The following is a 68,532-nucleotide window of genomic DNA, read 5'->3' as shown; positions in this document are numbered from 1 at the left end:
GCCGAATACAAATCATCTGAATTCGGATCACTATACCGAACCATTGCTTCGAGTGATTCCGATTCGGCCAAATTGATTCGGGCCAAATTCAAAAAGTACAATTTTTCCCCCCCTGTGCGATTCTTCTTTCTCCTTCTATCATTGTCTTCCAACAGCAGGTAACTGTGCTGTTTGGCATACCCTCAAAACTGCCTTTGGCCCTCCTTCCTGTTCTTGCTGTAATGTGTGTTGCGTGTTCCTGTTTGCATCCAGTTATTTTATATATCGCTTATTTATAGCTTGTTTTAATGTTCTGATGCTGACCGCCTTGAGGGCTGTTGTTTGGGTTGAAAAGCAGAATCGAAAGGCCTGAAAGAAATGAATTATATATATATAACCACCAAAATGAGCCTCTTGTGGCGCAGAGTGGTAAGGCAGCCGTCTGAAAGCTTTGCCCATAAGGCTGGGAGTTCAATCCCAGCAGCCGGCTCAAGGTTGACTCAGCCTTCCATCCTTCCGAGGTCGGTAAAATGAGTACCCAGCTTGCTGGGGGGTAAACGGTGATGACTGGGGAAGGCACTGGCAAACCACCCCGTATTGAGTCTGCCATGAAAACGCTGGAGGGCGTCACCCCAAGGGTCAGACATGACTCGGTGCTTGCACAGGGGATACCTTTACCTTTACCTTTAACCACCAAATTAAAATAAGACATTGTTGGGTTGTTTTTTTTTTGAGGATTGTTTTTATTGCAACAGCGCCACAAAATAACATTTCTATATTACTGGAAAGGGGGAAAGAACCCAGCACAGGGAACCTCTGAACATTACACATTTATAAACGTTTGATGTACCCCACTATGTGGTCGACTGCTACAGCAGAGCATGGAAAAGCGAGAAACCAATGGTTAAAAAAGTACAGCACCCCATGAAATCCATCTTTGAGATGTCTCCAGGTCACCTGGACCCCATTGTCTTCTAGACGCTTCTTGTACAAGAGTCCGTCGTCTCTCAGAAGGTCAAACTCAGAGGTTAAAATGAAAGCATCAGGAAGGTGGGGAAAGATGTCCTTTTCATTCAGAAGGGGGGAAAATGTTGATTTGTATAAATTCTTTATTAAGAAATCTATGTTACAAGCAGGGGAAGGGAGGGCTGAGATTTCCTGACAGGGTTTTTTCATTTGAAATTCCTCAGGGATACGATCCAAATGTAGCCATTTCTGGCACTTCGTCATCGCGTCTTCGGGGGTGAACAGGTCCTTATAAAGGTATTCCAACACAGTAGTGCTATCGGCCAAGTACCAGGAAGCAAATAACAGAAAAACTCTGCAGGGGACAATAGGGACAAAATGGTTTTGCTGATAAGAGGGCAGATTGAAATCCAGGCTTTGGATGCAAGGGCCGATCAAGATCTGAGCACGGGGCCTGGGAACCTGTGGTCTCTTCACCAGCTTCTGGACCACGTAAGCAGCAAGCGTGCCTCCAAAGGAATCTCCGCTAATTATAACCTGAGTGGGATCGACTCCATATTTCTCTGCCGTCTTCATAAAGAATGTGGTAGCACTTAGACATTCCTTGAACTGTGTGGGATATTGATACTCGGGAGCCAGATGGTACCTAGAATGAAAAGACAAGGTTGCTACTTCATCCGTGTTCTAGAATCACAGAGTTGGTTGGAAGGGGCCGGATGGGCCATCTTGTCCAACCCCCTGCTCATTGCAGGAGCAGCTGAAACCTAAAGCATCCAGGATAAGTGATCTTTTACTTAATATCCCCCCTCCAGTGTGAAATTTAGTGCTGTTGGAAGCAGTGATCGCCGTGAGTTTACAAGGATTTAAGAGGAGATGAGGTCAGTTCATGGCGGACACATCCTTACATGGCTACTATCCATGACAGACCCGTGTTAGGGGGCTATGTCAGGGGAAGGCCTTGGCCTCTCTGCCCTGTTCATGGACCCCAGGTAAGCGGTCTGGCTGTCATGATAGATTCAAATGGGTCGCCGTGTGAAGCAGCACAATAGAATCAGAGTCCAGAAGCACCTTTAAGACCAACAAAGATTTATTCAGGTGTGAGCTTTCGAATCTAAGAGTGCTTTGTTGGTCTTAAAGGTGCTTCTGGACTCTGATTCTATTGGCTGTCATGAGAAAGAGGATGCTGAATTAGATGGACCACAGGTCTGATCCAGCTTTTCTTATGTTCATAGCAACCAGCATAAGCAACCCTTATCGTGTGGGTTACCATTTGGGTGTGATACCCCGTGACACAGTGTCACCCCATCTCAGGTGAACTTGGAAGCTTAGCAGAGTTGGGTTTGGATGGCAGACCACCAAGGAAGGCTCTGCAGAGGAAGGCAAGGGTCAACAACCTCTGCTGCTTATTGGCCTGGAGTAGGGATGGCAACCTCCGGATGGAGAAACCAACAAGAAGGCCAGACGGTTCAGGACGGTGTACAATAGATACACTGTGGAGGAGCATACACCAACCTGGCTAAGTGGAGAAGTGAGCAGGATCATAGAATTATCTGTTTTATCTGGCTGCAGTGCTGTATTAGATACATTTGAATTTGAACCATAGAACCAGAGAATCATAGAATCGTAGAGTTGGAAGGGACCCCCTGGGTCAGTAGGGCAATTCCAAACAAACATTATATTGTTGTTGTTGTTTTTAAATGTTTCCAATCAGGAGAAAGATAGGATATATGTGAAGTAACATTTAAGTAGTTATTGGTTCAGAGCTGTTAACATGATCTGCCACGGGTATTGAAAAACTGGGCCACTTACCCAACAGATACCACCACCGCATCAGTCTTCTTGGCTATGTAGCGACACACTCTTTCATACGCATCTAAAAGGGGATAAAAGTGTGGTGAGTTCAGTTCATGATTATGACGGCGGATGGGTGGATCACATTTGCAGTAAAACTCCCGGGGCTTGTTCTGCAATGGGCTTTCAATGTACATTAGAAGTAGATTTTCCTGTCTCTCACAGGAAAATCCAACAGAAGAAGAAGAAGAAGAAGAAGAGGAAGAGGAGGAGGAGGAGGAGGAGGAGGAAGAGGAAGAGGAACAAGAGGAAGAAGAAGAAGATGGAGGAGGAGGAGGAGGAGAAGGAGATGAAGGAGAAGAAGGAGAAGAATTGAAAAGTGGTCTTTACCTATGCTTCCAAAAATGCCACCTCCTCCATGGAAAAATACGATTCCTTTCCTCTTCTCAGGAGAGGGTCTTTTGGCTTTGTAGACCCTCACCCGGACATTATCAAAGTATTCATTCTTGATCAATAGACTGGGGTCTGCCATTGGTGGGATTCCATCTATCAGGATCCTCCAAATTGTGAACGCTTTGCAAAGACCCGCCATCCAGAAAATATAGTCCTGTTGACAATGATAGAGAACACAGAATTTACATATTGCGGACATGACAATACACGACTGAATTGTGAAGGGCTTTCAGTTGAGAAGATGCATTCCCGCCAACATTTCACAGGCTAAATCAGGAAATACGTGGTTGGGAAGTATAACTGTAGACACGCCCACCCGGGGCCCCTCCCCTTCCTACCCCCTCCAGGACCATCATTGGCCATGGGGGGGGGCAGGTCAACATGACCATCTATGATCATATCACCTGATACATGTTTAACAATTTTTTAAAAATTAATATAAAAAATCCCACCCATTCAGAAAACCCAAGGCGGTCAAGAAACCCTAGGGTTGAGAGTTCCTGTCCTAGACACTCTCCTTGTGATTGATAGATTTAAGTATGGTAGCATCTTGAAGACCCACAAGATTTTTGGAGTATGGACTTTTGAGAAAGCTCCCTCCGTCAGATCCTTTCGACTCTCAAAAGCTCATATCCTCAAAACCTGGTCGGTCTCCAAGGATGCTGGCAGACTCGTATCCAGCCATCCTACTGTAAACCCGCAGAGCTACCTCCGGAAATGGCCTCCTTGTGATGGGTTTGTAATTGTATTTTTTTTTCCAGTTCCAAATAACTTACCAGAGCAAAACCCATGGATGCTACCATATGCAGCACCCTGATCTTCAGAGGTTGACATATTCCGGGGGGAACTTCCGTCGTCAAGAACTGGTAACAAATAGCCCAGGCTAGCAGCAAGCAAATGCCAACGGCCAGAACGGCTGATGCCAGCCATAGGAGGTCCCATAGCAACGACATCAAGTCTTCAAAGGCGGACTAACAAATTGTACCTTTGCGATCCCAGGGCAAAGTGAATGCACGACTAGTCCATGACATCTCCCATTATATAGGCAGAGAGGAGCAGGTTGGACTATTTGTAACAAGAATGATTTTCATCAGTGCCACGTTCTTGGGAGGCATTTCAAAAGAGCACTGTTATCAGAGCACTTTTTTCAAAGGTGCATGAGGGCACGGTTGCTTCTTCATAATCACGAGAGATAATGCTGGAGAAAACTCAAATATATTTCTAGGCCGCCACCTGAACTCTGCATGGAATTGCCAGCTGAGAGTGACGACTCCCAGCTTTCCTTCCAAGTTCTGCTGCCTTTCCTCTGTGTCTTCCGCTGCCTGCTGCCTGGTCACCATCGGTACGCTTTATTGCCTTGTTTGGCCCTGGAAGAATAGCCACTTGCCAGCTGCCAGCCTTCCCCCTGCGCTCCTTTTACAATAGTGTGTTTGAGATGGTGGAGGCTTGTGTGATACAAGGAACCACTACCAGCATCAAATGTTATAAAGTATTTATTTTTAAAATGTTCACAAGCGTACTTTTAGCACGGTGCCAGATTGAGCAAGGGATGCAAAGGAAATGGGTAACACACAGCCCCACTGTCTACAAATGCTCTCTCAGATATATGAACCGGTCCATCTGGAGAGCCACAGTTTGGCCACTCCTGGTCTAGATAGTTACCTCGTCACTCCAGTTCTCTCCCTCCCATCTTGTGGATCCCAAGTTCTCACCTAGAGCTGATTATTTTGGCCTTGAAGGTGATAAAGAGGCTCATGGGCTGGCAGGGGCTCATGGGAATTGTTGTCTCCCATCCCCCCCCCCCCATTCAGCCTAGGCCATCAGAAACCGACTTGTAAATTATTGTACCAGAGAGAGTGTTCTATGATGCTGTAGAGCAGGGGTAGTCAACCTGTGGTCCTCCAGATGTTCGTGGACTACAATTCCCATGAGCCCCTGCCAGCAAACATTGGCAGGGGCTCATGGGGATTGTAGTCCACGGACATCTGGAGGACCACAGGTTGACTACCCCTGCTGTAGAGGGACTGAAGGCAGAACAGAGTATTAACATTACAAATCAGATGTTGAAAGGTGAGGAAGAAGAGGGTTTTTTATACCCTGCTTTTCGCTGCCAGAAGGAGTCTTAAAACTGCTTACCATTGCCTACCGTTCCTCTCCCCACAACAGACACCCTGTGAGGGAGGTGGGGCTGAGAGAGCCCTGAGATTACTGAGGAAGGAGAAGAGCTGGCTCTTATATGCCGCTTTTCTCTACTCGAAGCAGTCTCAAAGCGTCTTACAATCACATTCCCTTCCTCTCCCCACAACAGACACCCTGTGAGGTGGGTGGGACCGAGAGAGCTCTGACGGGACTGCTCTGGGAGAACAGCACTGTCAGTGACAAGCCCAAGGTCACCCAGCTGGCTGCCTGCAGAGGAGCAGGGAATCAAACCCAGCTCCCAAATTAGAAGCCACCTCACCCAGAGAAGGTGAGTGAGGGACAGACCTGGACAACCTATCAGGTATAAACACAACATTCTATAATTTGTTCTGCTTTATTGAAACACATAGAACAGCTATTGGAACACGTATTATGTGGCAATGAAGGAATGTTTCACAGTTGTATGGAGACAGATGGGGCAAGCAGCATATGGTGAGGTGAGGCGCTTTGATCACTAATAAAAGGCAGTTTGGTTCCTCCTTGTGTTTTTTGTAAACTACACTGAATTCCAGGGGATTGGTTGGCTGTTTTGACAAAGGATTATCACTGGCTGCATTTGGTTGCGTGACACAGTCTACTGATGTAACAGAATTGATCTTTGCTATATATTCCCTGTCATATAAGGAGTTCATAGTCTGACAAAGAGTGCTTGCCCTCGAAAGCTCACGCCCTGAATAAATCTTTGCTGGTCTCAAACGTGCCACTGGGCTCTGATTTTATTGTGCTACTTCTGACCAACACGGCGACCCATTTGAAAAACAGTGCAAGGAGAAGTTAAAGGCAGAAGGAACCAATATGAGATAGGTTGGCTCACGTAAAGGAAGCCATGGTCTTCACCTTGCAAAAAAAAAAAACCCAAAAAAACTACAGGACCTGTTGGAAATCATTGATCCATAAGATGAAAGCAACTTGAGAGCAAATAAGATGAAAGCAACTTGACAGCAAATAAGATGAAAGCAACTTGACAGCAAATAAGACGAAAGCCACTTGAGAGCACATGATTACGATGGTTTGTAGCAGAGGCGATAAAAACAGAGCTCGTTTCTGAACAGTCGGACATCCTGTTTGAGAAGCCCTGAGACCATGTTAGAATTTACAGGCATTTTACGTAATTCACTATAGAATCGGCTCCTTTTTTGCCAGTGGAGAAAGGGAGTAGCCAGTGGTGCAGCAGGCACAGACAGGCATGAAACCCCCCCTCAAAGTGGTACCACGATACCAGGACCCCATTGTCTTCCAGTCGTTTCTTATACAACAGGCCATCGTCCCTTAGAACGTCGTATTCGCAGGTTAGGATGAAAGCCTCCGGAAGCCCTTTGAAAAAGGAATCATCAGCCAAGAGCGGGGAAAGTCTTTGGGTGAGCACCTTGCTCAGCACGTCGATTATGTTAATCTTGCGGGAAGCTGGCAGGGCTGGAGGGTGGTTTCTGGTTTGAAACTCCGGAGGGATGAGATCTGCACGTACCCATTCCCTGTACTTCATTATTGTCCTATCAGGGAACAGTTGTCCTGAAACTATCATGTCAATAATTGATGAGGGTGCATCGAAATAGAATGTGGATAAATAGGCTACATGTTTTTGGCTTAGGATAGGAACGTGGCTGTACTGCTGATAGGAAGGTAAATTGAAGTCTAGCCCTTGCAGAAAAGGATAGATCAGCACCTGAGCACGGACGCTGGGGAGATCGCTTCTGCCTTTCAGCTCCTGGCAGAGGTAAGCAGTCAGGGTGCCTCCAAAGCTGTCCCCACTGAGTATTATACGGGCAGGGTCAACCCCGTAGTTTTCTGAATTCTGCATGAAGTGAATGGTGACCTCCAGGCATTCCTTGAACTGTGATGGATAAGAGCTCTCCGGAGCGAGATGGTAGCTGTTGGAAGCAAGATAAGAAATACACATGGCACATGTTGCACAGACTGGCCTTCTCAAATTCCCCCAAGGTACCCCCATTTCAAAATGACAGACACAAACACCCAGCAGGGCTCGCTATGGCCCCTTTAAAATGTGTGTGTGTGTGTGTGTGTGTGTAATTACTAAGTAAGTAAGCGTAAAGAGCCTCTTGTGGCGCAGAGTGGTAAGGCAGCAGAAATGCTTTCTGAAGCTGTCTGTCTATGAGGTTGGGAGTTCAATCCCAGCAGCCGGCTCAAGGTCGACTCAGCCTTCCATCCTTCCGAGGTCGGTAAAATGAGTACCCAGCTTGCTGGGGGGTAAACGGTCATGACTGGGGAAGGCACTGGCAAACCACCCCGTATTGAGTCTGCCATGAAAACGCTAGAGGGCACCACCCCAAGGGTCAGGAGCTTGCACAGGGGATACCTTTACCTTTACCTTTTAAGCATAAATAAGCAAAGGAGGAAGACCTCACACCTCAAATCTGGTGGGTTCTAATGTCCTTGCTGACCTTGATCTGGTTCACTCTCTGAGCCCACTCTTGTCAGGTTCTGGAAGCTAGAAAATGAAATGATTTTCAAGCTGCTGATGACAAATGAACAGTCCATTCCCCTATAAATAATTCCTCAAAACAAAAAAATGCCTAGGAGTTCGTTTTGGTGTTTTGGAAGTTTGAGGAACTGTTTATAGGGGAATACACTGTTCATTTGCCATCGCCAGCCTGAAAATTATTTCATTTGCTTGCATTACGGCTGACGGGTCTTCGCCTGTTGAGGTTCTGGAAGCTAAGCAGGGTTGGCCCTGGTCCGTATTTGGGTGGGAGACGACTCAGGAGCTCTGTGGTAGAGGTCACAGGTCTAAATCTCCAATTTCTCCAGTTGTGGATCAGGTGGTAGGTGATGTGAAAGACCTCTACCTCACACCCTGATTTCAACAGACCAAGGCTCCAATTCAGTATAAGGTACTTTCACGTGTAGCAAGGAATTTCAGGGCTGCTACGCAGGGTCAGGTGGGGCTTTTGCCCAGGAAGATTTCTGATTGGCCATTGGATATTTGATTGGCTGTCAACACAAGAACTATCACTGAAGATAAGCCGCAGCAGCTGGACTCGACAGTGGTGGCATTTCGTGGCTGTGACTATGACACTGTTGTGACTATGACATTGTGTTCGAGTACCTCTGAATGCCAGAAAGAAAGAGGAAAGACTGACCATGCAACAACATTCACAATTCCATAAAAGAAAGGGTTCACCCACCCAACAGACAGAAGCACTGAGTCGCTTTCCTTGGCGATGTAGCGGCACAATCTCTCGTACAAATCTGGAAAAGAATGGGTAGGGCAAGAGTGTTTAAAGTGGAAATCCTTGCTCATGTTCAGGCATCTTCGGAGCTGGTTCTCAGTACAGGGCCAGAAAGTGCAGTTGGGTTTTCAAGCCAAGAGACATTCGGAGGTGGTTGGCCATTGCCCGCCTCCATGCCACAACCCTGGTCTTTCTTGGAGGTCTCCCATCTGAATACAAACCAGGGCCTATTCTGCACACAATAGATAATGTACTTTCAATGCACTTTAGAAGTAGATTTTCCTGTTCCGCACAGGAAAATGCAGCTTTCACTTTGAAAGTGCATTGTCCAATGTGTGCGGAATGAGCCCTGGGCTGACCCTGCTTAGTTTCTGAGTTCTGATTCCACACACGTTGGATAATGTACTTTCAGAGCACTTTTGCAGCTGGATTTTCCCATGTGAAACAGGGAAATGGTCTTCTAAAGTGCAATTAAAGTGCATTAGAAGAAGGTTGGTTCTTATATGCCGCTTTTCTCTACCCAAAGGGGTCCCAAAGCGGTTTACAATCACCTTCCCTTTCCTCTCCTCACAACACACAAGCTGTGGGGTAGGTGAGGCTGAGAGAGCTCAGTCATAACAGCTTTATCAGTGCTGTGGCGAGCCCAAGGTCACCCAGCTGGTTGCATGTGGGGAAGCGCAGAATCAAGCCAGATTAGAAGTCCTCACTCCTCACTACACCAAGCTGGCTCTCACACATTACCCAAGGTGTGCAGAATGGACCTGGCTCAAGGGAGGGGTGGAATCAATGGAGGCCCTGAAATAGCTTTCTTGAAATCCCTCCATGTTGAAAGGACCAAGTCTAGAATCAGTGTAGAGAAAGAATTTTCCAACGGCATTAAGACTCTTCATTGGTCCCTAGCCTTCATGTAATCTTGAGATAAAATTGGTCTGAAAAGCAGAATATAAATAGAATGAATCGTTTGCAATTGGATCAGCCTGTTCACACAAGACTACCCGTTTGCTAAGGATCATTGATAATTATTGCCCAATCATAGCACGATATCTGAGGAAGTGTAGATGCAGCGTACATCTTAAAAAGAAGAAGAAGAAGAGTTGGTTCTTATATGCCGCTTTTCCCTACCCAAAGGAGGCTCAAAGCGGCTTACAGTCGCCTTCCCATTCCTCTCCCCACAACAGACACCCTGTGGGGTAGGTGAGGCTGAGAGAGCCCTAATATCACTGCCCGGTCAGAACAGCTTTATCAGTGCTGTGGCGAGCCCAAGGTCACCCAGCTGGCTGCATGTGGGGGAGTGCAGAATCGAACCCAGTATGCCAGATTAGAAGTCCGCACTCCTAACCACTACACCAAACTGGTTGATTACAAACACTTTTATTACCGATGCTCCCAAGCACTCCTCCTCCTCCGTGGAAGAACAGAATTCCTCTCCGCAATCCAGTTGATGGCCTTTTCGGTTGATAACTCCTTACAGGCACCCCCTTAATAAAGTCATCCTTGATGGACAGCTTTGGGTCACGTAAAGGAGGAATTCCATCCACAATAAACCTCAGTATCGTAAGCCTGTTGCAAAGGCCCATTTTCCAGCAAATGTAGTCCTGTTTACAGTGAAATATAAAGGGAGAGAAAAATATCGAGAATTAAAGGTGCATGCCTTCCATATTCTTCAGAGCCATGCCTAGAGAACATGTGTATCCGCTCTGCCTTTAAGGAAACAAATGCTTTTTAACATGACCCTTAATAAGGAGGAGATAGCCGAAAAGGATTTGCCTGCCATAGTATATAAACTTTTCTTTTTTTCGTAACCCATGTCATCTGGAGACAAATGCTGGCAGGGACTCTTGGGGATTGTAGTCCATGGACATCTGGAGGACCACAGGTTGACTACCCCTGGCATAATCTGTTCCATAAACGCATTCACAGGGCCCCCCCCCAAGACCAGACCTGTCGCCATTAAGCAATCACTGCCCAGATCAACTATTGTTGACGAAAGGCTAGAAACTTGAATGGGAAAAAGGTTCGCCCACAAGGAGAGAAGAATTCCACTACCTCATTGGGCAACCATAGGTGGAGTTCCTCAGGTCAATGAGGCTCAGGGAGAGAGACAACTACCCAGAACAGGCAGTTCGAATAGAACAGGACCGGCTTTATGTTGCCCGCTGAAATAGAATTCATCCTGGCCTCCAGATGACATGGGTGGGGTCAACCAACGCATTAGCCCAAGGCTCTCGCCTTTGCTGGCTGTTAGACAGAGGACACAAAAGCTTCCTCCCAGACCCCTCTGAAGCCCATGCTCCAATCTGGCCATTTTAAGGGCGGTCTCGGTCGTACGTTTCTCCCCTCCCAAACGCGAGATCGCCTCAAGTCTACTTACCAACCCAAACGAAATGGCAATTAGAAGGTGTAGCAATCGCAGCTTTAGACCTTCGTCGATTCCGGCGGGAATGCTCACTGTGGACAATTGGTAATACACAGCCCATCCCAGCAGGAAAGGGAAAAGCAGAGGAACGGCCAGCAGCGCAAGAACAGTCCTGATCGGGCCCATTGGTTGTTCACGCAGATGCTTCCGGTTGGAGAATCGCTTGTAGATGGGCTCCCCAGGACTGTAAGAATTCCAGCTGGGAAAGGTTCAAGCAGATATACTGGCTGAAGAGAGCCTCTCTTGACACCCATCTCTGAATGGATGGGTGGAGTGGTTAATTAGAGGCGGACCTTTTTGTTGTTCTGTTTTTATAGAGATGCAATCAGCTAGTCCATCTTTTGTGAAGTGTTTTGACTCTTTTTCCCAATGAGGATAGGACTCTTCCTGGAGATCGATTTAGAGATCAATGGCCTGGGAATGCTCCTGCAGCAATATATTAATCTCTCCGTCTTTTTTGGACATGGAAGAGAGCCACCCATGCACCATGAAGCCAGCCAACAAACTATATGTTGTACGATGATTAATGTCATCAGTCCAGGTGGCTAATAGTATTGGCATGTGGTAGAATTGGGTCCTATCCTACTGCCAAGCTTGCTGCATCTTGCCCAAAATATTTATCATGTATTATTTGCCTAAGAAGCTTGTGATTCCAGAAATAAACAGACATTTGGATTTTGGAATTGATTTATTTGAGAATATGAATATATATACCACTCTTGTGGTGCAGAGTGGTAAGGCAGCAGACATGCAGTCTGAAAGCTCTGCCCATGAGGCTGGGAGTTTAATCCCAGCAGCCGGCTCAAGGTCGACTCAGCCTTCCATCTCCAGATCAAAAGTTTGTTTTCTCGCCAGAACACGGGAAGGGGTAGTGGTTAGGAACCAGGTCCCTGGCCCTAAGGAAGGACACGTGCCCTCATAAAGTGGACGCTGACATCGTGGCATTTATTGAACTGTGAGGGATAGGGGCTCACCAGAGCAAGATGATATGACCAAAGTCAAAAACAAACAATGAACGAGGAGTACATGGCAAACAAGACAGACTCAGGGTGCAACGAGGTTGTGCCCCTGTGGACAATGCTGTGCAGAATCGATTACACACGTTTTCTTCCATTGTCCATTTTATTCCTCGATCAGAGCTAAATTTCTTAACTGACTGCTGTGTGAAAGAGAACTGCATTCGGATGAACGTAAGATTCAGTGTCTTTTGACATCCCAGAGCCCTGATATTATTGAACCCATTGCAAAGTTTTTATATCTTGCCATGAGAAATCGTGAATGTATTATGACTTCCTCTAAGGCATGATCTTTGCCTTTGTTTTCTCCAGCAGTGGATCCTTTTGCACTTTCCCTCCTGCACTTTCCACTTCCTGTCCTCTACCATTCCCCGGAGTCCATTTAAGCTCGCACCGACTGTTTCAGTGACTCCATCCAGCCACCTCATTCTCTGTCGTCCCCTTCTTCTTTTGCCCTCGATCGCTCCCAGCATTAGGTTCTTCTCCAGGGAGTCCTTCCTTCTCATGAGGTGACCAAAGTATTTGAATTTCATCTTCAGGATCTGGCCTTCTAAGGAGCAGTCAGGGCTGATCTCCTCTAGGACTGACCGGTTTGTTCGCCTTGCAGTCCAAGGGACTCGCAAGAATCTTCTCCAGCACCAGAGTTCAAAAGCCTCAATTCTTTGACGCTCGGCCTTCCTTATGGTCCAACTTTCACAGCCACACATTGCAACTTGGAAGACCATAGCCTTGACTAGACACACTTTTGTTGGTAGGGTGATGTCTCTGCTTTTTAGGATGCTGTCTGGATTTGCCATAGTTTTCCTCCCCAGGAGCAAGCATCTTTTAATTTCGTTGCTGCAGTCCCCTGTTATGTCTGTGGCCATTTGGACACAGATGCAAATGAGGGTTGTCTGCTAGCCAAGGAATGAACCAATCAAGAAACCTGATCACTCTGCCAGAGCCAATCGTATTGCTCCGCTTAGGGGCCAATCAGATTGCTCCGCTAGAGATTGCTCTGCTTAAGGGCCAATCGGTTTGCTCCACTAGAGACTGCTCTGCTTAAGGGCCAATCGGATTGCTCAGATTGCTCCACTAGGGCCAATCGGATTGCTCATCTTAGAGCCAATCAGAGGGAGCAGCTGGCTGCCTGAAAGGTATAAAAGTGCATGAGTTTGCCTGTTGTTCTCAGTTCAGTAGTTGTAGCCTGTTGCTGGAGTTGCTAAATAAAAAGAGCTGTTTTGAAGTCATGGAGTCTGTGATCACTGAACCCGCAGACCTAATACCATCTGCAGTGATCTTGGAGCCCAGGAAAATAAAATCTGTCACTAGTGTGTAGGGCTGGTATAGTAAACTTCAATCTGATTCTGATTCTAGCTACCTAACCATTCTGATTCCGTTAGCCTGAAACAAAGCTAAGTTTGTAGGGAAACACATCACAATGTTGGACGATCACATTTATTGTCAAAAGACTAGATCAAAATCGCACACACCCAGTGAGATGTTTTGATTCTATTGACTGCCCATGGAGAAGGATCACAGGTAGCCCAGGCCAGTAGCAGCAGGAAAGCAGCAAACAGAAAAGCCATCACTTGTAAGAGAATTCTCCAAAGAGTCATTCCTGGTTTCATGTGCTCCATGGGATACACTTGTAAATTGCACAACCTGATAAGAGAATACTCCAAAGAAGAGTCATGCTTGGTTTCATGTGGTTCATCAAACACACTTGTAAATTTCACAACCTGATATTCAGATACCTAAAATTTTAATTTTTATTATTATTATTAAATTTATTTCCCCGTCACTCCCGAGACCAGCTCGTTTTACATAGGTGCTCCCTGTATAATACATATTAAATTGGTTATTTTATAAGCACTTTAATGTACACTCTGACCTTGTATTTCAACATGGTCCATCGGAGTTAGGAGCCACTGTCATAAACACTGTTTCAGGACACGTGACAGCATAATCTCTTCGCATCTTTTAATTTAATTCTTCATAGTTGCTGGACAGAAGCTCTTTTATGAGTGTCCAAAGACCATGATTAAGGTGAGCCAACCTCTGGCCTCGTTTTGGTCCAGTGGCAAATGGTTCAAGTGCCTTGGGAGCGGTTTGTGCCCTGGCTGTAATTGCTAACTGTCATACAGTCATCCCTTGATCTTTGATAGCCAGCTTGGTGAAGTGGTTAAGAGTGCTGGCTTCTAACCTGATGAAATGGGTTTGATTCCCCACTCCCCTACATGCAGCCAGCTGGGTGACCTTGGGCTTGCCACAGCACTGAGAAAGCTGTTCTTACTGAGCAGGAATATCAGGGCTCACTCAGCCTCACCCACCTCACAGGGTGTCTGTTGCGGGGAGAGGAAGGGAAGGTGATTGTAAGCTGCTTTGAGACTCCTTTGGGTAGAGAAAAGCGGCATGTAAGAACCAATTCTTCTTTTTCTGTAATATCAGGGCTCTCTCAGTCTCACCTCCCTCACAGGGTGTCTGTTGTGGGGAGAGGAAGGGAAGGTGATTGTAAGCCGCTTTGAGACTCCTTTGGGTAGAGAAAAGCGGCATGTAAGAACCAACCCTAACCCTAACCCTTCTTAATAGACCCTTCTGAACCAAATACAATAACATGACCCCAGTGAGACCAGAAAAATTCCAATAGGAAAGCAAATAACAGTGGAAAGGCTATTTATTTCACGCTTGGTTCTTTTTGCAAGTCTGTTGCATGGGAATTCATTGTGTGTCGATTTGGTTGTAGCGTGTACACCTTTGTTGTTGCTGCTTTGATCAACAGGGAATCAACGGCAACTGCAGGAAGGGAGGTTTGAGGGTTGGGAATAGAAGGTGGAGTCCAGGGTCAAATAAAAGAGAATATCCCAGGCCGGGCAAGAAACCATTGGATCATCAGCTCCCTCCTGGCTTCCTGAAGGGGATGGGAGGAGACACACAAGGAGACTGAGAAATGCTTTCAAGGGACTCAGAGTCCCTTTACACTCCTCTCTGTACTGTGGCCATCATGAGCTGCTTTTAAAGTTCATGGAAGTTGTGACCATAGTTTTCTTTGTGATGGTAGATCTGTCACAAACTTTGGTTTGCGAACCACCAATAAGGCAAAATTTGTGATGAATTGGGCTTTGTGGTTGAACTCCAGCCTATTCTCCGTCCTCGTGCTTCCTCCAAATGATTGGATTTTTATTTTAGGGTGACCGCGCCGCCATCTGGATCTACAGGCCTCTGATATAATTGACGACAGCATCCGCTCCAGTTTTGGCACAGGGAAAAGTGATAAACCAGTGATTCAGCAGGACCGGGACAGCATGAAACCCATCTTCAAGGTGGTACCACGTAACCGGGATGCCGTTCTCTTCGAGGCGTTTCTTATACAGCAGGCCGTCGTCCCTGAGCGAATCGTATTCGCACGTTAAGATGAAAGCTTCCGGGAGATCTTTTATAAAGGAATCCTCAGCCAAAAGTGGGGAAAGTTTCCTTTCGAGCACCTCATTGATCAAATTGAACAAATTATCTTCCGAAGAAGAAGGCGGGGCTGGGTTTTCGTTCCGGATTCTGAACTCATAAGGGACGTGATCGGGATGTACCCATTTCCTGTGTTTTCTTTGAATGTCTTCAGGCATGACATTGCCGGCAACAGCCAGCTCTGAAAGGGACAAGGGTTTCCCAAGATAGTGGCCAGCGAATCTCGCCCAGTCCCTCCGAGTCGGCAGAGGGAAATTGCAGTTTTGCTGGTGAGAAGGTAGAGCAAAAGACAGGGCTTGGAGGAAAGGATAGAGCAACACCTGAGCCCGGACTTTGGGCAGATCCGTTCTGCTTTTCAGCTCTTGGCAGAGGTAAGCCGTTATGGTACCCCCACAGTTGTCCCCACAAATTATAATACGGGCAGGGTCCACCCCGTAATTCTCTGCATTCTTCATGAAGTGGACGGTGGCATCGTGGCATTCGTTGAACTGGGATGGGTAAGGCTTCGCTGGAGCAAGGCCGTACCTGTCAACATCATAAAACAATCAACGTACAAGGAGAACATGGCACATTAAAACAGAGATAGTATGCAGCAATAATAACCCGGTCTGTATATATTGCTCAGCTCTTTACAAGTCCAAGGTCATCTGTGTAGGATTCGTTAATGTCAGATCACTTTGTTTACATTTACTTTGGGATTATCCACGTCTTGGTGTAGACGTTCTGCTGCTAAACCAACATGGCTACCCTCTAACACTGTTTGGGAAGCAAATATTGCTGGATCCTGACTGTTTGTTTGACCCGCTTTCTGTTAAATGTAGGGGTGCCAGCCTCCAGGTGAGGCCTGGGGGTCCCCCAAAGTTAAAGCTCATCTCCAGACTACAGAGATCCATATCCCTGGCTGCTTTGGTGGGTGGACTTTATGGGCATGGCACCCCACCGAAGTCCTTATCATTCCCAGGCCCCACCCCCAAATCTTATGGAGCTTCCCAACCCTGCAACCCTAATTAAATGGACCAGAATCCATTCCTAGTTGATTGAGCTTCCCATTTCCCATTTACTGCTTTCTACACGTAATACGTTTGACTCCAAATTGGAAATTGTTCCGTACCGCAGGTTATTGACCACCCACCAGTTACAAAGCTATTTTCATGGTTGGCAATCTCTGTTTTGAACATCTGCAACTTGATTAATGACACTCTCTGTGCCAGCAATTTAAAAAAAATAGTGCTTGAGCAATGGTTATTTTTTTTTTAAGTTAGGGGGATTATTTCTAAGGGGTTAATCTTTGAAATCGTGCACCCTCCTGTTTCGATCATTGAATTTGACGTCTGAGAATAATTCACTTACCCTACGGAAATGAGTACGGAATTGCTTTCTCTGGCAATATACCGGCACAATCTTTCATAGGCATCTGGGAAAAGAATGGTTTTGGTGAAAGTTGCTTGTGTGTATTAGTGGCAAAGTGTCCGGCAACAAACCAGCTGGCAGGGCAGGGGAATCTAGGGATGCCAGTCCCCAGGTGGGATCTAGGGAGACCCGTGGAGAAAATGGCTGCTTTGGAGGGTGGACACCATAACATTATATCCCAATGAGGCCCTTCCCCACCCCAAATCCCACCCACTCCTGGTTGCACCCACCAAGTCTCCAGAGATTTCCCAACCCAGAATTGCCAACTCTAGGACAATCCTTCAACCCAGCTGCAAGGCTAACCTGGGCGGAGCAGAGTGGGACCCAGGACAGGAGGTACAGTGAAGATAGCCAAAGGGATTTCCAACAGGGTGTCCTGGATGGCACAACGTCCATTGACATCTGTTCTGGAGGTTGCCAAGTGTTTTTAAGCAATGGGTAGGGCCCTGTAGGGCTTCTGCCCTGCAAGCCTTCTGATTGGTTGATTTTTCTTTTTAAAAAAAGAACGTTGCTTTGGTAGCAGGTGCCACCTCAATGCAAGAATCTACGTGGTGTTAATAAGGTTCAGCTGTGACAATCATGCTGAGGCTGACTCTGTGTCCTGTGGCTGCCATTTTGTTGTGGCCCCCACCGCACCATGTCAGAATTCCAAATATGTTCACAGGCTCACAAAGGTTATGGGTCCCTGGGATAGCCTCAGCCAGAGGGCAACTTGAGAGTCTGCCCAGCGGAAGCTCAAAAGATGTGGAAGCTGTGAGCAAGTCTAGATGGGAGGACAATTGCTCTCTGGGCCAAGGTAGAGAGCAGGGAACAGAGAAAGGCCATGGGGAGCAGGGAACAGAGAAAGGCCATGGGGAGCAGGGAACAGAGAAAGGCCATGGGGAGCAGGGAACAGAGAAAGGCCATGGGGAGCAGGAAACAGAGAAAGGCAATGGGGAGCAGGGAACAGAGAAAGGCAATGGGGAGCAGGGAACAGAGAAAGGCCATGGGGAGCAGGGAACAGAGAAAGGACATGGGGAGCAGGGAACAGAGAAAGGCAATGGGGAGCAGGGAACAGAGAAAGGCCATCGGGAGCAGAGAACAGAGAAAGGCCATGGGGAGCAGGGAACAGAGAAAGGCCATGGGGAGCAGGGAACAGAGAAAGAAAGGTAGAGTTTTGCTCAAGGTTCAAGTGTGGCCCTGAAAACAGAGAGTTGCCCATCCACAAAGACACGGCTGCTGCGGGCTTATCCAGACTAAGATCTACACAAATCCTGCAACCACATTTCAGTCAAGAGAATGAGTGATTGCAAACATGAATGAAATCAGCTCCATCTGGTACACATGACCTGATCAACACCAATGCCACGCCCGCAGGATTTGACTTGCTGTGTAAAATATGGAAAATATCCAATAGAATGCGAGCATGCCTGGGCAATTGTGCAGACTTGTCGTTTCGACAGAACAACATGCCAGGCCCGAATGTGATCGTGGGGCAGCCTGTCAAACCATTTCCATCCATCACAAAAATGTGAGTGCCGTGTTTCCCGGGGAGATGTGGCAGAGCTCTTTGTGCTCTCCTCAACTGCGATGGAGTGAACTTACTTTATATTATTATTATTATTATTATAATACGCATCCTGTGTGTAACTCTGTCATATGACAAATAGCTTCTGAGATCTGATGAGATTTGGCTAGCCTTAGGTAGAAGAACAGGGCATAAATATACAGCGTGTCATTCAAATATGCCAGGATTTGTCATTTTACTACTTCCTCGGGACTTAAGTGCCTCGGCAGAAGATTGGGGCATAACTATGAAGCATATGCATAAAGGGCTATTTGTGAGTTTTCCAGGCTGCGTGAGCATGGTCAGATAATTTTAATTCCTGATGTTGTACCGGTGACTGTGGCTGGCATTTTCAGAGGTAAGACACAGCAGGATGGGAATCTCTCCACGCCAAAGACTGGAGTGTGGGAACTGTTGCTGGGCATTTTATTTAGTTCTTAGGGAAGAGCAGAAGTGTAAGGTATCACATTTCAGTTTTATCTGAGTGTCTCCCAGGGGCTGGGCTGGGACTATGAATCTCCTTTCCAGAGCTTGGGCAGAGTTCATTAGCAAATCCATTAGTCAAGGTCTTGCCTGTCTTATCTGATGAACCGTTACAACGTGTTCTTAAGAGTCCTGTGGTTATATAAATGCTGGCGATTAGATATTTGTGAGGACAAAGTGAAATTTGTGTGCCAGCTGGAATTGAATTCCATTTCGGCTACATTGGTCTTCCTTTCCACGCAGAGATGATAAAACTTGGGTGTAGCAAGCGGTACGAGCCAAAGGCCAGGAGCTAATGGGCACTTGGTCCTTGGACTCTTAACCTGCAACTTGAAGCTGGCATCTTTAGAGGAACCTGCTGTGGAATCCAAATCATCACAAGACATCTTGCTCTCCAGACAAAACTGGCAATTCCTATGGCCCCCTCCTTTCCGCTACAGATCTTCCTTGCCACACCGGCCTCAACCATAGACCTGGCAGAAAAGTGCCGTTTTGCAGGCCCGGCGGAATGCTGCAAGCTCCCACAGGGCCTGCACCTCCTCCGGGAGCTCATTCCACCAGGTAGGGGCCAGGACTGAGAAGGCCCTGGCCCTGGCTGAGGCCAGGAGTGCCTCCCTTTCTGCTCCCATAAAGGGGTATCTGGATCCAACCCTGTGAGCTTCCAGGATTGATCTGGAAAATGTATACGATGCCTCCCAGAGCCCTTCTGCAGGCACCTTACAACTAAAATGCAGGGGAAAATCCTTTAAAATCCAGCCATTAAAAAGCCAAACTGTTAAAACCAAGCTAGGCCATAGGTAAAGGTAAAGGTATCCCCTGTGCAAGCACCGGGTCATGCCTGACCCTTGGGGTGACGCCCGCTAGCATTTTCATGGCAGACTCAATACGGGGTGGTTTGCCAGTGCCTTCCCCAGTCATTACCGTTTACCCCCCAGCAAGCTGGGTACTCATTTTACCGACCTCGGAAGGATGGAAGGCTGAGTCAACCTTGAGCCGGCTGCTGGGATCGAACTCCCAGCCTCATGGGCAGAGCTTTCAGACAATATTTCTGCTGCCTTACCACTCTGCACCACAGGAGGCTCTTAAGCCAGGCCACAAAAACTGCATAAAACACACATCAACCCCCTTCTGTTACGGGTAATACTGTTAGGGATACCAGCCTCCAGGGGGGACCCAGGGATCTCCTGGAATTACAGCGGATTGGGATGAAACTACTTAATAAATAATCAAACCCTTTTTAAAAAGCCTTATTGGGGGGGGGGGCATTATGAGCGGAAAAAGCATGTTCACTTACCAACACTCCCAAAGATTCCACATCCTCCGTGGAAGAACATTATCCCTCTCCGCGGAACGGCAGAAGGGGCTTTGGGTTGGTACAGCCGCACAAGTATGCCCTCAAAGAATTTGTCCTTGATTGACAGTGCTGGATCACCCGAGGGTGGGATTCCATCAAACACCCAGTTCACAAAGGTAAACAATTGGATAAGACCCAGTTTGCAGAGGATGTAATCCTTTTCGCGGTAGGGGAGAGCAGGGGAGACAAAAAAAGCAAACCAACAATATACACATGTTTTGCTATTACGTCGATAAAGGTATTTGACTTTGAATATAGAGAATTATATCTGTCCAGTCTCTACCAAGCGTTTGAGATGAAGCAAGACAGTATGCAAAACATGAGATCCAAAATATGGCGCCAAATAATCTAAAAATGTAGAGTGAGCTTGTTAAGTACAGGGTAACAGCTGCTAAGATGTTTTAGGCATCCAGATCATCCTGCATCCTGATTCTGTCTTCTGCAATGTTTGCCAGCCCTCCCAATTCGGTATCATTTGCAGATTTAATAAGCGCACCTTGATTCTTTCATCCAATTCATTGAAAAAATATATTGAACAACACTGGGCCCACTGAGGCACTCCACTTGTCACTCTTCTCCAAGAGGATGATGAACCATAAACAAGCACCCTTTGGGTGCCATCTGCCAGCTAGGGTTGTGCGATTCAGCCGACAAAGCGGCTATTCCTACCTGTCACAGCCAGCACCATGCTGTGTGTGTGTGTGGGGAGATACAGGCACTGGTGTGCCGGTCGATGCATGCACACAGACGCAGAGCTCTGCGCCTGCATGCGTGTGTCGGGCAGTGTACCAGCGCCCGTGCCTCACCCCCCCCCCCCGCAGAGCAGCACTGGCTGCAACAGGTGGGAATGACCACTTTGACAGCCAAATCGCACAACCCTGCAATGTCAACCAGTTCTCCGTAATAAGATCCATGCCGCATTTTACCAACTTGTCAACAAGGATATCTCGTGGAACCTTATCGAAAGCGTCACTGAAATCAAGATAAACAATCTCCACAGCAGCCCCCCTGATCCAGCAAGGCAGTCGCTTTCTGCCAAAAAGAGACAAGGTTACTCTGGTGTGACTTGTTGTTGACAAACCGTGCTACAGTGCATTTGTTTTTTAGAATAAATAAAATATTAAAATGTTTAAAAAAAAAAGAAAAAAGGATGAAGCTGAAGTTGGGGGATTTTTCCTGCTCCCTAAAGCTCAAAGTGCCCCTGGCTATCTTGATTACTTTTGGTGGCCCTCAGAAGACATCTGAGTTGACCAACCTTTCAGGTAAAAAAACATTCTGAGAAGTTTGTTTAGAAAGCTGGGCGAGACCTGAATGGATTATTCATGAAAAGACAGAGTTTTCGAGGCAGCTTGCCAGCCTGGGCCTCCTTGGAGATCTTCCACCCAAGTCCTATCCATTTTGCTTAGTTTCTGAGATCTGATGGGTCCTCCAGGTCAAGGGCAGGCACATATGACGGAGTTGACATAAAGCAGAAATCCGCAACCGGGTGGTTATGGATCCCCAGTGATACATGGGAGTTCCAGAGAGGGTCCATGGCCTTTCAGCCAGAAGCTTGGGAAATGGCTACTTCCATCACTCCCCCTCTCCCCCTTCCTGAGCATGAGAGAATTTCCTCATGGTTTCAATGCACCAGAGAGGGGTGGGGAGGCAGAGCCTACACTCCTACTCCTGCCTTACACTGCCTCCTGTCTCTCCCCCCCCACACACACACAGTTCTCCTTGAGCCTGCCTAGTAATGCAGGAGGTGATGTCAGTTCCGGGGGGCACGGCAGGGCGTGTGTGGTCAGCTGACCTCACTTCTGGGGCTACACAAAGCCTGGAATATAATTTCAGGGGCTCCTCGTGAAAAAAAAAACTTGACACAATAAATCAAGTTGCATGGCAGGACTTCAGCGATTCCCCAGAAGACCACGACGTGGCCGCCGCCTCCCCGTTTACGAAGTCAAGATAACTTACCGAGCCGAAAAGCATCAGCATCAGGATGCGTAAGAACCGCACCTTTAGGGGTTGGCAAACGGCGACAGGAACGACGCATCGGCAATGATCGTATAATACCGCTACCAGCATTAGTAACAAAAGGGCCGAAGACAGCGAGCCGAGGACCACTGCGAGGAAGCTCCAAGTTGAGCCATTCCAATAACCCATTGGTGTTCCACCAAGATGCTTCCTGCAGAGCCAAGCAACCGGTTTCTGCTGTCCCGCACTGCAGGGTTTGCAAACACCAAAGGTGCTGGGAGCGACTCTTAACTAAAGGAAGAAACTCCTGATTGGTTCCCGGCTACCTGTGTAGATGCAGGTTAGGAATGGGGGAAATGAATAATACCTCATAATAGGTATAATGTGTATATTATTTTTTGTTGTGGTATCATTGCCATCTTTGCCGAGATGAGGAGCTGCTATTAGACGGGTGATTTGAGAAGACTCACCACAATGTCTTGTTTAATAAAAGAGGAGTCCAGGGGTAACTTAAAGGCAAGCAGAACGGATGCCTTCATCTGTTTAGGTGAGTCACACCCTCCTTCATTAGAAGCACACGAGTGGAAATCGTTTAGGACCTGGTTTCTGCCTGGAGGCCTCGTTTCAAAAAGGAGGCGGACAAAATGGAGAGGGAGCAGAAGACAGCGACAAGGAGGACCCCGGGCCCGGGTCCTGTGGGGAAAAGCTGAGGGACTGGGGGAGGTTCAGCCTGGAGAAGAGGAGGTGGAGAGGGGACAGGATGGCTCTCTTGAAGTATCTGAAAGGTTGTCACTTAGAGGAGGGCAGGGAAAGGTTCCTGCTGGCAGCAGAGGAGAGGACCTACATTAAACAGTCTTGTCCATGTTTTGAATGGTACTAGCTAGATATCTGGAAAAAAATTTGCTCAGTCGCGGAAATTCCGCAATGGAATGGGCTGCCTAAGGAGGTGGTGAGTTCCCCCTCACTGGCAGTCTTCATGCAGCAGCTGGACAGATCCTTCTCCTGGATGCCTGAGACCAGTAGTTCTCAACCTTCCTAATGCCGGGACCCTTTAATATCCGGGTGGTGGTGACCCCCAACCATAAAATTATGCAAGTGTTCTTTCCCGGAAATTAAACCGAAACTGACCAATGGCGTGAAGATCCATTGTTCATGACTGTATATAAATTGGCTTTATGTTGTATATAAATTGGCGAGCACCTTCAGGAGGAGTGGCAACAGGGGTGCCCCCCCCCCGGCCAAGCTGCTCACTCTGCCGCGACCATTGTGAAAGGGTCATTCAACCCCCAAAGGGGTCCCGAGCCCCAGGTTGAGAACCACTGCTTTAGGCTGATCTGGCATTGAGCAGCGGGTTGGACTACATGGCCTGTTTGGCCCCTTCCAACTAGGAGTCTATGATTGTAGTTCAGCTGCAGAATGGGCTGTCTAAGGAGGTGGGGAGCTCTCCCTCCCTGGCGGTCTTCAAGCAGCGGTGGGGCTGAGAGAGCTCAGAGAGAACTGTGACTGGCCCAAGGTCATCCCGCTGACTCACATGTGGAAGAAGAAGATGACAGTTTGGTTTTTATACCCCGCTTTCCTCTATCCTAAGGAGTCTCAAAGCGACTTAACCATCACCTTTCCTTCCCTCCTCACAACAGGCACCATGTGAGGTTGGTAAGGCTGAGAGAGCTCTGAGAGAACAGTGACTGACCTCTGTCGTTTGGAGTACTGTCTGTGCAGGTCTGGTCACCATATCTCCCAAGGGACATTGTAAAGCTAGGGAAAGTCCAGGAGAGGGCAACGAAGATGTTTAAGGACCTGGAGTACCATTCCCTTGGGGAAAGTCTAAAGCTAAGTAGAGGATATTTATTTAATTTAATTTAATTAATTTAATTTTTATATATCAGGCTCCTCGGGGGATCAAGGTGGTTTGCATAGAGATTGGTACAATTACATATTATATAAAAGTCTTCCTACTGCATGTCCTGAGGAAAAACATTGTCGTAAAACACATTTCAGTCATTCTGGAAGAGAAAACATTTAAGAAGATGATTTATTTTGATTTTTTTCTTTCTTTTTGCACTTCCCCCTCAATTTAATTTTTTTGCACTTCTCCCTCAGATTTCCCATTTTGTTTAATTTTGAAACGCGGGTATCCAGTTAGGGCAGGGGTAGTCAACGAACGCTGGCAGGGGCTCATGGGAACTGTAGTCCATGGACATCTGGAGGGCTACAGTTTAACTACCCCTTAGGGCAGGGGTAGTCAACCTGGGGTCCTCCAGATGTTCATGGACTACAATCCCCATGAGCCCCTGCCAGCGTTTGCTGGCAGGGGCTCATGGGAATTGTAGTCCATGGACATCTGGAGGGCCCCAGGTTGACTACCCCTGCCTTAGAGTATCCCAGAAGCAAGGAGCAGCCCCCACCCCTCCTAAAAAAAATTTCAGAACCGTGGGATGCCTGCCAAGTGACTCATCCTACAAATCATGCAGCTCAGGATGTGTCACCAGGCGGAGCTTTTTTAAAAAAAAATTGGCCAGCGCTTTGCAACTTGGAAGTGCTGTAATAAGAGTTGCTGTTTTGGTAGGTGATTATTATCAACAGCTGTCTACAGGGCACCGGGAAAGGCGCACCCAGCCGTGATTATCGTGAGTAGATGTTTCCGGTATACCGTCCGAGACCAGCAGCAGGGCACCTTAATTAACTCTGTGTGTCTTGTGGCAAAGGGGCATGACATGCAACCAGTTTGAATGCGGTGCATGCAACCCAGAGACCCACACGATGAGCTCTGTGGTGCAGCTCCAGGGAATTCTCACCACTTTGAAGTCCTGCTGGGCTCCTCCGGATGGGCAGGGCCAGGAAGTGAGGGTGCTGACATCTTCAAAATGAGGTGCAAGACGCTCATTGGTCTGGTTAGTCATCTACATTCTACAAGGAATGACCCACTTGTAGGCTTTGTGTGTTGTTTATGCCTGCCAGGACCACCCCAATAGAAGAAATGGAGGGGGTGGGGGGGTGGGAAAGGGAATAATAGAAAAAACTTGGAGGTTAAACAGCTCCGTCTAGAAGAGTGAGCCAAGTTGTAACTGCCCTTGTGGCCGTTCCAGGAAGGGACTTTTCAGAGCAAATGAAAAGCTGGTTTGCCATGGTTTTCCTCTACAGAGCTGTTCTTGGTGGCCCTCCATCCTAGGCTGATTCTGCACTTACTTTGTTTTTTTTCCCCAGTATAAATCCTGCTGAATTCAGATCGATTGGAACTCGGGTCTTCCTCTATCCATCTCCTCCTTCAGGCAGTGGAAAGCAGGGTATTAAAAAAACAAAAGAAAATCCATCTAAACCTCCGGAAGAAGTTCCTGACAGTTTGAGCGGTTCCTCAGTGGAGCAGGCTTCCTCGGGAGGTGGTGGTGGGTTCTCCATCTTTGGAGATTTTTAAGCAGAGGCTGGAGAGCCATCGGACGGGGAGGCTGATTCTGTGAAGGCAAAGGGGTGGCAGGTTACAGTGGATGAGCGATTGGGATGTGAGTGTCCTGTGTATTGCAGGGGGTTGGACTAGATGACCAATGAGGTCCCTTACAACTCTATGATTCTATGATTCTATGATTCTGCTGAAGGACCATGGAGCATGGGAGCCTGGTGGGCTAAGCTACATGTTATGTTTATGAAAGAGCTGGCTCCAGCTACATGGCTCTGATCGGAGTCAAACATCAGCTCCAAGAATATCGCTTTAAAAGACACAGAAACTGGGTCAGCTCCTGCATGGCCTCAGACTAGGGTCCCCCATGTCGAATATCAGTAAACCCTCCCAGGTTCCTCGTGGGCCACTTAATTTCCAGTCTCTCTCTTTCCACACAGCTGTTTACACCAACACCCTGTAGGCCTGTGTCCTTCCCATGGTAAAGGAGACCACAGCACTTGTTCTGGCCCCCTCTGTGGCTCACTGGATGTCCGTGGACTACAATTCCCATGAGTCCCTGCCGGCATGGCCCTGAGGAGGTACTAGAAACAGGAGTAGCCAAACTGTGGCTCTCCAGATGTCCACGGACTACAGTTCCCATGAGCTTCCGCTAGCATATGCTGGAAGGGGCTCGTGGGAATTGTAGTCTGTGGACATCTGGAGGGCTACAGTTTGACCACCCCTGCAGGGTCGCCTAAATCAGCTAAGACTTGATGATGCTTTTCTACCCCCCCCCCCCCATCTTTCTCTGTCACCATACAGCTTGATAAAGATTTTGGGGGAAATTGAACATTTGCATCCGGGTTAATGTGGTCTTTCTGTTATCTCTAACAAGATGTTATCCACAGCTAGGGTGTCAGGATATTCTTACATGGACGTTTTTTGTTTTGAGTTTTTTTTTTGGGGGGGGGGATATTATACAACAAAGAACAGGAATCTTCCAGCACCTAACAATTTTTATTCCAGTGGATTTCTTCGGGTGCAATGAGTGGGTCCGTATTAGGCACATTTTTATGTAGGAGATAATGATGAAAACTAAATTAAATTAAATTAATCACACGGACAAAAGGACATGAACTGCAGAAATTACCAAGTGAAATAGAATGACATAAAGTTCATATCTAACCAAGACAAATACAGTAACTGGTTCTCTAAACTAGTTAACAACAATAATGAGTTACAGTTTCTTAGGCTGCAATCCTCAAGACCCTTTCCTGGGAGTAAGACCCAATTAATAACATTTCACTGATTTTCTGATTTCACCTGCTAGTATTGGTCCCATGGTCTCCTATTTGGGAGTTTTGACCGCCTCCTAGTGGCCATTCACCAGGGATGGCTAAACTGTAGCTCTCCAGATGTCCGCGGACTACAATCCCCACAAGCCCATGCCAGCACACGTTGGCAGAGGCTCATGGGAATTGTAGTCCATAGACATCTGGAGAGCCACAGTCTGGCCTCCCTTGTTTGTAATCAACAGGGAGGTCTGACAGCTGTTTTCAGTTGTGGGGGGCATCTTTTCAGACTTTTAAAGGCCACAGGAACGCCACGTTCATTGTAAGGGAAGTCCTCATCATGCCGATGTCCTTGTTTGCTGGAAAAACCAAGATGCACGCAATCATTTCAGAAACTATATTTACAACAGTGGTCCCCAACCTTTTTATCACCGGGGACCAGTCAACGCTTGACAATTTTACTGAGGCCTGGGGAGGGGGGTAGTCTTTTGCCAAGGGACGTTGCCACCGCTGCCTGAGTCCCTGCTCCACTTGCTTTCCCGCCAGTGCCCCTGACTTCCCGCTGCCCGCTGGGGGGTGCTGCCAGCAGCAGCTGCGGTTCCATGCTGAGGGGGAGCCCCAGCCATGGCGGCTGCTGGAGAGCACCAAAGGTGAGCTGGCGGCAGAGTGGCAGGGCAGCCTCCGAGGCAGCATCCGGGAAGGAGGAGGAGCTGTGGCCTGGTACCGACTGATCTACGGACTGAGACCGGTCTGCAGACCGGGGGTTGGGGACCACTGATTTACAAGACTATGCTCATCATGTGACATGAATGGAAGGGCGATCTGGCTTTAGACACACACACACACACCCACACACACACACACAAGGATTGCCTAACCTTCTTTGTAGAATTATTCCTTTTTCTTCTAGAGTCAAATAATGACCTTCATATCCCACCCCAACTTTCTCACTGTGAATTTAGGCCGATGGTGAGAGGAAGGGCAGAAAGGCCGAGTGAGATCTTGGCTCTCAGTAGCCCTTTCCTACACGCCCAGGGTAATGCCTACAATTTATGTATTTATTGTATTCAAATAATGCCCTCCCCTGAGGCTCATAGCTTGAGGTCAGGAAAATGTTTTCTTCCCGGCCAGCCTGGTCCAAAGATCCAGAAGGTTTTTTTGTCTTCCTCTGGGGGTAGAGCCTGGGTCAGTGGGGGAGTAAAGAGGGGGCAGTTGTGCATTTTCAGCATTGCCCAGGGGGTTGGACTAGATGATCTTTGAGACCCCTTTCAGCTTTGTGTTTCTCTGCGGAGCCCGGTGACCCTATCTCCATGGGTAAGGCCCTGCCTGTTTTAGCTGTCGCGAACCGTCACAAGGAAACCTCTCACAAGCTTTCGACAAAGTCTATAATACAGTTCACAATTTCTACCCCTGCCGGAAAGGAGAGAATCCCGACGTCGATAAAGTTCATCACCCCGTGAAACCCCTGCTTTGAGTGGAACCACCGGACCTTCACCCCGCAGTCCTCCAGCCGTTTCATGTACAACAGGCTGTCGTCTCGAAAGACTTCGTGCTCGCAGGTCACGAACAAGGTTTCCGGAAGCTGCCTGATGACGTGGTCTTCGGCAAAAAGGGACGAAAAAGTTAAATCCATCAGCTCCGGGAACTTCTCATAAACCTCAGGCTTGTAAGGAGCAAGCGGCACCTCCCGGTAACCGCGCTTAAATTTCTGCGGAATGTTATCGGCGTTCACCCACTTTCGGTATTTCAGCCTGAAGTCATCGGGCACGTGGGAGCCTCTCAGGACGTCTTCTTTCAGAGCTGGGTCCTTGTTAAAATAGTTCAGGCCAAAAATGACCGTGTTTTCCTGGGTCAGGAAAGGCATCGAAGAGTTCTGCAGGTAGGAAGGCAGCTGGAAGTCCATCGCTTGGAAGCCGCCATAGATCAGCGCTTGAGCTCGTAGCTTGGGGAGGTCTCCTCTCTTTGTCAGCTGTTGGGCGACCACAGAAGTGAAATTGCCCCCTGCGCTGTCCCCGAAGATGACGACTTGGGAAGGATCTACTCCGTAGGTCTCTGCGTTTTGCAGGAAGTGGACCGTCGCTGCCAGACACTGCTTGTACTGGCTGGGATACGGGTGCTCGGGAGACAAGCCGTAGCTAGGAAGACGTAACAAAGAAGCAGAGGGTTAGCTTACGGGGCTCTTTCCTGGATCAGGTGGGATGGAGGAATGGATGCCGAATGCATATCTGAGGAAGTAATCATGTGCATGAAAGCTCACACCCGGAATTTGTAACGATTGCTCTTTTTAATGTTTTATCTTTAATGATGATGACAGTTTAATGTCAGTGGTTCACAGGTATTTTATATATTGACCGTGAACCTCCCCAAGGTGACTCTTCACAAGGGTACAGTATAAAAATATCAAAATAAATGAAATCAATCCATGAAATTAAACCTGTTGTTCTTAAAGGGGCTACCGGACTCAAACTGTGTTCCTTTGTTCCACCCCTTCAGATCGATGCAGCTACCCGTTTGAATCTTTGTTCCACTGTATACTTGAATGTGCATTTGTTGACTTGGTCGAATTCACTTACCCGACAGATACAAGCACGACATCAGCTCCCTTGGTGATTCTGTTGCAAATGTTTTGATAACAATCTAAGGAGGGGAAAAGGAAAGGAAAAGTCGGAACAGGAATTCAGAAAAGACCTTTAGCGTCATAAAGCTTTTTAGAAGGGGGAAATTATCTCTTTTTAGGATGGCTTACGGTTCTCTTAAGACTGTAGAAGTCCTCCATCTAGGTAAAGGTAAAGGTATCCCCTGTGCAAGCACCGAGTCATGTCTGACCCTTGGGGTGACGCCCTCCAGCGTTTTCATGGCAGACTCAATACGGGGTGGTTTGCCAGTGCCTTCCCCAGTCATGACCGTTTACCCCCCAGCAAGCTGGGTACTCATTTTACCGACTTCGGAAGGATGGAAGGCTGAGTCAACCTTGAGCCGGCTGCTGGGATCGAACTCCCAACCTCATGGGCAAAGCTTTCAGGCAGCTGCCTTACCACTCTGCGCCACAAGAGGCTCTCCCTCCATCTAAGGATTGAGTATAAGGATCACAAACACTTTGAAAACATAACCGAGATGTTTGCGATTTTAAAAACGTGAAATGACAGCCCCGGGGGAAAACAGCCTGATTTGGGTCTGTGCTTAGCAAAGCATTACATAAATGACAATTTTATATACGGATTCATAAGATGGAGCTTGAGGGCCTAGTGAAAGGTGTTGGTTCTGGTTGACCTCAAATGCCTGGTGGAAGAGCTCTCTTTTGCAGGCCCCGTGAAATTCTTCTAGTTCCGTCAGGGACCTGATCTCCCCATGGAGCTCATTCTACCAGGTAGGGGCCAGGACAGAGAAAGCTCTGGACCTGCTTGAGGTCAAGCGAGCTTCCTTGGGGCCAAGGATCACCAGCCGGTGGGAGGTAGCAGAGCTTAAAGCTCTTTGAGGGGTGGTAGGCAGAGAGGTGGTCCCTCAAGTACACTAGGCCCTGATCATGTATGCCCTTGAGGGTAAGTACTAGAACTTGTGCAATGGGAAAACCAGGAATATGAGAACCCAAACACCGGGAATACAAAATCCTGCTTCCGCACAGGCGTCTCCCTTCCCTTCCCCTTGTATTTTTTTTTTTAAATCTTCATTGGCGCTGAAGCTGCCCCAAACAGATGGCTTGCGGGTCCTTCCACCCATTCTCAAGGAAGCCCCAAATAATATGGCCAACACGAAACTGATTCAAATCCCATAGACTTGACGGCAAGTCTACCGCAATACGAACTCTCACCGATCGTTCCAGCCACTCCAGCTCCCCCGTGGAAGAGAAGCATTCCTTTCCTCCGACCAGCAGATGGAGCCTTAGGCTGGTAAACCCGGACAGGGACTCCATCGAAAAGCAGGTCTTTGGCAACGAGACTTGGGTCCAACCTGAACGTCCAGAACCTCAGTACAAACCGGACGGCGTCAAGGGTCCGGCAGATGCCCAGGAATTCGCAAATCTTCCCCTGGTTTCGAGAAAGAAAAGAACATAGTCACAAGGATTAAAGTTATCCTGTGGGGTTTCTGCGGTGGTTGCAGCCCATGGACATTTGAAGAGCCGCAGTTGGCCACCCCTGGCCCAGGAGAACAGGCAAGAGGGAGGTGGCAACATCTGGCAACTGGACAAAAGCTGTGAGCTGCCTGGTCTAGCCTGTCCACTTTGGGCAATCCCCCCAAAGAAGGAAGACAGGAGAATAGAGGCTTCTGAATTATGGTGTTGGAGAGGAATGCTGCGAATACCATGGACAGCCAAAGTTACCAACAAGATAGTCTTAGAGAGAAGCAAACCAAGTATGTCATTCGAAGGGGAGATATTACGTCTAAAGCTCACTTACTTTGGACACATCATGCGATCAAACTCGCTAGAGAAATCATTAATGCCCGGCATGGTCAGCGGGAAAAGGAAACGTGGTCGCCAAAGGATCCACTGGATCGACATGATCAAAGGCGACACAGGGGTGACCATGAACCAACTGAAAGAGGCGGTCATTGACAGAGACGTGTGGCAAAGGCTTTCCTATAGAATCGCCAAGGGTCAGACACGACTGAACGGATAACATCATCATCATCATCAAACCGTGCTAGCAACAAATTCTCCACAGAGTGTCTAGGGGAACGTTTTCAAGTTAGGTTTAATGGTTTGCTGATTGGTGATTATGTATGTACACCACTCTGAGCCGATCCTGGGAGGGTCGCATATGGACCGCTTCTGGCCACACAGGCAAGCAATGGATGGATTCACATGAATCGTCTTGTATGTCAAAAGCAGCAAGAAAATTCCCTCCATCCCTCCCTTTGCTTGCTGAGCTAGTTTTCTGTTTGCGTGGGATTCTTTTAATGTAGACGAGCCCCCCCAGAGTCTCATCTTCCACCTGCCGTCCATTCTACAGGTCAGCACCTTAGCGAATACTTTGCAAGTTGCAAAACCACCCCAGGTGCTAATGTCCCAAGCCGGTAATCACAAAAACACCTTGCCCTCAACTTTGACAGCTCTTTTCTGCTGCAAGGAAGGATTGTAAAGACTGGCAATTACACTCTAAATTGTGTAAACAGCTTCGAGATGTATGCCAAAGATAAGTTCGAGGAAGTCGATATGTCAGTCTGAAGCGGCAGAACAAATCTGGAAACCAAGAACGTTGGGTTTCAGTTGCAGGTTTTCGTGTGCATCCTGTGAAGTACACTCAATTGGCATTAAAGGTGCCATCAGACTCCAAAATTTGTTCTGACTCGCGTTTCAAAGAGACTGTTTAAACACAGCTCCCTCTCAAAGCGTCACTGTGCCTCCACCCCAGATTCCCAAAATGCAGCTCATGCCTCATGGGCAGAGCTTTCAGACTGCATGTCTGCTGCCTTACCATTCTGCGCCACAAGAGGCTCTATAAATGGTCATACCACCTGATAAATGCTTAACAAATATATATATTATATATCTAAGTACACACACACACATATATATATAAACTCCAATTCATTCAGGAAACTTCCAGGGCCGTCAAGAAACCCCAAGGATTCACAAACCCCTGGTTGAGAAAGCATGCTCTAGAGTTTACATAAGCTCTCTGTTGAAGCAGCAGACCTTATACCCCACACCTCTTCCACCCACAGGCTCAAGGCGTCTCATCTCTGAGCCAGCCCAGATGTAGATTGTATGAGACGTCGGGAGAAATGCCAGAGCATTGCAACTGATCTATGGCAACTCTGAAAGGTTTTCCGGCCAAGAGCTGTTCAGAAGTGGTTGGGCAGACTCTATGGTATTCTGACGTTCCTGTCCTGTCCTGTCCTCTCTAGGCTCCATCCTCAAACCTCCAGGAGGCTCCCTGTCTGGATTAAGCAAGCCTTACTCCGATGCAAGCTGATGGATGGGGGGACCTGGGGACCTTATTTCCCATCCAAATCCCAACCAGGGCTGGTCCTGCTTAGCTCTCAAGAGCCGGCCAGATCAGGCAGATGTGGACCATCCAGGTCAGGGTGTGTCCTACCATTTCCTGGGCCCAGCGTTAATTCTTTCACCTTTGCTCACTGGATGGCCCTGTGTAAATCTACAGGGCAGCCCCAGAAAGAGGCCAATTAAAGCAGGGTCAACGTATTGGCTAATGAGATCTCTCCGGTGAGGGACTCCCTGGAAGAAGGAATATAGCCATTGGCTTAGACAGAGAGCTCACTCAAGGCTACTTGCACATCATGTTTCCTTCATACATTTTTAATCTCACGCAAGGACCTCAGGGCATTCCGTTTATCCTCTCGACAACCACCCCCCTGTGACTGTTTCTGCACCAGCGATATCGTTCGGATCCGCATTTTTAAAAGGTCGCCTTTTCCGCCCATTTAGGCATGAAAATATGCTTCTACAGGCTCCGTCCCAAATTGCCCCCTACGTGCCCCACGGCAATGGAATTTGTCTTGTAGTCTTTTCAAGCGAGGTCTAATGGGGTCAAATTCAGGGCTTCCCCAATGTGGGAATGCATGCCGTTGGGTTTCCCCCCATGCCCACCATTTTGAGGCATTTGGGAACACTTCTCCTCGTTGTCCTCCCTCCCCCCTGAAAAATCCGACAGTAGCCCACCTCAAGGGCAGGAGGAATGACCAATGGGTGGGGGAAAGGACAATGTAGCAATACGATAACTATAGCTTCTTTTGCACATCCATTCCGCATGATGAAATCGAATGGATGGGACGCAGAAGGGACCCTCAAGGCCAGGACTGGGGGTACAGTTACCAGGTCTCCCCCAGCCACTACAGTGATCAGAGTTAGGTAGGGAAACTCTCAGGGATCTAGGGATGAAGCTCGAGGAGACCTCGGTGGGGTATAATGTTATAGACCCCATCCTCTATTTTTTCCAGAGGAACTGACCTCTGTAGTCTGAAGAAGTGCCAACCTGGAGGCTGGCATCCCGAATTAGTGAGAACATTTTGGGTGGAGTGGGAAAAGTTTCCCCAATCTCTTGTGAGCGCCGTGCCGGATCCAGCCGAATGGCCTCACTCCGACATCAATCTGTCACCATTCATTCAATCAAGGCATAGAATCGTAGGATCACAAAGCTGGAAGGGGACAGACAGGCCATCGAGTCCCACCCTCTGCTCAGTGCAGGATCAGCCTCAAGCATCCAGGAGAAGGATCTGTCCAGCCGCTGCTTGGAGACGGCCAGTGAGGGGGAGCTCCCCACCTCCTTAGGCAGCCCCTTCCACTGCTGAACTGGACTCCTAGAATCCTAGAGTGGGAAGGGGCCATACAGGCCATAGAATCATAGAATCATAGAGTTGGAAGGGGCCATCCAGGCCATCTAGTCCAGCCCCCTGCTCAAGGCAGGATCAGCCTCAAGCATCCAAGAGAAGGATCTGTCCAGCTTGTCCCTGCTTGAAGACCACCAGTGAGAGGGAGCTCCCCACCTCCTTAGCCAGCCCCTTCCACTGCTGAACTGGACTCATAGAATCCTAGAGTGAGAAGGGGCCATCCAGGCCATCTAGTCCACACCCTGCTCAACGCAGGATCATCCTCAAGCATCCAGGAGAAGGATCTGTCCAGCCGCTGCTTCAAAACTGCCAGTGAAGGAGCACTCACCACTATTTTAGGGGGTGTCCAGAAAAACTTCAGAATCTGCACGTGTTCAGGGTTCCTGCAAACACCCTTCTCATGCCCTCAATTACCCTCCCGCCCCCGCCCCCCTCTGCTTTCAGACCCCGGGTCAACTCACCGCCATGAGCGTCATAATGAACCCGCAGTGCACAACGCGAAGCTTTAGTGGATGGTCAAATTCAGGGGGCAGCTTGGTCCTGGTGAGGTCATAATAAATTGCCCCCAGGCCCACTGCGAGCAAAAGGGCTGCCAGGACGCCTCCGGCAGCAAGCAAGATGGCAAGGAGCAGGACCATTTCCCCTTTCGGAAGGGGATGCGGTGCAGGGATGCCTGGGAAGGCCGTGCCAACTTCCCAGGTGACTCCACGGAGCTGTCTGCTCGGCTTTCCTCCGCCTGCCTCTTTGCTGTTCGGCTGGCAAGGTGAGTTGTGAAGAAAGAGCCCAGTTGTCACTCACAATTATGCAGGCAGTCATTCTTCAGGGAAACAACGGAGGCTGAATTGATCCGGCAGCTTGCACAACAGTGTGCCAATGGTTCAGATAGAGCTCTGGCCTCTATTGGGTCAGTGGCACATGCCACTGGGCAGGTGCCACTGACTCAATAGAGGCCAGAGGGAATTGGGTAGGTTTTCTTCAGAATTCGCTGGGGATTCCAGCAGATTTGACTCAAAAATATATGACACCCCCTCCCCCCCAAAAAAATCTCATTGGTCTCTAAAGTATCTTGAATCTAGCTCAGGTTCTCCCAGTAATTCAGGGTGGGGGATCCTTCCCCTCTAGGGCACAGGAGAGCCCTGGAAGAACTGTACCTAGTTCCTCTTTTTCATTCTCTCCTGACAACAGTCCCAAGTGGGTCGGAAAGGCTGAGAAAAAGAAGAGCTGAAGAAGAGCTGGGATTTTGGTCCCCCACTTTTCACTACCTGAAGGAGCCTCAAGATGGTTTACGATCACCTACGCTTGCTCTCCCCGCAACCGACACCCTGCGAGGGAGGTGAACCTGAGACAGCCCCGATATTACTGCTCAGTCAGAAGAAGAGTTGGTTCTTATATGCTGATTTTCTCTACCCGAAGGAGTCTCAAAGCAGCTTACATTTGCCTTCCCTTCCTCTCCCCACAACAGACACCCTGTGAGAGAGGTGAGGCTGAGACAGCCCTGAGATTACTGAAGAAGAAGTTGGTTCTTATATGTCACTTTTCTCTACTCGAAGGAGTCTCAAAGCGGCTTACAATCCCCTTCCCTTTCCTCTCCGCATCACAGACACCCTGTGAGGGAGGTGAGGCTGAGAGACCCCCGATATTACTGAAGAAGCTTTCTCAGTGCTGTGGCGAGCCCAAGGTCGCCCAGCTGGCTGCATGTGGGGGAGCGGGGAATCAAACCCATCTTGCCAGATTAAAAGCCAGTGCTCCTAACCACTACACCAAGCTGGAGGGAGTCTACAGCCTCCTCCCTGTGAACATGGAGGATCCATGGCCAAAGGCCCCCACAGGACATTGCCTAGACCAGGGGTAGTCAACCTGTGGTCCTCCAGATGTTCATGGACTACAATTCCCACGAGCAAATGCTGGCAGGGGCTCGTGGGAATTGTAGTCCATGAACATCTGGAGGACCACAGGTTGACTACCCCTGTCCTAGACCACAAAAGTATGTGTGTCACCCCGACTACATCCTCCTCCCACAGCTGAGATGTGGGTTTTGGGTTAACCTGACACCAATGAAGCAACCATGGATTAGGGTGGATGCCCAGTAATCAGGACAGAATCATTAGCAGGAATTCCTTCCATCATGCTTGTCTTCACCAATTGGATTCCATTCCATTAGCAACCCTCTGATTACACCCCACGGAAGACATGCCGAAGGAAGTCCCTCCCCCCCCCCAATACAGACTTAGATGCAACTTCGGTTATGTTGGTTGTTTTTTTATTTCACAACTGGCTGGGCTTGTTTTTCTACTCCTTTGGTCTGTAGGACAAATACCTTAATTGCTCTGCTTGCCTCATCGTCTTTGTTCCCATCTCCATCTCCCGTCAGCTTTAGCACTCCGCAGAGATAGCATCTGAAGCACCTTGGCCACATTATTTCCTTATGCAAGAGGGTCCCTGCGCCCATTGCACAAACGTTAAACCCTGGATCCAGAGGGGTGTGTCCATGTGCTTTGTTTCGACGCGCAAAGATTATACGGATCTCTTGCGGGCGTCACGCCCAGCCTGATGAGATGGTTTACGAAGTGGGTTGAAAGAGCCTGCATCAGGGCGAATTAAAGGTGTCAAAAAGTAATCTCCTAGCCTAGGGAGAGGAGAAAAGCCCAGGGCTACAGGCTAAAGTTATTGCAGTGTGATATAAAACAGGCCTCTGACAAATGAGAGGCAAGGCCAAAAATGTATACAGGGATATTGGAAGATGGGTGGAAAGGGATCGTGATTGAGCAAGATCTGTCACCATCCCTACCCAACTGCAGCCATGAACCAAAGGCTTGGTGCCATGTAGAGGATGGAGCAGAATTGTTCTCTCTTGGCCCGGAGGGACGGACCAGAATGAATGGGATGAAACTAATTCAAAAGTCATTCCGTCTATAAACCTCCGGAAAACGTTCCTGACAGCTAGAGCGGTTCCTCAGTGGAACAGGCTTCCTTGGGAGGTGGTGGGTTCTCCATCTTCGGAGATTTTTAAACAGAGGCTGGAGAGCCATCCGATGGAGAGGCTGATTCTGTGAAGGCTCAAGGGGGTGGCAGGTTAGCGTGGAGGAGCGATAGGGCTGTGTCCTGCATAGTGCAGGGTTGGTTCAGGCCGACCGGATTTCAGATCTCAGGCCAAGCAAGGCTGGCCTTGGGGGGTTGAAGACCACCAAGGCAGTCGAGGTTGTTAAGCAGAGGCCGGAAATGGCAAACTACCTCTGCTGCCTCGGAAACACTTCCGGGTCACCGTTAAGTCAGCTGCGACTCGATAGTCCTCGCCCTTCCTTTACACCAGGAAAGAAACAACTCCGACATCTGCTTCCGTTTTTTTTATTATTTTTACTCTTACCTGGTGTAAAATATAAGGATTTGGAGGACGGTTGCGTTTTCCCCCCAAATGGATTATAGGAAGATCCACAAAGAGTGCATTTAACGTCAGGATTCATCCTAACTTGACAATGTGCCAAATCTGGTTCTTCTCTCCGGTATCCTGAGATGCTGGCTGAACCACCATTGCGTGTGGTTAAGTCAGCTTAAGCCCAGACGAATTTTAGAAGCACAGATTAGTTGGAATCAGGCGACCGACCTGTGGAGCCAACGTGCTTCTCCTTGCGTTTCTGGCAGCCCTGCAGAGAGATTTGGGGGGTGTTATTTTTAGGAAAGGGAGCTGCTCGAAGCCACCTGGCAAACTGATTTTCCACCTCAGGCCGATAATCCTGAGGAGGTGGGAGAAATGACACAGAGGCCTAGTGTACGGCCCGAACAAGGACCGCTCAGTTTTGGGACGGGGAACAAACGGAACAGTGTCCCCTTCCAGAAATAAGGAGTCCCACCTAAATATATTTTTTTAAAAAACCCAAAGGAAATAAATGCTCAGTTATTCAAGCGGGCAGAAATCCGACAAGGTCAGAATGCGGAGGGTTTGCTGAGAATTATGGCATGGAAAGAAAAACAGCGAGGTCGGGGTGGGTGGGGTGGGGGGACTCGTGGTGTTAACGGCGTTTTGGGAAATAAGCAATGGATTGTCCTGGACACCCACTTGTTAAGCTCTCGAGAAAGGCTGGCATTTATTCGGGAAAATAGAGCTCCCCGCCAAAGCTGTGGGGACTTTCTCGGGATAAAAGCCAGGCTTTGTGGCTTTTGGGTTCATTTCGTTTTTTTTTAAAAATGCTGGAGGCGTTTCACAAACCACCACCAGCCGGGACGTATTTTTCAAAGGGCTACTCCTTTCTTAGCCCTGTTAGTCTCCGAAAATGGTTTGGCTCAGCACGCCAACTAACTGAGCAATCTCCGCGGTATGTCCTCTGCTCTCTTTGCGACATTCGCTACACGTTTCAGAGGAAGTGCTCTTCTTTTCTGCTGTTTTCTTTCCCTCCTTATCGTTGAGCTGCAAAATCACAATCCTGTGGCACTTTAGTGAGCCCTAAGAAGGGCTGCTTCCAGACAAGGGGGTGCAAAACCACTGCCCCCCCCCCTTTCCGTGGAATGGAAGCAGATGCAAAGTATCAATGCTCCCCACCCTCTGCCCATCCCCACACTGCTTGCTGCTGTGGTCCCCTCACCCGACACCTCCATTCTTCCCCTTTTCTCCAGAATGCAGACATGATGGCCTTTTCCTAGTCCCCCACCCTCCAGGTAGGGCTGCCAGTTTCTGGGCAGTAGCTGGAGATCCCCTACAGGGCTAGACAAACTGCGGCCCTCCAGATGCCCATGGACTGCAATTCCCATGAGCCCCTGCCAGCTGGCAGGGGCTCATGGGAATTGTAGTCCATGGGCTCCTGGAGGGCTGCAGTTTGATTACTCTTGCTCTAGAATTACAGCCCATCTCCAGATGGTATATATCTATGACTAATATAATGCAATGTAATTTAGAATGGCATGTGTGTGTATATATATATACATGCCATTCTAAATTACATTGCCTTATATTATATTTCTCTGGCTTGCAAACAGAAAACAGCCAAATGCCCAGCTTCAAAGATGCTTCCATGCTTGAGAGGACAAGCAGAGGCCAGAAGGGCCAGGTCTCACCACCTGCTGACAGCAACTAATTATCTAGTCACCCATTATCCTCTGAATGTAGGCATATATTTATCGAACCTGGCCCGCAACTCAATCTCTAGTGAAGACAAACACAACATATGCAGCTTGCTGGGTTTGTCCTATTTCTCTCTGGAATTGGTTCGCCGTTTCCATTGTGCTGCGTGATAACTCACTCTCACTTCTTTGCCTTTAAATATTGCTGACTTCCATTTCATGACAACCGTATCGGAGGAAGTGTGCTTGCCCATGAAAGCTCATACCTTGAATAAAAGTCTGTTGGCCTTAAAGGTGCTTGCTGGGCTTCACATTAAGCCACCTCCAGGTTTGCAGAGATCAGTCCTCCTGGAGAAAAAAGCTGCCTCGGAAGGTAGTGACTGTGGCATGATACAACACAAAGGCCCTCCCCTCCCTTGGCTCCACCCCCACCCCCAAAAACTCCAGGAATGCTCCTGGACTTTTGCTCTTCTCGCTACAGAAGACGGGCGTGGCTGTACTCCTTGTGCTGTCTTCGCAATAGACTTTGCAAAGACTCACTTCCAACCTGCCACCAGATGTCATCCTCGTATGGTAGAATGCAAGAGACGGCACTCCTCTGACCCGCCTGCGTTTTTTAGGGGGGATTTTGTTAAACTTTTGCTTCTGCTGAAACCAAATGCACAGGTTTGTCTTTTAAAATATTGCTTTTAAGTATAATAGCGTACAACAAAACGTCCCACAAATATATATATATAGAGAGATGTATTTGTTTAGAGTATATTTGGCATATTCGTACTTTGCATGGCTCAAGACAGCAGACGTAGTACTCCCCTTCGTTGTTTTATATTCACAACGGCCCTGTGAGGAGGAGGAGAGTTAGTTCTTATATGCTGCTTTCCTCTACCCAAAGGAGGCTCAAAGCGGCTTCCAGTCGCCTTCCCTTTCCTCTCCCCACAACAGACACCCTGTGAGGGAGGTGGGGCTGAGAGAGCCTTTATATCAATGCTAGGTCAGAACAGTTTTATCAGCACTGTGGCGAGCCCAAGGTCACCCAGCTGGCTGCATGTGGGGGAGCGGGGAATCAATCCTGGCTCATCAGATTAGAAGTCGGCACTCCTAACCACTACACCAAACTTGGAGGGAGGTTAGGCTGAAAGAAAACGATCGGGCCTAGGATACCCAGTAAGTTTCACAACCAGTAGGGAGTGAAAACCAAGTTGATCCAGTCCTCAGTGCAAACCTGCAGCACGGCATTACGCTGATTCCAGAATGAGCACTCCAGATGTGTGGCGTGGTCCTTTAAAACAGCTGGCCTTGATATGAAGTAAAGTTGTGGCAATGAGAAAAGGGTGACTCCCCCCCCACACACACACACACCGAGTGTTCTCCTATCAGAAATTACTCCCCCACAACCGCTTTAAGCCTCTAGCAAAGAAAAAAAAAGAGACAGGCAATATAGAGATTTAAAGCAGCCCAGAAGTCATTTTGGATACAGGAAACAGCACAGGAGAGACAGACCTGATATTTAGCAAACCCTCCACGGCTGCCTTCTTAGGCCATGTGACAGTTCCCATCAGTGAATTCCATCACCATGTGTAGTTTAGCCGGAGACAGATGTATTTGTCTGGAGCCTTTGTTGCTGACCCTCCGGACAAGGAACTTAAGCAGCGTGGCTCTCGCCTCCGTTCCTCTGTCCTCATAACCGCGTGAGACAGGTCGGGCCAAGGGCCAAGGGTCGAAGCGACTATGTAATTTTGCGTGAGCCGAAGCCCGGCTGAGAACGCTGCATTTTATTCGAACACGGAGCAAGCCTTCTTGCGGCCATCCCACAGGCCGCTGGACATCCGTCGTGCAGTTTGGTGAAACACCTGTGTGTTTTCAAAATGCAGCTGACTTAACGGGACCTTGTGGGTTTTTCAAAGCTAAAGATGGACAGGGTTGGTTTGCCGTCGCCCAACGATGATCCGTTATCACACTGAAAGCCCTCAAGCTGGAAAGTCCTCAAGCGGGAAATGAAATTTAAAGTTTGCAGTCTGGGGGGGGGGGGGAATAATGAAATTCACATAGGAGAACCGGATGCCTTGGGCTGTCAGCGTGGCCGAAAAGATGAAAACAGAGGAGTTCTTGTTGATTTCCATTGTGAGTTCTGTCGTTGCCTGGCGTTCCAGCCTGTGCTAAGGAAGAACAGTAAAACGGAACTCAAAATGCTAAGGCAGGGTTCTGAAGAAAAGATTAGAAGGGGCAACTGGCCTGTGAAAACAAGTTAAAGATCTACCGGGAGCAGCCAAACAAGGCAGAGAACAGATTGCAACACCTCTTTCCCCTTCACCCAGTTACCGTTTTGCAAAAGCAACCTTAGTGTCGTCACCCCAGGCACAATAGCTTCGCTGCAACCTTGCCGTGCAAAGCAGATGAGTGTTCAGAACCATTCCCTGTGAAGCAAGGCACCATTGGGGCAGAAGAGTCCCTGGGTGGCTCAGGGTGGCGAATGCTGGCAGGGGCTTCTGGGAATTGTAGTCCATGGACATCTGGAGGGCCGCAGTTTGACTACCCCTGGGTTAGGGTGTTGGACAAAGATCACGGAGACCGAGGTTCAAATTCCAATCTTGTCGGGATGTTTGCTTCCTGGGGGTGATCTGGAGTCATCCGCAGCCTCTCGGTTTGATCTCCCTTGCAGGGTTGTTGTGATGACAAAATGGGGAAGGGAGAGGGTCCTGTATGCAGCCTTGGTCTCCTTGGAGGAAGGATGAGATCAAACCCCACTAGAGGTGGCCCAACTGTGGTTCTCCAGAGGTGCATGGACTACAATTCCCATGAGCCCCTGCCGGCAGGGGCTCATGGGTATTGTAGTCCATGCACTTCTGGAGAGCCACAGTTGGGCCATGCCTGCACTAGACAGATGGCTCTGCCTTGCAGCTTCAAACAAACTGGGAACACAGAGCTCTTCCACCCAGTCTTGGGTTGAGGCCAGGGCCAAGATCAACATGGCCCCTTCTCAGCTGGCATTTACATCTATGCACCCCACACCTATGTCGTTCTGCTTGGGTGGTAGGGGGTATTTGGGTGCCAGTCTTGTGGGGTTTTATTGGTCCATGAGATTTTATAATTGCAAGCTGCCACAAGGGGGTAGCAGGTGACAGCGGATAAGCCAGAGGGCTGTGAGTGTCCTGCATAGTGCAGGGGGTCAGACTAGATGACCCAGGACATCTCTGCCAACTCTATGATTCTGAGTCTCTGGAGAGTGGCAGGATAGGAGTCCAGAAATAATAAATAAATGAACCTCAGTGTGTTACACCTACTATAGGTGCTGTATAGTCTTCCAGCAGAGTCCCCCAAAAAAGCATGTTACAGTAGCCCAGCCTGGCAGAGTCAGCATGCTGGTCAGACTGAGTGCAAGGAGGGGGGCTCGTTTCCACCCCACCCCACCCCCACAGAGGCCCAACAGGTTTAGGGTGCGGGCGGCTGGCTGTTCCGCCGCCAGCCCTTGGACCCGGGATCAAAAAGCCGCCCGTCTTTACGACGGGGGCGGGGCGGAGGGGGGGAAGGAGACCTCGGGCGGCCGCGTCTCGGTTTCAAAGGGCTCCGAGCGAACCGCGGCAAGCCCCGGCTTGCAAGAGGCCTGCCTCCCCGGGAAGGCCAGGGTGCGCGCCTGCTGGCGTTTTGCAGCCGCGGAGTGTGTGTGTGTGTGTGTGTGTGTGTGTGTGTGTGTGCGGGGGGGGGAGGCGAGCCAGCCCGCCCGCCCAACCAGCCACTCAGAGCCACACAGTCGGGGAGTTCCCCTCCCTGAGCCCTCCGGCTGTCAATCAGGCGCAAGGGGCTATAAAAGCGCGCGCCGAGCCGCGGAAGGCGAGCAGAGGCGAAAGGGGCCCGGCAGGGTCCGCGCGGAGTGGCCCCCGGGCGCAGCAGCGGAGCCCAGGCAGGGCCGGCCACGGGCCGACGGGAGGCCAGCTGCCCTGCACGCCTCCAAGTGTCCCGCCTGCCTGAGCCTCTTCGCGAGCCAAGCCATTTCCTGAGTCCCAGAATAGCCCCGGCTCGTCTGCGCGCAGCACGGCCGGCTCCCAGGCCAGGCGCCGCCGCTCCAATGCCTCGCCGCGCGGTCGGGGAAGGCGCAGCAGGAGGACGAGGCCCCGCACACGCCCAGAGCCAGCCGCGACAGGAGGAGGAGGAGGCGGCGGCCGGGGAGGCGCGCCGGGCGCCTCGGGAAACTTGGGGGCGTCTTGGCGCCTTTGAGCGGCCACCTTCGCGACCCTCCCCCGCCTAGGAACAGCGCCGCGGGTCCCTTTTCTTTGGAGAGGAGGCGATTACGTTGCAAGGAAGACGGCAGCTCCCTTCCCCGCGCCTCACCTGGACTCTCACCTGCGGGAGACTGCCTGGCCAAGAAGAAGACCCCCGACGGCGCGCTTGCCCCGGGGTGGGCAGACGGGAGCAGCCGCCCATCGTTTTCTTCTTCTTCTTCTTCTTTTTGAGAAGGGCGCCCCCCCCTCTGATTTGGGGAGGGGGAAGGAGAGGTCGGCGCCGGCCGGGAGGCGGGGCTGACGGCGGGACGGAGCGCCCCTGTCCGCCTCGGCGCAGGATGGTTTGGAAATGGCTGGCCGCCTGGCTCCTGCTCCCCGTCCAGCTGCTGGGCCTGGCGGCGAAGGCGCTGCTGGGCGCCCTCGTGGGCGCGCTGCTGCCCGCCAAGGTGCGCGACTGGGCCGGGGACTGCGTGCTGATCACCGGCGGGGGACGAGGCATCGGCAGGCACCTGGCCAGGGAGTTTGCCAGACGGGGCGCCCGCAAGGTGAGCGCTGGGGGGACGGAGGGGGCGGGAGGGGGGGCAGAGGGTCGGTTGCTGACTGGGGGGAGGGAGGCTTGCAGGTTCCGGAGGGTTTTGCAAGAGGGGTGGGTGGGGAGGAAGTCGGGGCAGGCTTAACTCTTGCAAAGGGAAGCTCGGCTGGCAGACGTGCGTGGGATGTTTGCTTCTCCCGTCGGTGACAGTTTGCAGTGGGACGGGCAGGCTCCCGGAGAGGGGTCCTTTCCAACCTCCCGGCCGGAGGGAGAGCAAGTGGGCTTCCTGTTGTGCATTAGGGGTGTAGGAAGGGTCCGATCCGGCTTTGAACTCTCCCCCAGTGAAAGGGAGGGGCGCGGCGCCCGGCTGCAACCGACTGAACGGCCGCTCCTAACCGAGGGGGCTTTCCAGGAAGGCCAGAAGCAGCGGAGTTTTGGCCTCACCTTCTTCTGGGGCGCGCCACGCTGCCTTGCCGCCCCGAAGCAGGAATTTGCTGCTCCCATATGGAGCTCTGGCTAAGCAGAGGCAAAAGGCATGCCCTTCCTGTATGCCCAGAGGCACTCCGATTGGGGCTGCGGTGTGCCGCGGACAAGCCTGCCAGAAGGGCCGGCAGAGGAAAACGACCGGGTGGGAAAGGCTTACTCGACGCCATGTCTGAACGCCTCCATGTGCAGAGGCAGTGTACCTGAGTGCTAGGAAGGAAAGGGGGCGTGGTCTTGTCTGGGGCGCGGCTGGGAAATGGGATGCCACCCTAGGCTCTTGGGCATGATCCGGCTGTTCCCGTCCGCCTCTTCTGGATCCCAGGAGGCGGATCCTGCTCGGTCCTTTGGAACTGAGTCCTCCCATAGACAGGGCTCGAACTCGCGACCGCCCGCGAGCCTAACGCGCGTCTCACCGACCCACCAGAGCCACCTTTCGAAAAAACTGAATGGGAGGCCCCGCAAACGGAGCGGGGGATTTTGATTGGGTCGCGCCTCGAGCCAGGGAGAGAAACCTGAGCCTCGACTTCTGATTGGCCGTGGGGGTTCCAAAGGGGCGTGGCCGCGCGGTGGGCGTGTCGGTGTGGGTGTGTAGCCCGGGGCGGTGGGGAATTCTCACCCAGTCTCACCCAGCCTGCAGACAGCGGCCAGGTGCTGATCCCGGTTGGGTCTCAGGCGATGGAGACAACACCACCGTCGTGTGGGAACTTGCCCCAGAGCAGAAGGCGTGGGGTGCATCGGTTGCCGTGCGCGCGCAGTTTGCTGACAGGGCGGCTTTTGTGACTTACCTGCCGGGGGAGGTGGGCGTATTGGTGGGTGGGTGGTTTTTGCGTTTCCACTCTGCCTCAAAGCGATGTACGTTCTTCCGAGAGGCTGGGCGGGGTGCTCAGCCAAGGAACTTTGCACCCAACCCAGTGAGATGAGCAGATGGGAAACCCCCACCCCACCTCTTGCCCCCCCCCCCCCCGCTTGGCTTGCCTTCAAATACCTTAACGTTCTTCTGGGTTAATGTTGCTGGAGGGGATCAGATGCCACGCCCTCGGCTTCTGCTCAGGGAACAAGCAGCGGTTGTGGGCATGCGGCCCAGCCTGAGATTGCGAGAGGACCTTGGATGAGATGGGAAGCAGTGCATTATCCCCTGCATAATGAGAATAGCGTCCACGGTTTGCAGAATACGGAACCTTCCCTTTCAGAGGCAGTCAACCTCTGAGCCCCACAGCAAGGTGGCAACCTCAGGGGAAGGCCTCGGCCTCCAAACTGTGGCTCTCCAGGTGCCCGTGTGCTACCATTCCCATGAGCCCCTGGCAACAACAGCCCTTTGAGGTGGGTCAGGCTGAGAGTGTGTTGCTGGCCCCAGCATCCGTGGCAGAGGGGGCGGACATGGGAGGCCGGTGAAGCTGAGAGCTTGGCCTTCCCAAGGTCAGCCGGCGAGGAGGGATTTGAATCTGTAGCTCCCCAGTTCTTAATTGCAATTTAGCCTAAGGAAACCTCGGTGCAAGGTCAGCTGGCGGCAGGATTTAGGTATTTGGGCCTGAACCTAATCCACGTCCGCCCTTCCTGACCTCTGCAGCAATTCAGGCCCTGCCGGGGTTAAAGGTTTAGGGGCCTGGTATGTTTTGCTTGTCGGGAGTGGCTGCTTATCTGTGTTGATGAATGTTGCTGGGGAAGGGGTGGAGCTGCTGCTTTGCAAAGGACCCGTCATGAGTGTGGGGCTCGCCCACTTGCAAGCTGAAGGCCACCTTATCTCCTTCAGGCTGGAGGTAGAACAGGCATTCTTCTTCAAGACGGGCTTGCAAGAGCCAAGCAGAAAAACAAAATAGCTGCCTGTGCTTGAGAGTCGCTTCAGGGGAGCAAAGAGAACATTCAGCCACGTTTTCTGGATGTGTTTCCTTAGGAAAAGATATTTCCACGATAAAACAAACCAAAATAGCCTGGGATTATTTGTGTGTGCGTAGAAGAAAAAGAAGAACTGCTTTTCTTTTCTTTTTTTACTGGCCCAAGGAATTCCAAAGTGTTTTTTTCACTACCAAAAGAAGTCTCAAATCTGTTTACAAACACCTTTTCCCCTTCCCCTCCACCACAGCAGGCGCCCTGTGAGGTTGGTGGAGGGAGCTGTGACCTGCCCAAGGCCACCCAGCTGGCTGCATGTGGAGGGAATCTAACCCGGCTCGCCAGACTGTGATTGTAGTCCAGCAGTGGAATGGGCTGCCTAAGGAGGTGGGGAGCTTCCCCTCACTGGCAGTCTTCAAGCAGCGGCTGGATGGATCCTTATCCTGGATGCTCTGGGCTGATCAATCCTGCATTGAGCAGTGGGTTGGACTAGATGGCCTGCATGGCCCCTTCCAACTCTAGGTGTCTAGGATTGTAGTCCAGCAGTGGAATGGGCTGCCTAAGGAGGTGGGGAGCTTCCCCCTCACTGGTGGTCTTCAAGCAGCAGCTGGACAGATCCTTATCTGGATGTCTGAGGCTGATCCCGCATTGAGCAGAATTGAATGGCCTGCATGAGCTCTTCAAAAGGCACGTGTCATCATGGAAAGGAGGCACTGACTTAACTACACATAGCCCCACAGTTTATATCTCCAGTGGGGACCCAGAGTGGCTGACCACACCATTCTCTGTTTGAGCAACTGGTCTGCTTCTGCAGGGGGTGGATTTGCCTGTGGGTCTCCTCCATTGGTGTTCAGCCCTCAAGCCATTGCAAATGCCCCCAACTCACTCCAGAGCTTAGTGTCAAGAGAGGCTCGTGTCATTTTTAGGACAAACCAATTGACTGAAATGTGTGTTTGTGTGTGTGCTGGAGGTGTGTGAAGCTGGATATGCTTGGATAATTGCATCGGTTTTGCGCTCTTGACGGGACTCCTAGGTGGGCGGGGTGTGGGCTGCTACAGACCCACATGATTACCTTGCTGGAATTTAGGGTCGTGGAAGGGGAGCAGGGCTTCAGGGAGAGGGCAAGCAGGAGAAGATAAGATATCCTTTTAAAATGTCAGTTCCTGAGGTGTTGGAAGGGCTTGTCTCCGTGTTGGCGCTCCCCATCCGCAGACGGAAGAGCCGAGCGCCGGAGATAGGCGGCGATCTATAACCACAGATCTGAGAAGCTTGCCTCTGATGAACCGGCCCGGTGGATAAAAAGCTAGCCCGGCTGCTTGGCCTGTCGTCAAAGGCCGGCCCGCTTTCTCACTCGGAGCCTTTTGCTTCTCCGTAACCACGCTGGAAGGGCCTTCTGGTGCCAGCATTTGATCAGACGCTTTGTGAATTTGATTAATTAAATAGAAGTCTTTGGGCAGGAACCGGACGGGTTCTAATCCATTTGGGAGCCAGGCTCAAGTCCCGGCGTAACTTACTTTGCGAAACCCATAAAGCTGCTTTCGACGGAGATGGCATTTTGGTCTCCCAAGCTGAGGACACTGTGCTCTGACTGGCAGCAGCTTTCCACGGATTCGGACTGGGGTCTTTCACGACCCCCAGTGACCTTGGGGGTGTAGGGGACAGAACCAGGGCCCTTCTGCGTGCCGATCCCATGCTCTTCTGGCGACCCTCCCGACCCTCCTGTGACAATGACCCGGTCCCAAGCTCTGCAGTGATCTCTGGAGATCAGCTGGTGGTTTCAGGAGAGCTCCAGGCCCCGCCAGGAGACTGGCAACCCCTTCCATCAGCTGGATGATGGCAAACATTTGAGCGATTCTCTTATCAACATTGATCGTTGAGACTGTGCTGCAGCTGCCAGCCAATAAAGCTGACTCGGCTGGGGAAGGGTCAAGCTCATGAGGTTTGACCCTTCGTCCCAGTGGAGGCTAAATGGATTCTAATTAATAGGCTTGACAATCGGGTAGCTGCCTGGGAGCAGTTGCAAATTGCATGTTTCCCTCTTGGCCGGGCTATAAATCATGCCCGGTTAACGCGGGGTCCTGCCCAGTTCTCTTCTTAATCACATCTCCCGGGATCCTATGGATTGCGGCTAATTATACAGCACGAGGCCCCGATGCAGTGAGTTCATCGGGTGCAAAGCCGTTTTTTACGCATTACCATGCTCGTCCCGCATGTGGCTTATGACATCCTTGTAGGGTAGGCTGGTGGGAAACCAGGATATCACTCTGAGGGTTTTTGTGTGTGTTTGTGTGTAGGGGGGGGGGAGTTATCCCTGCCTCTTTGTCTGCAGGTTGACGGTTTGCCCCTGGATGGAAGCTTTTTTATCTATCCAAGCAAGTTGTGTTTGATTATCCAAGTGGATAATCGTGTTTGCTTGTTTGTCGATTGATATTGATTGGATTTATTTCCTGCCGCTCTTGGCCAAGGGGGTCGCAAAGTAAGAATCCCGGTACAATAAAAGCCCACCCCAGTTAAAGTAGGCAAAAAATAACCTCAGCCAGGTCAATCTGCAGTTGGCAGCTATTAACTTAATGCCCCCAAAAGGGGGGTGCAAGGGGGGGCTGTCCCAGGATATTCTGGCCCTAGCCTGGACCAAATATCTGGCGGAAGAGCTCTGTCTCGCAGGTCCTGCAGAACTGTGTGCACAGAATGAGAAGTGTTGGTTTTATAAGCCGCTTTTCACTACCCAAAGGGGTCTCGAAGCACCTTTCCTTTCCTCTCCCCACAACAGGCACCCTGTGAGGCAGGTGGGACTGAGAAAAGACTAGAAAGAACTGTCACTAGCCCAAGGTCACCTGGCTTTACAGATTTCTCCTTTTCCGGCTCCTGCACATGGGATTAACCCGTTGCACATTGGATGGCCAGAGAAGGAGCAAGTTTGCATTCCTGGAAGAAACCTGGGTGTGAAGGCTTTTTGACCAGCTCCTCCTTTGTGCAAGTGTGTGTGTCTGTGTGCAGTGCATGCATGTGTCTGTTTGTGTACTGTACGCACATGGAAGGAGCATTGGCACCGTTTGCCTCCTTTGCAGCTCAGGGTTCATCAGCCGGTCAGCCAGTCCCCTCCCCCCCCATGACATCATGACAATTGTTTACCCTTTACACGGAGGAAAGACTGAAGGAGGCATTTGGACTCCCATCTGCAATAGTCTCCCCCCCCTCCTTTTTCTTCTACTTTACCCCCTTCCGCAGGGCCAAGCAAATTTCTCTGGCCCCAGCCTCTCCCTGGATTTCCTACTTTTCCAGCACTGCAGAAATTTGGCGGTAGGCAAAGTAGGCTCCAGCCACCCTTCCTTCCACAGGGAGAAATAAACACCCACCTCTTTACAGAAAAAAAGGGAAACCATGTCCTCCTTCTCCCATCTGATCTCAGGAGCCAAAGGCCTCCATCGCCGGAGCATTCCCCCTCCCAGGCATGCCCAGCTTTAGAAACGATAAATAAGTTCCACATATCTCCGTGTATTTGTTTAATCTTTTTCCCGGCAGTCACATGGAAAGAGCCATGTTTATTTTATCGATTCCCATTTCAACTTGGCGTGTCCTCCTGGGACCTTAAAGCCGTGTACATAGCCCATGCGGTCTTCCCTTGGATGCTCACAACAGCCCTGCGAGGTGGGTTCAGCTGAGAGAGAGTGACTGGCGCAAGAGGCGTATGGGGTGGAGTGGGGATTTGAATCTAGGTCTCCCCAGCCCTAGTCCCCAGCTGCTCAATCCGTTGACCATTTCCCGTTTTGATTCTGGAGGAAAAGACTAGGCTCCTAGAACAACGGGGGAAGCGAGTTCCAATGACGTCTAGTGATGTCAATGGACCTCCGAACTTCTGCGAACATCCAGGGAGTTCTTACGGATCTCCTGGGCGGTTGAGAATCCCTGGACTAGAGAGTTTACAAAGCAACACAAAGGAACGGTCAGTGAATGCCATGTTCTCATTCTTTCCTACCAGTGTGCTGTAGCATCATGGTCAGGGTGTTGAGCTAGGATCTGGGAGAACCAGGTCCGGAATCCAGAGTGGGCGCCTTTGGGCCAGCCACGGACTCTCCGCTTAGCGACTCTGACCAGCAGCAGTTCTTCAGAGTCTCGAACGCAGCTCCTTCTCTTCCACGACTACCTGATCCCTTGGACTGCAGATGCCGGGGATCGAACCCTTGGCGTGCAAAGTGGGCGTTCTACCACTGAGCCGCAGGCCCCCATCCCAGCCATCGGCTGCCTTGAGCTAATTAAGGCGCCATCGCTTCCCTCCCTGCCCCGTCGACTTCCGACGGCAGCTTCTTTTGGCCGCGGTCCTCAGCCGCCGGATGGAGACCAGCTAAGAGCATTCCGCCGGCCTGCCAACCGCTGGGGTCACGCAGAGGTAACCACAGGGCAGCAGCCCCCGCGCCAGCCTTCCGCAGCAGGGATTAACCGCCTCGCTGGTCCACTGCCCTCGGCAATTTTCTGGTCAGTAACTTTTTGAAAAGCGTGTCTGCCGTGGGAGGGAGGGAGGGAGTGAGGGCGGGCCGAGAAGGGCCAATGCAGAAGGGGGGGGGAGAAGGAAGGCTGGCGGGCTTCCAGGGGGGGGAGCTATTTTCTCCAAAAGCTCCAGTCCCGGACAGAGATTGAGTTCCTCCCCGGCCCCCAACTCTGCATGCTTTTTGGTTTCTAGAACCGTTCTGGAGGGCTCACTCTGCTGGAAGTTAGATGGGTGGGAGACGCCGGGTGTTTCTCGACACGCGGTGTTTCCCAGCCTGTGGATTGGGACCCAGAAGAGGGTCAAGAAGAGCCTGAAAGTGGATTGCGGGCCGGCCGTCCCCAGTGGCCGCCCCTTTTCTTTCTGTTGCTCTCTTCTGCGTGTGAGATCTGGCCCCGAGACAGGACACTGGAGGGGTTAATGGAGAGGGAGGGTGGTCCGAGGCCAGACTGAGGCCACGTAGGCTGGACTGCCCCTCGCTTGGGGTCAGTAGTGGGGCAGTTGCCCCCATGGCGTGATGGATGCCCGATTCTCAAGGCAGAATGCTGAATTAGACAACGCAAGATCATTGCTTGCCTAGGGTGCCCCCCCCCCCCAAACCCGTGAGCTAGCCCTGGATGGGTCATTGTACCAAAGCCGATTTGGACTTGTTGTCTTGGAGCTCTCTCAGCCTCACCTGCTTCACAGGGTATCTGTCGTGGGGAGAGGAAGGGAAGGCAAATGTCAGCTGCTTTGAGACATACGAGACATGCAGCTTGGGCCAGTCGCAGTTCTCTCGGAGCTCTCTCAGCCTCACCTGCCTCGCGGGCTAGGTGACTGTTGTGGGGAGGAGAAGGTTAGACAATTGTAAGCTGCTTTAAGACTCCTTTGGGTCGAGTAAACAGCGGAGTTCAAAAAACAGCCCTTCTTCTTCTGCCTAGCGATTTCCTCCCCCCCCCCCACTGCTGTCCTCAAGCCAGAAACCCTTGTGCTGAAAACAGCCCCCCCCCTTTTTCCTGTTATTTATTTGATATGTTATATCCCCGTGTTCCTCAGCCAGTCTGGCTCCAGAGTTGGCTAACTACACACACACACACAATACATAGCTAATGCAAAGAAGAGAAAGTGCAAACTTGAAGAGTAGCCAGCAAAACTCACAATCCACACAAGGGCAGCAGAAAGACTCGAAACGGATTTTGCGATGTCCCCAAAGCGGAAGAAGTTAGAAAAAGAGGAGAGCGAATAACAGTCTGGCACAGATAAATCGCAGGGAATGATGGTGGTTTCCCTCTTTGAAATAAACGTGAAGCCGCGATCTACAAAGGCAGACCTAGTCTCTCAAGGTCAGAATTGCCCGCTCAGCCTGGCAGCAGCTCTCCAGGAGCTCAGGTCTTTTCCCCATCACCTGCCGCCTGGTCCTTTTAAACTAGAGATTGAACCTGGGACCTCCTGCATACCAAGCAGATGCTCCTCCAGGAGCTACGCCGCTCCCTACAACGCTGGTTATTTAGCCAAATGCCTGGGGAGAAAATGGTAGGTCTTGATCATTAGAATCGTAGAGTTGGAAGGGACCTCCTGGGTCATCTAGTCCAACCCCCTGCACTATGCAGGACACTCACAACCCTATCGCTCATCCACTGTCACCTGCCACCCCCTTGAACCTTCACAGAATCAGCCTCTCCGTCAGATGGCTCTCCAGCCTCTGTTTAAAAAATTCCTTACGTTCTCCTGGTTTGTCCGCCCCTGTTGATGTACAGCTGCCCTGAACGATCCAACAACCAAGGCACCCGCTTGGAATTTAGCATGTTGTGTTGTCGTGGTCATAGCTTGAGAGTTCAAGATGTTTTAAGAGGTCTCCACACCGGATGCACCCTAGACTCAAAGTGGCTTCATCATGTGACTTCAGGCCAGTGTCCTGCGGCCATCTTTGGGAAGGGAGCGTTCCCCACCAGAAAGAGCTGTGGGAAGGGATGCTTGTGCTTGGGGTTTTTTTCCCCAGTGGCTTTGTTGATGCTCAGGAGCTACAGATTTGGTTAGCAGCCGGATGGGAGATGTTCTGGGACCTCCCTTGGGTTCCAAGGAGGGTAGGCTACATTAACAACCTCTGCCAGCCTCCATAACTATCAAGGACATTCTCGTTGTAGGTTATCCTGTGGGGTCGAACCGAGAAGTGCTTGAAGGAGACGACAGAGGAGATCCGGGCGATGGGCACAGAGTGCCACTACTTCATCTGCGACGTGGGGAACCGAGAGGAAGTCTACCAGCAGGCCAAAGCTGTCCGTGAAAAGGTGGGTGGAAATCTTTCCTCTTCACAGAATCATAGAGTTGGAAGGGGCCATAGAGGCCATCTAGTCCAACCCCCCCGCTCAATGCATGGGGAACTTAGGAGAGGATCTGCCAAGCTTTTGCTGAGGCTGAGGCTGAGGCTGGACGGCAGAGGTGAAAGGGAACCTGGTTGCATGTTTTTATCCTTGGGATCGCCTCCTCCCCTATACCCGCAAAGAAATTTAACAGCAGGCAGTCTAAATCTGTTTAGGGTCCCCAACCCCGGTTGTGGCCCAAGGGTGGCTCTCTGGATGCCCATGGACTACAATTCCCATGAGCCCCTGCCATGACAGGGGCTCATGGGAATTGTAGTCCATGGGCATCTGGAGAGCCACCCCTTGGCCACCCCTGCACTGAACCGATGCAAAAAGAAAACCGGCTCGGAACGTGGCAGGGGCTCATGGGAATTGTAGTCCATGGGCATCTGGAGAGCCACGCTTTGGCCACCCCTGGTTCAGTGGGTCCCCCAGCGAGATTTCTTGGTGGGGATTCAAACCCAGGCCTCTCAGAGCCCCGTCCAACTCTCTGCTCACCGCACCACGCTGGCTGGACACACTCAATGTCTAATTAGACAAGATATTAGCCATCCTCAAAGGGAGGTTTTTTTTTTTCCCCAGGTGGGGGATATCACCATCCTAGTCAATAATGCGGCAGTCGTTCACGGCAAATGCCTCATGGACAGCGACGATGACGCCCTCCTAAAATCGCAGCACATCAACACGCTGGGACAGTTTTGGGTAAGGAGCGCACCCCCTGCGCCATCCGCTCCAAGTCTGAAATGAACGTTGGCCTGCAGGCTTTCTTAAGCAGGGTTCCGTGAAGCCCTGGAAGGGTTTCCCAAGGGGGTGGGAGTGGAGCAGCTTCCCTTTCCTCTTCCCTCAACAGACACCCTGTGAGGGAGGCGAGGCTGAGAGAGCCTCCGAAGGTCCCCTCCTGATTCGGTCCGGCCTGTCTTAAAAGGTTTGCATCGAGCCCTGGAGAACCGTTTTCCCCTCTTTGTCCCGCAGACCACAAAGGCCTTCCTGCCACGGATGCTGGAGCTACAGAACGGGCACATTGTGTGCCTGAACTCTGTCTTGGCTTTGTCAGCCATTCCGGGGGCCATTGATTATTGCACTTCCAAAGCGTCGTCCTTCGCCTTTATGGAGAGCTTGACCCTGGGGCTGCTGGACTGCCCGGGAGTGAACGCCACGACTGTTCTGCCCTTCCACACGAGCACCGAGATGTTTCAGGGCATGAGAATCAGGTGCGTGCGAAGCTACGGGGGGTACTAAACCAGCTCTTTTCTTGAAGAAGAAGAAGAAGAGTTGGTTCTTATATGCCGCTTTTCCCTACCCAAAGGAGGCTCAAAGCGGCTTACAATTGCCTTCCCTTTCCTCTCCCCACAACAGACACCCTGTGGGGTGGGTGAGGCTGAGAGAGCCCTGAGATTCCTGCTGGGTCAGAACAGCTTTATCAGTGCTGTGGTGAGCCCAAGGTCACCCAGCTGGCTGCATGTGGGGGAGCGCAGAATCGAACCCGGCGTGCCAGATTAGAAGTCCGCACTTCTAACCACTACACCAAACTGGCTCTCAAACACAAGACCTATCCTGGCTGTGGTTGAGATTCTTCATTAGAGGCCCCTTTCTCCACAGGCCTCCCCTTTCTGCAGTGAGCTGGGCCTTTTCTGTGGTGGCATCTCATCTGTTGTTGTTTTTATTTAGTTTGTTTTTAAAAAAAACATTTTGAAATGCCTGGCCTGAATCTTTGTTAGTCTGTGCTGTCCAAATATTATTGTTGGGTTTGATCGCCCTCTTTTAAGTAGCTGCTAACCAGCTTGCAATGTTATGGAGTCGAGGTACAGGAATACCAGCAGAGAAACGAAATGTATCCATCAGACTCTCAGCTTTCTCCTTGGAAGCTGCTTCAGAGCTCTGGATTTTCTAAGCTTCCGTCTCCCCCTTTTTGCCAGAAAATGACTCTTTTCCAACCGCTCTTCGTTTTTGTTCCTCACAACAACCCTGTGAGGTTGACGTAGGTCCAGTTGACGGACTTACCCAGTCACCTCCAGAGGCGAGTGCAAATTTGAATCCGGAAGCAACACCTTAAAACCCAGCCAGGATAAATATAGGCAAAGAGCCAGCAGCGTAAGAAAGAAAAACAACTGTAGGCAAAACAGGAAAAAAATATATTCCAGATCCCATGTGTTTCTTGTACTCCGAATCTGTTAGCTAGATAAAGATGATGCAAGAGACAATAATCTTATTTGACGCCCTGATAGAGCTGATGCAAGATGTTTAGGAACTGAAAAATTGAAAAATTGTCACGTTTGGAAGATGCCTGCCGCAGCAGACTAAACCGACCGGTCTGTTATGTGCTTTCAGGTTCCCTAACCTTTTCCCCCCGCTAAAGCCCGAGGTGGTGGCCCGAAGGACCGTGGAAGCCGTCCAGCAGAACCAAGCCTTCCTCCTCCTCCCGTGGACAATGCACATCCTCGTCATCTTGAAAAGGTACAGCCTGCTGACCCACACCTGGTTTTTGTAGCCGTCGACATTTCCTGAGGCAGTGAATTCCACACGTTAACGCTGTTTTCAGAAGCAGCAGTATTTCCTTTGATCAGTCCTAAGCCAGCTGCTCCTTAATTTCATTTGGTGCTAAAGCAGAAATCCTCCCCCCTGTTTTCACCCGTGTCTCCTCATCCTTGGTAGGACAGGTCCCCCCCCCCCCCACCCCAAGTACATGCCACTAACGCATCCCTCCTTTGTCGGCCCAGTGACTCACGAACAGCATTTTCCGTTCCCTCCCTTCCCCTGCAGCCTCCTCCCACAAGCAGCGCTGGAAGAGATCCACAGGTTCTCCGGCAGCTACACCTGCATGAAGACTTTCAAAGGGCGCACATAGAGGTTGCATCAGGAGCGAAGCCAGAAGAGGTGGCAGCCCAACACGATTGTCAGCCGGCCGGAGCTGTGTGCCCGCTGTCGTTTGACAAAGCAGCGCCTGCAGCCATGCGGCCTCCGCAGAAGACGGACCTGACTTGCTGGGCTCACGGAAGCAAAGATGGAGAGCGGGGAACGGGGGGGTCAGTTCTTTAGCATCCCGGTTGTGCCGTTGGCTCGTAGCATTCCCCCCTCTCCTTAAAGATGTTAAGGGTCTACCCTCCAAGCTTGGACACATTGCATTGTGCTTCCCATGAACTTAAGGGTTTCTCTCGCCCCCTCTGATCTGGTCAAGACAATTCCTGAAATCCTCATCTGCTTTTTTTCGCTGCTGTGTTTGGAATCCAAGACAGGAGCCGGGTGATTTTGGCTCCGGCCCGTTGTCGAAAGGGTATGGAACGTTCCTTGGGGAGGGATGGCCGCCGGGGCTTTCGGCTAGGCCTGCAAGAACAAAACCAACAACCTGAATGGCTTCTGTCAAAAGGGTTTCCTTGGATGGCTTCCTAGAGGAGGGCCGTGTTTGATGCATGAGGTTTGGAACCGGGTGAAAGAGGCTGTTTTCTCCCTCTCTCGGAGTACAAGAACCGGCAGAAACCCAATGGGCAGGTGGTCGACCTGAGAAAACACAGAGTTAGTCGACGGAGGTCACTGGTACTAGATCTGCGAAGGCCGCAACCCTTGAAGCATACAAAGGGTTTTCCGACCTGCTTTAGTGGTGTCTGGATGAATGTGGCCCGTTTCCAACCTAAATCCCAGAAGACAAAGCTGATTGAGGATCGTGGGTGGGTGGGTGGGTGGGGAGGGAGGGAGGGGGCCCTGCAAGATTCCAGCAAGAAGGAAGCATCTTGTCCCCGAAATCACATCAAGGATACGATTGGTTTTTAGAGCATCATTTTACCCTCTGAGGACCAGGTTTGTGGCCAGCAGGAGGCCGGAAGCACAGTGTCAATCTCAGGAGGGACCACGGCTGGTCCAATTGGGCCAGCGTCACCTTCTCTCCTCCTGACCAGGGCAAGGAGCACAGCTACAGTCCCAGCCCTGAGTCCTTGTGAGGCTGGGCACTTGTGTCTCATCTAGGCTGGGCGTCCACAAGACTAGGGCAATTTCACACTGGAGCTCCTAGCGGGTGGTAATCCCCACTACCCACAGTGGTCAAGCCCTGCCGGAAGCTGGCTGCCTGCAGGACCATGGAGAGCTCCCAGGGAGATGCATTGTTCCAATGGCCCCTAGAGACAGGCAGCTCCTGAATTCCTGGAACTGGAGGGATCTGAATCCAGCCAGGCCTTGCCTTCCTAGCTTCCTAAAGGATCCGGGCTTGCATCTGGAGTTGGGGGGCCCTCTGCTCGCTCCTGCCCGGTCTTTTGGTGAGCAATGGAAATGTTGGGAAGTCAGGGCTTTGGTGGGGCTCTGGCTGCATGCTAGCAGTGTGTGTGTGTATGTGTGAACCATAGTTTCAGCAGGACTATGGTGAGAAGTGCCTTCAAGATGCAGCCAACTCCCAGCAATCCCGCAAGGTTTCCAAGGCAAGAGAGTTAGCAGAGGTGGTTTGCCCTTACTTGCCTCTGGGTAGCCGACCTGGACTTCCTTGGCCCGTCGTTGTGTGCTGCAGATCTGTGAGAACAGCACTGGGACTCACAGAATCATAGAGTCGGAAGGGACCCCCCAGGGTCATCTAGTCTGACCCCCTGCACTATGCAGGAACTCACAACTACCTGCCCACCCAACAGTGACCTCATTTCCATGCCCAAGTGATTCCCCCCCCCCATCAAAAATCTCCCCAATCCAGCCTGGCGGGGAGGAAATTCACCTCCCATCCCACAGTGGCAATCAACAGTTCCCTGGGGATGCAAGGAAGGGCAAGATGGAGGTAGCGCTTTTGGAACGTGCAAACTGACTCCCTGAGCCCATCCTCGTGTGAACAAAGGGAACCGTGAACTTTGAAGGAAATAAATGTGACAAAAATAAAGGAGATCATGTCGAAACGGCAGCATGATGCCAACATACTGGTGTCGATGAGTACATATTAAGGAGCTCTTATGTGGTTCATTTACTTGGGCATCTGGTTCCGTGTGAGCACTGAAGGATGGGTGGCAGAGTTGATGGCATCCCCATAAGATGCCAGGTGGGTTGGCAGGTGTGGGTGTGTTTGTGGGGGTGTAATGGCCTGGGGTGGTGCCATCTCATCAGATTCTGGAAGCTAAGCAGGGTCAACCCTGGTTGGTATTTATTTACTAGGGGCCAAGCCTGTTGCATTCAGGAATACAACAGGTGCTAGATTGTGGGGGGGGGGGGCTGAAAGAACTCTTTGGATGGCCTCCCCCTTGCCCCAGGACCTGGAAAGGCTGCAGGCAGCTGTTAGGGAACTCACCGGCAGGGGCAGCTCTCACTCAGCAGCCTCAGAGGGAAGTGGAAGGAGGAGGGAGTGGTCAGGGGTGGGGGACGGAAGCCAATTGGCTGGCCGCTGGACAGACAGGCAAGCTGGTTGGAGGAGGGGACACTCAGGGGCGGGACAGCCGCCCTGAGTTGGTGTTAAGCTCTGATTGGCACTTAAGCCACAAGATGTATTCCTCCTCCAAGCCCTTACCAGAAATATTAAGTGGAACAGATTTATCATGGGCTTTTTAGGCAGCCCCTCTCTGGCAACCATCTCAGGGCGGCTCCCATCATTAAAATGTCCAAATTTTCTAAAAATATATAAAACCCCCTTTCGGAATCCTACAAAAGGCGAGACAACCTGCTCTGTCACAAAACTCCCCACGAGCCTGGGGCCGAGTCAGTCCAAATTAAAACTATAACCCCCAGGTGCCGATGGAGGGGCCAAAGTTCAGGCAAGGGTACCCATCTATTGATGTCAAAGCCAGAAGCACCAAAGAGATCCAGGGTTGCTGTGCGTAGGCAGGCAGAAACCAACTGCCTCCCCACAGCTCTGGTCTTGAAAACCCTACAGGCAGCCATAAGCCTGGAGGGACTTGGTGGGAACTTCATACATAGCCGGCTTGCTGGGAGGCCAGAATAGAAACTGAATCAATAAATCTCCCATCCATTCGGCGTGACCCTTCCGGGTCCATCTACCCCCCCCCCCCCAGTTTCATAAAAACCCCGCTGAGCAAACCTGGATCAGGTTCTTGGGCAAAGTGGGGAGCACCACAAACGATATGAGACCCTTGAGGAAGAATTTCCCACCACCTCCCTTTTCATTTTGTGTCCTTTATGGTTCACCCTGCCCTCCCTGCCCCTGCTCCTTGTTCGCAGAGCTCTCTTAAACTTCTGCCGTGAGAGAGAGCGCTCGATCATCGTAGCACTTTTAAAATACCAGCTGTCAAACAGAAAGCGTCTGGAATAAATCTACGCCGTGGAGACCTTTTGTTTCTTTGTTGGAGAAAAAGCTTTGAAGCAGTTGCTCCGGATTGGAGAAATCGGGGAAGGTGAAATGAAGAACAGCGTAGGGCAGGGGTGACCAACCTGGGGCTCTCTAGATGTCTGTGGACTACAATTCCCATGAGCCCCATGTCAACGGACATCTAGAGAGCCCCAGGTTGGTCACCCCCTGTTGAGCTGTAGGCCAGAACCCAGTTTCAGATCTGCTTGCTGGAAACAGACGGAGTTGGGTGCTCGGAACCTCCACAGAATACATAAATAAAAAATAAAACAGGAAAGATCTTTCTCTGCCCGAGACCACAGAAAGCTGTTGCCAGAGAGACACTTTACACACAGAGTTGATACACCAGTGCGCTGGGCTGGCCTCGAAAGATTTGGATGCACCAGCGTTTCCCCAGGGTCTTCTTGACCCCGCTGCGCTGATATTTCCGCTTGCCACACTCCTGCGTGTCTTTCTTTCCACCTCTCTTTTTGTTGTCGGTGGTGGCGTTTTTCGCCGCACTTGTGAGAAACGTAACCACTGCCTTGGAATGTGCTGCATAATCCCCTCAGTCCTGGGACGGTCCCAAGAAAACAACAACAACAAAAAGGAAGAGCGCTCCTGCGATTTGAAAGAAAGAGTTTACTGTTTCCCTTTAGCTCTGCTGGAGTAACATGATATTTCTTGACCAACAAAGGGGGGAGGAGAGGGGAGGGGAGGAAACTGGCCCAAGAGAACGGCAGCGGCTTGCCGAACCGCAGGCCTTCTGTGGCTCTGGACGGCGGATGCTTTGGCTGCACATGTGAGGAGTCCGTAAATCTCCCGGGTGTTTTGATATAGGCTCCTTGTTGTGAGGCTGTTGGCTTTTCTGCCTCTGGCCAAAGGATGCCTGTGAATACCTTCGGAGTGTCCTAATGCATTCCACATGTCAACAATTCTAAACATGCACCCAAGATCAACATCAGGTCCCGGGGAACGCAGGGCACATGATCTAGCGACATTGCAGACTAAGCAGGTCTGAATTCGGTCAGCAGCTCGGAGCCAAGTGATGTTTCCAAAGCTACGGGGTGCAAATATTCTTCAGAAGAAGAGGAGTTGGCGTTTTGTGCCCGAAGGAGTCTCGGAGGGGCTGGCCATCGCCTTCTCTTCCTCTCCCCATAACAGACATCCTGGAAGGGAGGTGGGGCTGAGGGAGCTCTGACAGAACTGCTCTCAGAAAACAGCTCTCGCCGGTCCCCCAGCTAGCTGCATGTGGAGGGGGGAGGAATCGAGCCTGGCTTGCCAGATTCGAAACTGCCACTCTTAAGCACTACACCAAGCAGGGGATCTGTGGTGATTTCGGCTGATTCCTCTCTCCTGCCATGAATACCTCACTCTGCTGTTTTTGAGGCTCTGCAGAAACCCCCCCCCCCAAACAAAATATCAGGAGGGCATTTAACAGGCTGCAACAGGAGGAGAGAATCAGCAGAACTCTAATTTCAGAGTAACCTGTAAGTCTTAGTAACTGTGTGGCTGGATAAAAAAAGAAAACAGGGCATGGAATCTTTCAGCAGAAATGCAGGGAATAGCAGTTAACAATATATGAAATCAGGGAAAGCGATTGCAACTGGGTGACCTTGGGATAGTCACAGTTCTTTTAGCTGTTCTCTCAGAGTTCTCTCAGACCCAGCTCCCTCACAGGGTGCCTGTTGTGGGGAGGGGAAGGGTAAGCAATTGTACGTGACTTTACTACTCCTTCGGGTAGCAAAAGGCAGCATATATAACCCAGCTCTTCTTCTTCTTCCTGCAGCTTTCCCGTCCCACTGGCCACCCCTCGCTGCCTGTCTCTTTCCTGGAGAGAGGGTGGCCTTCCGGGATCCCAAAACAAACCATACAGTTGCTCGTGGCCAAATGGTGCTTCTTCCCACCCCTCTCTGTCTCTCGTCCCATTTTTCACACGCATTGCTCTCCTCCTGGGCCTTCGTCAAGGGTCAGAGGGCGGGCAGAGACTGGGGCGGGCTCTCTGGCTGACATAAGGCCGCGCAGGAGAGGTGAGAGGCAGCGGGTGGAGTTCAGAACAAGGTTAGCCAAATATCAGATAAATTAAGGAAGGGAAAGAGACAGCTCAGCGTGCACTGAACTTTTCACCCAGGCTGGAGAACCTGTTTCTTCACCGAGGCTGCACAGGTGGAGGGCTCTTCCCGGAGATGCCCGGTCCAGCCTCCTTCTCCCTGCTGACCCCAGGCCCTGCCAAAGAAGCCTGGGAATCAAACCAAAGGGCTAAACCAAAGGGAATCAAACCAAAGGGCTATGCAAGAAAGGCTATTCTGTCCTCCGATATAGATTCAGGTGGGTCGTCGTGGCCTGAAGTAGGAGAGCCAGCACGGTGGTCAAGAGCAGCAGCCTCTCATCTGGAGACCTGGGTTTGATTGCCTGACTCCTCCTCACGCAGCCAGCCGGGTGACCTTGGGCCGGTCACAGTTCTCTCAGAGCTCTCTCGAGCCCACCTACCTTATAGGGCGCCTGCTGTGGGGAGAGGAAAGGAAGGTGATTATGAGCCGCTTTGAGACTCCTTTGGGCAGGGAAAAGCGGGGTATAAAAACCAACTCTTCTCCTTTTAGAACATTTGAGTCCAGGGGCATCTTTAAGACCAAGTGTGGGTGAACAGAAGAAACATAGTGGCAGGATCTCTGTTAATTACCCACGGGAATGCATCTGTCCATTAGTCTCTAATCAAATTTACTAAATGCCATAAACCACACCGAGAGGGACCTTAGGTCCGACAGGGGCAGGTTATAAATTTGACCGTGAAAATACATAAATAAATAATCTTGTCATTTTTGTTTCTTTTACTATGCTTCCCAAACGCAGAGTTGAACGCAAACAAATGATAACCATATACGCTTAGCCTGTTACTCCTGTAAGGCCCATGTTATGCATCTGTTAAACATCCCCATTTTGCTGTGTCCTAATTCATGGCCCACCCTCTGCCTATATAGGTGGGCTTGTAATTTACTGCATCTGCAGAAGTGCGTTATGCCCATGAAGGCTCTTAAAGTTGCAAGAGCCTAAAAAGGTCCACACCATTTTAAAAAAAAAACATTAGCACCGGTATGTATTAATCAAGTTAAAAACTGAACGCTTTTAGCATAGCCTCAATAAAATCCAGACATACATTCACTGATCAGATGCATTTTGGCGTTATCGCCTTTCTCAACAGTCAGGCATCAAATGAAACCAGCACTCGTAAAATATCCAATAAAACCATAATTGTAATAGCCCGTTTCCATAAAAAGAGACATTCAGGATGCTATGGTCTTGAAGGTGCCTCTGGACTCAAATTTGGTCATAGTTTCCTTCTCGTACTGCGAGATTTGGGTATTATGACCGAGTTTACTAACGTGCCACTAATTTGCTTTCCTTTTATATCTCTGCTCTGATGACCCGTGTTCTGTTTTGTCCGAAGAAGGGTGCCTGCACTCGAAAGCTCACGCCTCGAAGAAACCTTTGTCGGTCTTAAAGGCGCTACTGGACTCCTATTTGGTTATACAAAAGAAAAAGGAGGACTTCTTTGGGACCTGCAGAGAGGTGGCCAGCCGGAGGGAGGAGGGTGTGTGTGTGTGTGTGTGGGGGGGGGACCCGGGGCTCAGCGCATCCATTGTGTCGTGCTGACAGAAAGAAACTGTTAGAACACGCTTCGGCTGCCAGCTCCCCTCAGCCGTTCCATCCATCACGGAGGGCTTGCCGGGTCACGGGCCGGTGAAATGCAGCCTGGTGGCTATTTTCGGCTGACATGCACTGTGAGATAAACGGGCATGAACTGGCCCCCCAGCAGGGGGGCGACCCCTCGTACCCTCATTAAATTGTCAATCAAAAAGAGTAATGGGCCCAGCCGGAGGGAGCCGGTGGCTCTGCAACCAGGCCAGGGCTGGAGGCCGCTGCCTTGCTTTCTAGCCGGGCTCCTGCGTGGGAAGGCCCTGGACTGTTTTCACACGGGGGCAGGGAGCAAAGGGGACTCCGTGGAGGGTGCCCAGGGACGCAAGTCGGATGCAAAACACCCCTGGCCTTTTGGAGAGGCCAGCAGGCGGGAGTCTTGCCCATCCGGGTTTCCCGGTGGCCACCCGTGGGATGCTGCTAGCTTATGTTGCTCTCCTAAGACAATTCTTGGAGATTGGGGGGGGAGTAGGTTGCCAGCCTCCAGGTGGTGGCTGGAGATCTCCCACTGTGGACAACTGATCTCCCCTCTCAGGCGCAGAAATCACAAGAGGACTCACTCATGCCTGGGGGTGGGAAGAACGGAAACGGCTGGCCCCCAGCTTGTGGTTGAGTCTATCAAGGCAGGGGCAGGGGGGAGGCCACGGACCCCCCAGGCTTGTGCATCAAAACACAAAAGAAGTTTGCTCAAAGGAACCTGGCCCCAAAGAGATCGAAACATATATTGCCGATAAGTAAAACAAAGAAGACCTATTCAAAACCAACCGTGGGCGAACTTCTCAGGGCTAGTCAGGAACGCCTGTTCTGTCTCTAGTGGCCCAACATGTCCTGTTCCTGACATGTGAACAACGGCTGCTTTGTGGCTGAGTTTTTCTGGCTTCTGGCAAAAAAAAAAAAAAAAACCAACAAAGCTGCTAGCTGTTTTTTTCTTTGGGTGACCCGTCTTTTCTCCTCCCCGCTTTAACTTCCCTCGAGGCTCCCCCTGACTCTCAAGAGCATGCTGGCATTGAGCATGGAACTCCCATGTAGCTGTGGCGATCAGCTATTGATCCATCTCCCTTTTCAAGTTATCGATAGGGGCCATTGTATTTTCCGGCAGAGGATTTCTACACGCTAATAAGGCTTTGTGTGTTTGTTGCCGGCGGTGGAAAACACTGTCGAGTCATGGCTGACTTAGACTTAGGTTGTCCTGGGTTTTCAAGGCAAGAGACGCACAGGGGGTGGTTGACCACTGCCTGACTACATGGCCGCATTGGACTTCCTCGGGGTGGTCTCCCATCCAAGACCTAACCAGGACCAACCCTGCTTAGCTTCTGAGGTCTGACGCGATCAGGTTAGCTTGGGCTCTGCCAATCAGGGCTTTCTCTTAAGTGTGGGAGAGGAAGAAAAGAAGGAAAAGAGGAACGGAGGAAGGAAAGATAGACCAGAAACCAAATACACTGTGCTTTCTTGGGAGTACAGGGAGGAGGAGAGGGGGGGGGGGAGAAGGTATTTTAAGCTACAGACGCTGGAATCTGAACACTGTGTTTATTCACTCAGCGACGGGGATCAGAAGTCCCAATATCAACAGGCATCTCACAGCAAGCTCCCATTGTTTGAATTATACATCTCTCACAGAAAGAAAGCGGGTGGGGGTGGCTGATGCTGCTCTTCTAATCCCCCCTCCCTCCGCCTTGTGGAAGAACAGCGTTAGGAATCTTTCCCTTTGGGGGATCCTCCCCAAAGATTCCCCATGGCGCAGAGCTGGCTTCCAGAATTAGGAACAGAATCATTGTCTTGACTGACTCGGATCAAGGCCCGTTTGACCCGGCATCCTGTATCCAGCAGGCAGATGCCTAAGATTCTTTCCGCAGAACAGCTGGCTGACACACGTCTGCCGTTGTTCGAAGGCAGGACCGAGGCCTGGCTGGCAGGGTCCGTGGAAGACGGCGCCGGGTTTCTAGAACAAGGCAAGCTCCGATTAAGCGGACAGCCTGTCCTGTCCTTCCCCTCTTCTGTGTTGAAATACCCTGAGTCCAACTGAAAATTAAGTAAGTGGGCTGGAAAGAATGTAAATAAAAAAAAGGCAGACATAAAAGACATTTCTCCAGCGGATTCACACATTCGGGATCTTGTTTATTAATGCCAGCTTTTCTTTTGCACCCTCAAACTTCTCCATTTCGGCACCCAGTTCCCTCGGCGGGCAGCTGTGAAGCGCCACAGGGGCTGAACGATTCAGCTAAAGCACTTGAGAGGGACCGACAAAACAAAGAAGAAGTGTCACACACAGGAAGCATGACTTCCTTGGGATTTTGACCTGTGCGGGGATGGGAGGAGCACGTGTAGAAATGCCCAGGGCCTTCCTGCAATGCCATCAGAGCAACGGCAAGGCTGTCAATTAAGCTCTGATTTAAAGAACGGGTCTGTAATACGATTTTCTTTTTTTAAGCTTGGGTTTACCTCCCAGCAAGGGTAGTTCTCGATGTTCTTAGCTCTGGTGTTTTCTCGTTTTCTGCTTAAGGACCAAACCTTCCATCACTGTACGCTTTGAAAAAGGGCTTAATGCTGCATCTTCCTGCCAAAAAAGTATCTCTTTTAAAAACTTCCAAGTGATGCTGTTGATTCCTCTCCCCCCTCATAAAAGTACTTAGTGAGGGAGGGGGAGAAAAAGTTTTTCCACACTGCATGAGATTCTTACTTCCTGGTACATGCTGGTTTCGGCGATCGCGGGACGCTTTTGCTGAGCGAAGACCGTTGTCCGTCGCAACGTTTGGAGGGTGGCCCTGTCTGTGTGCTTCCGACTTGTTTGGGCGAAGGGCAGTAAATCCATCGGGTAAACAGGAAGACAAGAAAGACGAGACAGGAAGCTCACTGAGTAAACAGGAAGACAAGGAGGGACCCGGGCTCTAGCTGGGCACAAGAGGCAGCAAGCCCTGCCCGTGATGACCTTTGCAGATGGCCCACAAACGCTTGTAACCAAACAGAGGTCTTCCAGCCATCCTCCGTATACGGTCCGGTCTCATTTCTCCGGAAAAAAAACTTGCTGCTTCAAAGACTCGCAAAATCAGTGCAATAAAAGACTCGATAAAACCCTTTCTTTAATTTCTTTACATGACGCAGTCCTTTATACACCCTGGCAACCTGCTGCAATTTCCTTATTTACACTAAACACAGTTGTACATATATTTATATATATATGTATATTTATACACACTCAAACAGTAAGAAAATACAGGGCTTTTTCCTATAGCTAAATGGATTTCAAACAGGTCTTCACACTCAACCTTGACTGCCCTGTGTCAAGAGAATCTTCTTTTTTGCACTTGTGGGCTCATCAGCCTCGTGAAACACACTTTTTAACAACTGGCAGCTCTTGCTGATTTTATTGAGCAGAGGGGGACCCCCCCCACACACACACCTCAGGGATTCCATGGAGGGGGGGGTCATGAGTCCAATTCTAGTTGTTCATTATGCTCGCTGGATCTTAACATAAGCTGCTGTTCGTAGAAAAGGCTCTTTGCATAGTTGATTTCTTGAGACAGCTTCACCGCGAGGGCCTCGGACTTCACGTGCACCTGCCGGGAAATAAAGAGCAGCTCTCAAGTGACCGTTGACCTGCTAGGAATAGAGTAAATCACCCAGTTGCAGGTTACTTAAAACAAAATACAGCTTACAAGTTCCTTCTCCGGGACAAGCTCTGCGAAGGCACAGATTCCCATGTGGGACTGCAGAGAGGCCACAGAGATGAACTCAAGCAGCCCTGAACTGTCCTGCTTTGGCCAAGCACATGAGAGCTAAGCAGAGGCGACCGTGGTTAACTAACTTGGAAGACCCCCCAAGGAAGTCTGGGGTTGCGACGTGGAGGAAGACAATGGCAAATTGTCTCGGATGGTCTTTTTCTAGGGGACACACAATAGGCTGCGACAATACACCGTCTTCTTCAATTAGATTTTGGAATTCGATGCCAGTGGACGTAGTGGGCTTTATAGGTGGTTTAACAGGCTCTTGGAGGACGGAGCCAACAATGGTGACTTAATGGGAACCTTCAAAGTCCTAGTCTTAAGAGGCAATATCCAGAAAGCTTCGGCCCCTATGCCCTGTCTGGGTGGCGCTCAAGGGCATGTTACTGGCTGCTGTAGGAAACAGGATGCTGGATCAGATGGACCAATGGTCTTCTCCAGCAGGGCCTGTCCTCCTTGCGTTCTTACTAAATTTAGGCCTTCTAGGGGAAGTGGCTTGGTCAATGTGGGGCAGATTTCATTCAGAGTGGTTCTCAGCTTTGGTTTTCAGGCCTCACATCATAGGCCGGGCGGAATGGCTTCGTCTTACAGGCCCTCCAGAATTGTTTAGGCTCCCAGAGGGCCCTGATGTCACTAGGCAGAGTATTCCATTAGGCTAGGGCCAGGACCAAAAGGGCCCTGACTCTGGTTGAGACTAGTTTTACTTCTTTGGGCCCTGGGACCCTGAGCAGATTCAGATCATATACTCTTAGTTATTCTCTAGATCAGGGGTAGTCAACCTGTGGTCCTCCAGATGTCCATAGACTACAATTCCCATGAGGCTCATGGGAATTGTAGTCCATGGACATCTGGAGGACCACAGGTTGACTACCCCTGCTCTAGATATTTGACCGAAGGCAACAGCGCAGCCTGTCTCCTCACCATGGGCTTCTGATGGGACGGACCAGGCATGGAGACGCCACTGCTCGAGTTGACCGCTCTCTTGGTCAGCTGGACGTAAACCTTCCCATGGTCCTTCGAGATAAGGCAGTGGTAGAGGTCACCGTACTTGACCTCCAGGAAGATGGCCTCGCGGTCCACGTAGTCCCCACTCTTGAGGAAATAAACGGCTTTGGAGGAAATGATCACACAGTAGCTGTCTATGTTCTCCACGGCGATGAAGCTGCAAGAAACACACGAATACGTGAGAGAAATCGGGATGCAAAGTCGGCCCTTTATGTTGGGCTCTAGGTGCTCATTCTAAGCTCCTCCGGCTTTCGGTACTAGAAAAAATCCAAAGGTGGGTTGCTGGGAAGAAATGCAAGCGTTGAGCCACACACAAACACACACACACACACACACCAGTCACAGAAAAGGCAAAGAAAGGCGGAGCTTGCATTTGCAGTGGCCGAGAACTGCTCTGAAGCCTACAGGTTGGATGTCAATGGAGGACAATGCCAGGCAGCCCACCCACCAAAAACAGCCATTTTCTGCAGGGGAACCGATCTCTTTAATCCGGAGATCACTTCTAATACCAGGAGATCTCCAGGACCCACCTGGACATTGTACCACACTGTTCTGACAGACAGAGGGAAGGCTCGGCATGGTGCCTTAACGTGCCTCGAAATTCGGGGCGGATTCCACAATGGCTGACTAATCTGTCTGTCTACACTGGAGGCTTTGGGACTGCAAACCAGGAATTTGGGGCATAGGGCCGTGTTTAAGAGCAGGGAAAAGAGGCCCAGTGTCCTGCTACAAAGAGCCAAGTGGATGTGTCTCAATTTTCCTGTAAAAAAAGAAATCTCGGTCAGTTCAGT

At 50.5% G+C, this 68,532-nt stretch overlaps 6 protein-coding genes across 9 annotated transcripts in view; 1 reads left to right on the top strand and 5 right to left on the bottom strand.

Annotated features, from left to right (window-relative positions):
* Positions 1-810: 810 nt before the first annotated feature.
* On the bottom strand, positions 811-4,142 carry LOC143824612 (arylacetamide deacetylase-like 4). The gene is made up of 4 exons (XM_077312041.1): positions 3,966-4,142; positions 3,127-3,343; positions 2,755-2,818; positions 811-1,591 (listed from the first exon to the last, which is right to left on the bottom strand). The coding sequence occupies exons 1-4, from the start codon at positions 4,140-4,142 to the stop codon at positions 811-813; spliced, it is 1,239 nt and encodes a 412-aa protein (XP_077168156.1).
* Positions 4,143-6,481: 2,339 nt separating this feature from the next.
* On the bottom strand, positions 6,482-11,118 carry LOC143824817 (arylacetamide deacetylase-like 4). The gene is made up of 4 exons (XM_077312551.1): positions 10,948-11,118; positions 9,955-10,171; positions 8,532-8,595; positions 6,482-7,256 (listed from the first exon to the last, which is right to left on the bottom strand). Exons 1-4 carry the CDS (start codon positions 11,116-11,118, stop codon positions 6,482-6,484), a joined length of 1,227 nt encoding a protein of 408 aa, XP_077168666.1.
* A 4,081-nt stretch (positions 11,119-15,199) lies between these two features.
* Positions 15,200-22,387, bottom strand: LOC143824816 (arylacetamide deacetylase-like 4). The gene is made up of 4 exons (XM_077312550.1): positions 22,199-22,387; positions 20,183-20,399; positions 16,800-16,863; positions 15,200-15,974 (listed from the first exon to the last, which is right to left on the bottom strand). Exons 1-4 carry the CDS (start codon positions 22,385-22,387, stop codon positions 15,200-15,202), a joined length of 1,245 nt encoding a protein of 414 aa, XP_077168665.1.
* A 5,839-nt stretch (positions 22,388-28,226) lies between these two features.
* LOC143824298 (arylacetamide deacetylase-like 4) lies at positions 28,227-41,809 on the bottom strand. The gene is made up of 4 exons (XM_077311426.1): positions 40,706-41,809; positions 30,672-30,888; positions 29,437-29,500; positions 28,227-28,998 (listed from the first exon to the last, which is right to left on the bottom strand). The coding sequence occupies exons 2-4, from the start codon at positions 30,712-30,714 to the stop codon at positions 28,227-28,229; spliced, it is 879 nt and encodes a 292-aa protein (XP_077167541.1). The 5' UTR covers positions 30,715-30,888; positions 40,706-41,809.
* A 1,205-nt stretch (positions 41,810-43,014) lies between these two features.
* On the top strand, positions 43,015-56,745 carry DHRS3 (dehydrogenase/reductase 3). Its single transcript, XM_077311637.1, has 6 exons — positions 43,015-43,967; positions 52,871-53,014; positions 53,669-53,788; positions 54,059-54,297; positions 55,415-55,540; positions 55,847-56,745. The coding sequence occupies exons 1-6, from the start codon at positions 43,761-43,763 to the stop codon at positions 55,929-55,931; spliced, it is 921 nt and encodes a 306-aa protein (XP_077167752.1). The 5' UTR covers positions 43,015-43,760; the 3' UTR covers positions 55,932-56,745.
* A 9,331-nt stretch (positions 56,746-66,076) lies between these two features.
* VPS13D (vacuolar protein sorting 13 homolog D) overlaps positions 66,077-68,532 on the bottom strand; it is an 86,640-nt gene continuing 84,184 nt past the window's right edge. For all 4 annotated transcript variants that reach the window (XM_077312266.1, XM_077312265.1, XM_077312268.1 and 1 more), the window contains 2 exons: positions 67,658-67,898; positions 66,077-66,571 (listed from right to left, as the gene is read on the bottom strand). In XM_077312266.1, the coding sequence (XP_077168381.1) occupies positions 66,440-66,571; positions 67,658-67,898 (373 nt within the window). In that variant the 3' untranslated portion in view covers positions 66,077-66,439. The remainder of the gene's footprint in view (positions 66,572-67,657; positions 67,899-68,532) is intronic.

The sequence above is a fragment of the Paroedura picta genome, chromosome 15 (assembly GCF_049243985.1).
Source record: "Paroedura picta isolate Pp20150507F chromosome 15, Ppicta_v3.0, whole genome shotgun sequence".
In the NCBI taxonomy this organism is placed as follows: Eukaryota; Metazoa; Chordata; class Lepidosauria; order Squamata; family Gekkonidae; genus Paroedura; species Paroedura picta.
This window is presented reverse-complemented; position numbering and strand designations above follow the sequence as displayed.

Coding starts and splice junctions, on each gene's coding strand:
- LOC143824612 (XM_077312041.1), bottom strand. CDS start 4,142: ATGTCGTTGCTATGGGACCTCCTATGGCTGGCATCAGCCGTTCTGGCC. Junction 3,344..3,965: donor CATCCATGGGTTTTGCTCTG/GTAAGTTATTTG, acceptor CATTGTCAACAG/GACTATATTTTCTGGATGGC. Junction 1,592..2,754: donor GCGGTGGTGGTATCTGTTGG/GTAAGTGGCCCA, acceptor TTTTCATTCTAG/GTACCATCTGGCTCCCGAGT.
- LOC143824817 (XM_077312551.1), bottom strand. CDS start 11,118: ATGGGCCCGATCAGGACTGTTCTTGCGCTGCTGGCCGTTCCTCTGCTT. Junction 10,172..10,947: donor TTGCCATTTCGTTTGGGTTG/GTAAGTAGACTT, acceptor CACTGTAAACAG/GACTACATTTGCTGGAAAAT. Junction 8,596..9,954: donor AGGAGTGCTTGGGAGCATCG/GTAATAAAAGTG, acceptor ATTCTTTTCCAG/ATTTGTACGAGAGATTGTGC.
- LOC143824816 (XM_077312550.1), bottom strand. CDS start 22,387: ATGGGTTATTGGAATGGCTCAACTTGGAGCTTCCTCGCAGTGGTCCTC. Junction 16,864..20,182: donor TGGAATCTTTGGGAGTGTTG/GTAAGTGAACAT, acceptor TTCTTTTCCCAG/ATGCCTATGAAAGATTGTGC. Junction 15,975..16,799: donor TCCGTACTCATTTCCGTAGG/GTAAGTGAATTA, acceptor TGATGTTGACAG/GTACGGCCTTGCTCCAGCGA.
- LOC143824298 (XM_077311426.1), bottom strand. CDS start 30,714: ATGCTTCTCTTCCACGGGGGAGCTGGAGTGGCTGGAACGATCG. Junction 29,501..30,671: donor TGGAGTGGCTGGAACGATCG/GTGAGAGTTCGT, acceptor TCCCCTCCTTAG/ATTGTTATCAAAACATTTGC. Junction 28,999..29,436: donor GTCGTGCTTGTATCTGTCGG/GTAAGTGAATTC, acceptor ACGTCTTCCTAG/CTACGGCTTGTCTCCCGAGC.
- DHRS3 (XM_077311637.1), top strand. CDS start 43,761: ATGGTTTGGAAATGGCTGGCCGCCTGGCTCCTGCTCCCCGTCCAGCTG. Junction 43,968..52,870: donor CCAGACGGGGCGCCCGCAAG/GTGAGCGCTGGG, acceptor TTCTCGTTGTAG/GTTATCCTGTGGGGTCGAAC. Junction 55,541..55,846: donor ATCCTCGTCATCTTGAAAAG/GTACAGCCTGCT, acceptor CTTCCCCTGCAG/CCTCCTCCCACAAGCAGCGC.